Source organism: Oncorhynchus clarkii, chromosome 24, assembly GCF_045791955.1.
Source record: "Oncorhynchus clarkii lewisi isolate Uvic-CL-2024 chromosome 24, UVic_Ocla_1.0, whole genome shotgun sequence".
NCBI lineage: Eukaryota > Metazoa > Chordata > Actinopteri > Salmoniformes > Salmonidae > Oncorhynchus > Oncorhynchus clarkii.
In genome coordinates, this window is record NC_092170.1 from 640,370 (window position 1) to 710,137 (window position 69,768).

At 42.8% G+C, this 69,768-nt stretch overlaps 1 protein-coding gene across 1 annotated transcript; it reads right to left on the reverse strand.

Annotated features, from left to right (window-relative positions):
• Positions 1-29,318: 29,318 nt before the first annotated feature.
• LOC139382799 (somatostatin-2-like) lies at positions 29,319-47,322 on the reverse strand. Its single transcript, XM_071127012.1, has 3 exons — positions 47,170-47,322; positions 40,946-41,332; positions 29,319-29,631 (listed from the first exon to the last, which is right to left on the reverse strand). The coding sequence occupies exons 2-3, from the start codon at positions 41,090-41,092 to the stop codon at positions 29,443-29,445; spliced, it is 336 nt and encodes a 111-aa protein (XP_070983113.1). The 5' UTR covers positions 41,093-41,332; positions 47,170-47,322; the 3' UTR covers positions 29,319-29,442.
• Between the last annotated feature and the right edge of the window lie 22,446 nt (positions 47,323-69,768).

Here is a 69,768-nt window from a genome sequence, read left to right on the forward strand (position 1 = left end):
AATAGCAAAGAAAGTAAAAAACAGAAACCAAAGGGGAAGAAAAGAAAAGTAAATCACCTTAACAGTTGGTCCCTTATGTTGGAGGAAATCCCTGCCCATTTCTGTACTTTAGATGGCCTTGCCCTGGTAACTTTTGTAGGATGAACACCATCCCAACCGTGAAGCACAGGGGGGGCAGCATCATGTTGTGGGGGTGCTTTGCTGCAGGAGCAATGGTGCACTTCACAAAATAGATGGCATCATGAGCTACGAAAATTATGTGGATATTGAAGCAACATCTCAAGACATCAGTCAGGAAGCTTGGTCGCAAATGGGTTTTCCAAATGGACAATGACCCCAAGCATACTTCCAAAGTTGTGACAAAATGGCTTAAGGACAACAAAGTCAAGGTATTGGAGTGGCCATCACAAAGACCTGACCTCAATCCTATAGAAGATTTGTGGGCAGAACTGAAAAATTGTGCACGAGCAAGGAGGCCTACAAACCTGACTCAGTTATACCAGCTCTGTCAGGAGGAATGGGCCAAAATTGACCCAACTTATTGTGGGAATCTTGTCGAAGGCTACCCGAAACATTTGACCCAAGTTAAACAATTTAAAGGCAATGCTATCAAATACTAATTGAGTGTATGTAAACTTTTGACCCACTGGGAATGTGATGAAAGAAATAAAAGCTTAAATAAATGATCCTCTGCTATTATTCTGACATTTCACATTCTTAAATAAAGTGGTGATCCTAACTGATCTAAGACAGGGAATTTTTAATAGGATTAAATGTCAGGAATTGTGAAAAACTAAGTTTAAATATGCTTGGCTAAGGTGTATGTAAAGTTCCGACTTCAACTGTATATAAATTGTGTGTCATAAAATGTAGCCTCTCTAGCTCTATCCGTCTCTGAGTAATTAGGAAAAAAAAAGAAGTGTTACTTTCGCCCCGGTTCTCCCCTACGTTCTCCGTGTGATTGACAGACAGCGTGAGTAATTACCCTCCCCCTCTGACATAGTGTTCCCTGTTGGGGCCGTTCATAGGCGGGCAGCACAACACGACAGCTCACACACTCTGCTGTGTGATGCCATGCAGCAGCTCCTAACACACCAATAAAAGCATCTGCTTAATGAATAAAATAATGTAAAATGAGAACTATTGAGGTCTGAACTGCCTCTTTTTACATGATAACAATATTTAATTTAACTTAAACACTAACATATTCCACTGCAAGTCAGAAGCTAAGCATATAGATCATTGGAAATGCTGGGTTTTGAGACCTCATTGCAGAGCTTGAATTCAAAAGTAATTTACATTTAATTGGGAGAGATGCAATATTGAAGTAAAGATTGAATGTTTGAATGGGGAACAATTAAAGCTCACCAATCCCAAATTATTTTCGGTTCATAACTTGTTTGTTCATTAGCAACGAGTTCATTTACATGATTTCTAACATCATTCAGACCCATGATGAAAAATGTTTACTGCATCTTTGCATTTTCACAAAGATGCAATATAGCATGATTGAAAATCTGTAGTTTTGATTATAAGACAATTTATCTAAGTTTCTTTAGTTGTGCTTTAAGTTGTTGAATAAATCATTCATTTAAAGCTTGGATGCCAAAGTCCTTGATGCCATCTCTGGCCATTGGGCAAGGTGCATTCGGAAAGTATTCAGACATATTACATATTATTCAGACCCTTTGCTATGAGACTCGAAATTGAGCTCAGGTGCTTCCTGTTTCCAATGATCATCCTTGAGATGTTTCTCCAACTTGATTGGAGTCCATTTGTGGTAAATTCAATTGATTGGACATGATTTGGAAAGGCATACACCTGTCTTTATAAGGTCACTCAGTTGACAGTGCATTTCAGAGCAAAAACCAAGCCATGATGTCAAAGGAATTGTTCGTAGAGATTTGAGACAGGATTGTAGAAGAAGGAAGAAGTTTGGAACCATCAAGACTCTTCCTAGAGCTGGCCACCCAGCCAAACTGAGCAATTAGGGGAGAAGGGCCTTGGTCAGGGAAGAATGGGAGAAACTCCCCAAATATAGGTGTGCCAAGCTTGTAGCGTCATACCCAAGAAGACTGAGGCTGTAATCACTGACAAAGGTGCTTCAACAAAGTACTGTATTAAAGGTCTGAATACTTAAAAAACATTTGATATTTACGTTTTTTATCATTAAAGGGTATTGTGTGTAGATTGATGAGGGAAAAAGCAATTTAATACATTTTAGAATAAGTCTGTAACATAACAAAATGTGAAAAAAGTGAAGGGGTCTGAATACTTTACAAATGCACTGTACTACCCCTTAACTGCATCAGGGGTAATTGGCCCCGCTGCAATCTGCCCTACGGATCACTTTGCAACAGGCGTCCATCAGGGGATGGCTTTGGATCCCCCTGGTCTTCATCTGGTCCTGTGCACAGGGGGAGCCTGGGGCAGCAGAGCCATCCTCAATAGCAGAGATAGAGAGAGAGAGAGAGAGAGAAGCCACTTCATGCACCATTAGCACAGCTGACATGTAATTACTCTTCTCTCACGCACACACACACTGCTGGTTGTTTGTGTTTAATTTACTGGTATGTCTTCTCTTCCGCATGGATCGCCAGACTTCCTTCTGTGCCTTCCTAACTTGACAGCCGTTATTCATGAGCAGCACAGGAGAGCGGTTTTATAATCACATCGATTTGAATCATATGGCTTTAACGTCAGCTATCACATTCCATACGTTTGTCTGTGTGTGCAGGTTTTGCTGTGGGTGCATACCGTTTGTGTATACACACACACAGCATCTCCATATGTGTGTCTCTATGGCCATGCATGTTTATGTACCTATCATATTCCCAGGTTAGCCTTTGTTTTGGATTTATTCATATTTTTTAACTCTAATCTGACGTATTTCTTATTTCTTTCTCTCCAGGCATTTAAAATGTGAAGTTTGGAGAATCGTGTCAAAATGATTGAATCATTGACAGGCATTCTAAATATTATCCATCATGTTCAGGTGTTATTGTCACACGTAGAGGACAAAGATGTTACTAACATGTTCAATGGTATCAATTGGCATTAGCCGTATGCAATTTTTGGAACAAGGTACATGGAGGAATTTTGGGGAGGGTCATGCTTTAAAAGATTCAGTCTGGGTATTTTTTGGTATTTTTTTATTCAGTCCAGGGGAGGTTCATGTAATTTGTAATCAATTCCATTTCTATATTTCTCAGTGCTTTAACAGTAGTTGCTTATTATATCTAGATGTGTCCCTGATGCTCAGCAGCAGCAAATTATTCTCCACTGAGCCTGCAAGATCAAATGCTCCTATTATTTAGTGTGGTCTCAATACAAATTATCAAAAGCCTTAGGCTATACAAAGTGCATGCTCAGAGGGGGAAAAAATGTGTTACTAAGAAAATCTACAATTACTTTGGGTAGAGGGAGGGTCAATTGTTTTTTTTAGGCATTCTGGGACGGTCGTGTGAAATATATTTACCTTAATTAATGAATCTATGTCTGCGCCTCTGCATAGTAAAAAAAATCCCCAGCAAAATCTGTTTGTTTAAGCTAGAGATAACTTTTTATCTTGGGCTAGAAACTCATTGCATGTTCTGAAAATCACGTTGTTTTTTATGTGATGTCACAGAGAATATATTTTTTTGTGCCTTTCTTCTGATCTTTTTAACTACAGATCACAGAAACACACTGTTTTCACATACGCACACACTGGTTTGGTGATGGAGATTACGAATATGTGGTTGAAAAGTAGCAGAATTACATTTTCATTTCAGAGAGGTGAGACCTTCTCTGTGTACACCTTAATATAACAAATGTACAGTCCCTTATCCATGCTTATTCTCTTGCCTCTCATTTATTATCACATGATCCACCCATGTGTGTGTGTGTGTGTGTGTGTGTGTGTGTGTGCTTTGCCGGCAATGTCCTGGCCAAGGCGGTGCTACACAGGCTGGTGAACAATATCAGAGGAACTGCTGCCAGAATGTGGCTTCAGAAAGAACAGGAGGGTGGTCGACATGATATTCATGGCAGGACAACTCCAGGAGAAGTGCCGTGAACAACATCAGGACCTTTTCATGACCTTTGTCGACCTCTCCAAGGCCTTTGACACTGTGATCAGGGTACTACTATGGGGCATTCTACTCACATTTAGCTGTCCAGACAAATTTTTCAACTTCCTTTGCCAGTTCCATGATGGGATGATGGCTCGGGTGGCCATAGGAAGGCAGGTGTCAGTGCCATTTGGCGTAAGCATCAATGTGAGGCAGGGGTGTGTGCTGGCACCGGTATTCTTTAACATCTTCCTCCTATGTGTCACCCAGCTTCTCCACAAGGAGCTTGTGTTGCGGTGGACTTCAGGCTGGATGGAAACCTATTGAACATCAGGAGTTTCCAAGCAACCACCAAAGTTTTGACAGAGCGGGTTCTTGAGCTGCAGTATGCTGATGACTGTGCTCTTGTGGCCCACACTCCGGAAGACCTTCAGTCCATCCTTGTGCGGCTGTGAGGGTCAATAGCAGGATGGGACTGCCTATTAACACCACCACGACAGAGGTGGTCTGCCAATGGAGATCCAGCCCTCCTCCCAACATGCCTGTCTTCAACATTGAACACAAATCACTGGCAATAGTTCCGTCCTTCAAGTACATGGGCAGCATCCTCTCAGAGGACTGCAGCATCGACCTCGAAATTCAAAATAAGATTAAGCAAGCATCAGCTGTGTCACGCCCTGACCTTAGTTATCATTGTTTTATTTATTATTTTGGTTAGATCAGGGTGTGACGAGGGTGGTTTGTTTAGTTTTTGTATTGTCTAGGGGTTTTTGTATGTTTATGGTTGCCTAGATTGGTTCTCATTGTCGTCTGATTGGGGACCATATTTAGGTAGCCATATTCCTTGGGTATTTTGTGGGTTCTATTCTACGATTAGTTGCCTGGTCTGCACTACGCATATTAGCTTCATGGTTCGTTTTGTTGTTTTGATAGTTTGTTCAGTGTTCTTTCTTTAATTAAAGAGAATGTACGCATACCACGCCGTACCTTGATCTCCTCCATATGATGACCGTGACAGAAGAACCCACCATAAAAGGACCAAGCAGCGTGAAAAGGAGGAGCAGCGTTTGATGGAGCAGACAGCATGGACATGGGACAAAATACTGGATGGTAAAGGATTCTGGACATGGGAGGAGATATTGGCAGGATAGGATCGCCTACCATGGAGGCAGGTGGAGACAGCACGGGATGAACGGCGACGATATGAGGGTACAGGGCTAGCACGGAAGCCCGAGAGGCAGCCCCAAGAAATGTTTTGAGGGGGCCACATGAGGAGATTGCATAAGTCAGGACAGAGACCTGAGCCAACTCATCGTGCTTACTGTGGGGAGCGTGTTACTGGTCAGGCACCGTGTTATGTGGTGGAGCGCACAGTGTCTCCAGTGTGCTATTCTAGAATGGGCATCCAGCCAGGAAGAAGGGTGCCGGCTCAGCTCTCCTGGTCTCCAGTTTACCTCCTTGGACCAGGATATCCTGCATCGGCTCTGCGTACTGTGTCTCTATGGAGTCTGCACAGCCCAGTGCGACCTGTGCCAGCGCCCTGCATTTCCAGGGCGAGAATAAACATCCAGCCAGGACGGGTTGTGTCAGCTCTACACTCCAGACCTCCAGTGCTTCTCCACAGTCCAGTACGTCCTGTGCCTGCTCCCCGCATTCGCCCTGAGGTGTGTGTAACCAGACCAGTACCACCAGTGCCGGCACCACGCACCAGGCCTTCAGTGCACCTCCAGAGTCCAGTTCGTCCTGTTCCTCCTCCCCGCACTTGCCCTGAGGTGCGTGTCACCAGCCCGGTACCACCAGTGCAGGCACCACTCACCAGGCCTCCATTATGCCTCCAGGGTCCAGTACGCCCTGTTCCTGCTCCTCGCACTCGCCCTGAGGTGCATGTCCCCAGCCCGGTACCACCAGTGCCGGCACCACGCACCAGGCTACAGTGCACCTCAGTAGTCCAGAGCGTCCGGCGACAGTACCCAGTCCAGAGCGTCCGGCGACAGTACCCAGTCCAGAGCATCCGGCGACAGTACCCAGTCCAGAGCGTCCCGTGACAGTACCCAGTCCAGAGTGTCCGGCGACAGTACCCAGTCCAGAGCATCCGGCGACAGTTCACAGACTGGAACCTCCAACGACGGGCCACAGTCCGGAACCTCCAACGACGGGCCACAGTCCTGGGCCTCCAGCAACAATCCCCAGTCCGGGGCCTCCAGCGATGATCCCCAGCCCGGGGCCTCCAGCGACGGTCCCCAGCCCGGGGCCTCCAGTGACGATCCCCAGCCCGGGGCCTCCAGCGACGGTCCCCAGCCCGGGGCCTCCAGCGACGGTCCCCAGCCCGGGGCCTCCAGCGACGGTCCCCAGCCCGGGGCCTCCAGCGACGGTCCCCAGCCCGGGGTCTCCAGCGACGGTCCCCAGCCCAGGGTCTCCAGCAACGGTCTCCAGTGACGGTTCCCAGTCCAGGACCTCCGCCGATGATCCACGCAGCAAGGGTTCCCTGCCCAGGGCCTACGGCGAGGATCCGCAGTCCAGAGCCTCCAGCGATGATCCACGGGTCAGTGCTACAAGGGCAGAGGGCTCAGTGTAAAGAAGGGGGGCGGCATCCAGAACCAGAGCCGCCACCGAAGTTAGATGCCCACCCAGACCCTCCCATATAGGTTAGGTTTGCGGCCGGGAGTCTGTACCTTTGGGGTGGGGGGTACTGTCCCTGACCTTAGTTATCTTTGTTTTCTTTATTATTTTGGTTAGGTCAGGGTATGACGAAGGTGGTTTGTTTAGTTTTTGTATTGTCTAGGGGTTTTTGTATTTCTAAGGGGGTTTTGTAAGTCTAGGTTGTTTATGTGTCTATGGTTGCCTAGATTGATTCTCAATCAGAGGCAGCTGTTTATCATTGTCTCTGATTGGGGAACATATTTAGGTAGCCATATTCCTTGGGTATCTTGTGGGTTCTGTTCTATGTTTAGTTGTCTGTTCTGCACTATCCATATTGCTTCACGGTTCGTTTAGTTGTTTTGTTAGTTTTGTTCAGTGTTCGTTCTTCTATTAAATAAGTATGTTCGCTTACCACGCTGCGCCTTGGTCTCCTCAATACGACGAACGTGACAAGCTGCTTTCGGGAAACTCAGACGCAGGGTCATCCAAAACAGAGATTGCCACCTCCACACCAAAGTCGCCGTCTGCATGACCACACTTCTTTACAGCTGTGAATGTTGGGTCACTTACAGTCGCCACAACAAGCAGCATGAGCGATTCCACATAATATGCCTGCAGCGCATCCTGGGAATCACCTGGTGCAACCATGTGGCGCATACAAAAAGACTTGCTAAGACCAACTGTAAGATTATGGAGGCCATGGTCACCCAACACCAACTGTGCTGGCTTAGGCATGTCATTAGAATGTCACAAGAGCACTTGAGGTGGAATACACTGTATGGTAAGATACATCTTGGCCGACAGTCTGTAGGGGGGGCAGATGAAGCGCTACAAGGACCAGCTAAAAACTTTGCTGAAGAAGTGCAACACAAAACCACAGACCTAGAGGATGCTGCTGCCAACCATTCCACCTGGCGGCAGCTCTGCCAGAGCGGTGTACGGAGGTGGGAGGAGGAGAGTTGTACAAAGAGACAGCAAAAACAGCTCAGGAGACATACAGCCATGCCTACCCCCGGCAACACAGACTGCATATGCCACACCTCCAATAAAGTTTGTGGATCTCGGATTGGACTGTATAGTCACAAAATAATTAATTGTTAACTCAGAAGTGGAAGTCATCATCGAAAACAATGGACTACCATAAGCAAGCGCTTGTTCATGTTTCAACTCATGTGTGTGTGTTCGCGTGTGCAGATACGTGTTTGTGTATTGTACTGTACATCCACCACAGCAGGCTGGTTGCACCTTAATTGGGGAGAATGGGCTTGTGGTAATGACTGGAGTGGAATAGGTGGAATGGTATCAAATACATCAAACACATGTTTTCATGGTGTTTAAAGCCGTTCTATTTGCTCCATTCCGTTCATTATTATGAGCCGATTAGGGGCCTCTTCTGTCTTGGCTACAATTACTTGCTTACTTAGGCCCATCTCCCTAGGATGAGCATAGGCCGTCAACAACACCTCAACAGCGAACCGAACAGGCTGCAATAGGGAATTCCTATTGTCATTAACAGCCACTCTGTGAGGAAATGATATACTGTAAATTCCTCTCAAACCTCTCTTTAACTATCGATCTTGTCCTCCTGTGCCCTTGGTGTGCCATTGTGGGATGTAAGGGTGAAGGGATCGGAGATGTCTATGGGGAAGGTGGTCATATAACCTGAGACACATCAGTATGCTACAGTCTAACAAAATGGTTGAAGTGGGCAGTTCAAAAACACACAGCCTCATGGCACCTCTCTATTTATATAATCTCATATTAAAGCCAGTCTGCAATATATACCAAACCGGGTCAGGCAAATGGCAGAGTCTGGCTGGTTTGAATGGTAGATTTTGGCATTAAAGCTCACAGAGCTCCTTGTAAATGCAGATTAGACAATGGAGTGTAAGAAGCCATATCTGATATTACTGGCTGCAATCTCTCAGCTGCTGAGGGTACTCATAAAAAAAGGCAGACTAATTGTGAATGAAATGACAGCATTAAAATGAAAATGAATCTCTGAGGGTATGCTTACACTCTGACATTTTTCTCAAACAGAAATCAATCTGCGGTCTTTGAATTATGTTAAAGGTTATGGCTTTTCATTGGCCAGCAGGGATGTTCTTGTCCCACCGTGCATTAGAGAGTCCTGTGGCACAAAGTCGCACACGTTTTTTCGGAGAATCACAATACAGACACGGTGCAGCACGCCTGGTGCTGTATCATATCCTGAGATCATATCCTGAGATTATATTATGCAGTGTTTACTGAGTGTGTGTGTGTGTGTATGTGTGTGTTTCTGTCTTTGTGTTATATTTGCGTGTATGTATGTGTGCGCATCTGTGCATGGCTTTGTGTTTTGTGCGCACGTATGTGTGTGTGTCCTTTAGATGTGGGCCATGTCTTATCTTGTGCAGGACAAGTAAAGAGACAAGCCACATCTTCCCTGATATGTTTGTCTGTCAAGTGGCAACGTCATCAAAGCCATTCAATCTATGCCTTGTGAAAGCGATCAGAAGACTCCAAAAGAGCACCTGCTCTCAGAATCACTCTATTGACGTTTAAATACTACCTCTAAGGCATTCAATTTTTCCATTCGCATATCGCTAATGATCTATTCACTTCATCTAGAAATGGGATGACGTGGAATGGTTTTCGTATGTGCGCATGTGTGTGTGTGTCACGGTCGTCCTCCTCTTCATCCGAAGAGGAGAGACGAGATGGATCTGAGGACCAATACGCGGCGTGGTAAGTGTCCATGGCAAATCTTTAATCAAGAAAAACTGAACACTATACAAACGAGTAACAAAAACAATAAACCAAATACGACCGTGAAGCTACAAAATGAGACCTGTGCTGAAACAAGCCATCAACATAGACAATCACCCACAAACAAACAGTGCAACCCAGGCTACCTAAGTATGATTCTCAATCAGAGACAACTAATGACACCTGCCTCTGATTGAGAACCATACTAGGCCGAAAACATAGAACTGCCCCAAAACATAGAAAAACAAACATAGACTGCCCACCCAACTCACGCCCTGACCATACTAAATAAATACAAAACAACAGAAATAAAGGTCAGAACGTGACAGTACCCCCCCCCAAAGGTGCGGACTCCGGCCGCAAAACCTTGACCTATAGGGGAGGGTCTGGGTGGGCGTCTGTCCGCGGTGGCGGCTCTGGCGCAGGACGCGGACCCCACCTCATCATTGTCTTAGTCCGCCTTATTGTCCGCCTCCGTGGCTTTCTCAGCATGACCACCCCTCTCAATGACCCCACTGGACAGAGGGGCAGCTCGGGACAGAGGGACAGCTGCTCGGGACAGAGAGACAGCTGCTCGGGACAGAGAGACAGCTGCTCGGGACAGAGAGACAGCTGCTCGGGACAGAGAGACAGCTGCTCGGGACAGAGAGGCAGCTGCTCGGGACAGAGGGGCTCCGGCAGCAGCTCTGGGCAGAGGGGCTCCGGCAGAGGCGCCGGACAGGCGGGAGGCTCCGGCAGAGGCGCCGGACAGGCGGGAGGCTCCGGCAGAGGCGCCGGACAGGCGGGAGACTCCGGCAGAGGCACCGGACAGGCGGGAGACTCCGGCAGAGGCGCCGGACAGGCGGGAGGCTCCGGCAGAGGCGCCGGACAGGCGGGAGGCTCCGGCAGAGGCGCCGGACAGGCGGGAGGCTCCGGCAGAGGCGCCGGACAGGCGGGAGGCTCCGGCAGCGGCGCCGGACAGGCGGGAGGCTCCGGCAGAGGCGCCGGACAGGCGGGAGGCTCCGGCAGAGGCGCCGGACAGGCGGGAGACTCCGGCAGCGGCGCCGGACAGACAGGAGACTCCGGCAGAGGCGCCGGACAGGCGGGAGACTCCGGCAGAGGCGCCGGACAGGCGGGAGGCTCCGGCAGAGGCGCCGGACAGGCGGGAGGCTCCGGCAGAGGCGCCGGACAGGCGGGAGGCTCCGGCAGAGGCGCCGGACAGGCGGGAGGCTCCGGCAGAGGCGCCGGACAGGCGGGAGGCTCCGGCAGAGGCGCCGGACAGGCGGGAGGCTCCGGCAGAGGCGCCGGACAGGCGGGAGGCTCCGGCAGAGGCGCCGGACAGGCGGGAGGCTCCGGCGGCGGCGCCGGACAGGCGGGAGGCTCCGGCAGAGGCGCCGGACAGGCGGGAGGCTCCGGCAGAGGCGCCGGACAGGCGGGAGACTCCGGCAGCGGCGCCGGACAGACAGGACCACCTGCAGGGAGGAGACAGAGAGACAGCCTGGTGCGTGGGGCTGCCACAGGTACCACCAGGCTGGGGAGCCCTTCAGGAGGCTTGGGGTTAGGAGGAGGCACCTGAAGGACCGGGCTGTGGGGGAGCACTGGAGCTCTGGTGCGCAACCTTGGCACCACCTCCCCAGGCTGGATAACCACTCTAGCCCGGACCGTCCAGAGTGCAGGCACAGGTTGAACCGGGCTGTGGGTAAGCACGGGAGATCTAGTGCTTACTACACGCACCTCTCCCTTCGGCTCCATTCCCACATTCGCCCGGCACGAGCGGAGCGCGGGCAGAGGACGCACTGCACCCTCCCAGCGCCCCGGAGACACAGCACGCAGAGCCGGCGCAGGATACCCTGGGCCAAAACTGCGTACCGGCGACCAGACCCGCTGAGCAGGCACCATACGCCCTGGCTCGATGCCCGCACTCGCATGACACTCTCGGGGGGCTGTCCCATAGCGCACCGGGCTATGGGCACGTACTGGCGACACCGTGCGCTTAACCGCATAACACGGTGCCTGCCCAGTATCTCGCTGCTTATAATAAGCACGAGGAGTGAGCGCAGGTCTGCTACCTGGCTTAGCTCCACCCCTCGTGTGCCCCCCCCCAAAAAAAATTTGGGGCTGTCTCTCGTACCTGTCGCACTGCCGTGCTGCCTCCTCATATCGCCGCCGCTCAGCTTTCGCTGCCTCCAGCTCTGCTTTGGGGCGGCGATATTCCCCAGCCTGTGCCCAGGGTCCCTCTCCGTTCAGTATCTCCTCCCATGTCCAGGAGTCCTGTGATACCGGCCGCTGTTGTTGTTGCTGCTGCTGCTGCTGTCGTCGCTGTTTTCTACCACGCCGCTTGGTCCTTTGTTGGTGGGTGATTCTGTCACGGTCGTCCTCCTCTTCATCCGAAGAGGAGAGACGAGATGGATCTGAGGACCAATACGCGGCGTGGTAAGTGTCCATGGCAAATCTTTAATCAAGAAAAACTGAACACTATACAAACGAGTAACAAAAACAATAAACCAAATACGACCGTGAAGCTACAAAATGAGACCTGTGCTGAAACAAGCCATCAACATAGACAATCACCCACAAACAAACAGTGCAACCCAGGCTACCTAAGTATGATTCTCAATCAGAGACAACTAATGACACCTGCCTCTGATTGAGAACCATACTAGGCCGAAAACATAGAACTGCCCCAAAACATAGAAAAACAAACATAGACTGCCCACCCAACTCACGCCCTGACCATACTAAATAAATACAAAACAACAGAAATAAAGGTCAGAACGTGACAGTGTGTCTTTGAAGGGAGTTTTCCCTAATGTTAGGGGGAAGAGGCAGTCTTGATTGATGGCTGTAATGCAGCAGTCTAATCTCACGCTCCATGCCCTGGTCACTGGCTGTCAGCTGGTCAGATGGACCAGTGTTTTTTTTTACAGTGGTCACAACACACAGCAGTTTGCCTTATCTTAGCCAAGACACTCAGACTGCCCACGTCACTGGGTTATTGTGCATGACTCTGTGTAGGTGTATATACGTGAATGTATTTTTAATGGTTTTTTTAATATATTTTTTTGTACCGTGAATATGAGTGTGTTTATCTGAAATGTAGTGTGTGTTCATTTGGTTTCGTGCGTGTGTGTGTGTGCGTGTGCATGTGTGAGCCACTGGTAACTCACCGACTTTGTATGGCTAATAGTTCTGTTACTCACAGCTGGGTGTTTTCTCCTGTAACTCCTCATACATGCCTCAGCAGAAGACATAAAAGGTTAAGCCTACACTTTCCTTCCTTTTTTCCTCCCTTCCGCCTGTCTTTAGAACGCTGCTCTGACTCTTGGGGGAGATAGTAGGCAAATGATTGGTGAAGCTATCCAAACATTATATCCCAACTCTTTACCCTGATATAATTTCCCGATTATGGCATCTATTGTGTAATATATACACCGTCATTGTGGATTCAATTCCCGTAAGGATCACGCACACATACTGTATGAAAATGTATGCACTCCCTGCACTGTAAGTCACTTTGGATATATTACATAGTACCAGTCAAATGTTTTGACACATCTACTCATTCCAGGGTTTTTCTTTATCTTATATGATCTATATCTATATTTTATCTATATTTTCTACATTGTAGAATAATAGTGAAGACATCAAAACTATGAATGAACACATATGGAATCATGTAGTAACCAAAAAAGGGTTAAGCAAATCAAAATATATTTTATATTTGAGAATCTTCAAAGTAGCCACCCTTTGCCTTGATGACAGCTTTGCACACTCTTGGCATTCTCTCAACCAGCTTCATGGTGTAGTCACCTGGAATGCATTTCAATTAACAGGTGTGCCTTCTTAAAAGTGAATTTGTGGAATTTCATTCCTTCTTAATGCATTTGAGCCAATCAGTTGTGTTGTGACAAGGTAGGGTTGGTATACAGAAGAGAGCCATATTTTGTAAAATACCATATTATGGCAACAACAGCTCAAATAAGCAAAGAGAAACGACAGTCCGTCAAAGCAGAGAAGGTGAGCGGATGATCTCCGCATGTGTGGTTCCCACCGTGAAGCATGGAGGAGAGGTGTGATGGTGTGGGGGTGCTTTGCTGGTGACACAAGCCAGTGATTTATTCAGATTTCAAGGCACACTTAACCAGCATGGCTACCACAGCATTCTGCAGCGATACGCCATCCAATCTGGTTTGCACTTAGTGGGACTATAATATGTTTTTCAACAGGACAATGACTCAAAACACATGTCTGTCCAGTCTGTGTAAGGGGTATTTGACCAAGAAGGAGAGTGATGGAGTGCTGCATCAGATGACCTGGCCTCCACAATTACCCAATCTCAACCCAATTGAGATGGTTTGGGATGAGTCAGACCGCAGAGTGATGGAAAAGCAGCCAACATTTTCTCAGCATATGTGGGAACTCATTCAAGACTGTTGGAAAAACATTCCAGGCGTAGCTGGTTGAGAAAATGCCAAGAGTATGCAAAGCTGTCATCAAGGCAAAGGGTGGCTTCCTTGAAGAATAAAATAAAATAAAATATATTATATTTGTTTAACACTTTTTTGGTGATACATGATTCCATATGTGTTATTTCATAGTTTTGATGTCTTCACTATTATTCTACAATGTAGAAAATAGGAACAAATAAGGAAAAACCTTTGAATGAGTAGGTGTGTCCAAACTTTTGACTGGTACTCTATATGCATTTCTAAAAACAATCCAAAAAATAATTTGATACATTTTGAATTCGGGCTTTAACACTGTGCCTTCAGAAATTATTCATACCGTTTGACTTATTCCACATTTTGTTGTGTTGCAGCCTGAATAGGACGCCAACAAGCCTCACAAGACAAGTCTGAAGGTAGCCGGGTACCAGTGAATTTTTTTTATAGAAGTATATATGCCCAAATAATAATGTACAGCACCAGACACACACACACACACACACACACACACATTGTATTTATTTTATTTAACTTTAATTCATCCAGGAAGTCCCATTGGGATTAGAATACTTATTTTGCAAGGGACACCTAGCCAAGAGGACAGCTCTGTCACGTCTACTCCCGCTTGCGCTCGTTGTCACCAGTTTTCTCATTATTACTCGCACCTGTCACCATCGTTACACGCACCTGCAATTCATAGACTCCATCATAGACTCCAAGACTCCATCACCTTTCTGATTACCTCCCATATATATGTCACTGCCTTTGGTTCTTTCCTCGGGCGTTAGTAATTCTGTTTCTATGTTTCATGGCTATAATCTACTCGTGTTTCTTGGTTTGTTCCAAACATGCCCACATCCTCTTGCCTTCCCAAGCGAGGGAGCATCAGAAAGGGACCTTGGCTGGGAGGTATTCTGAAGAAGGGGCGGGGGATGGGATATATAACTCATCATCATCTCGGTGCATGCATGGGTGTGTGTTTCGCTGACTCACACCGAGACATGTTATGTCCACCTAGAGCCTTGATCACATGCATTCATTCAAGTGAAGTGTACAGGCTTGTCCTCCTTGATCTCTGTGTAAAAGTCCTGCTTTTCATCTCATTTTATTAAATTAGCAGCGATGCAGTTGGAGAGGGAGGGGTGCCCAGTGCCCCCCATGTGAGGCATGGTGGGGTTTGTGCATTGATGTGAATTTGTGTTGTAGTCTTGAATGTCCTCTGATGCTGTTGAAAGCCAGACACAAGGATACTGAGCGTCAAAACACACAAACACTCTAACATACATGTAACACATCCTGACTCTCTGAGGTCCCTTATTAAGGGTGTTAACCTGGTGTCCTAGCCATATTCCCAACCTGGCCCCATTTCCATCACGGCCACCAAATCATCGCCCTCACGCCTCACCTCTCCACCATGATAGCTGATGAGTGGTGAGTGTTCTAGCACAAAATGGTTTTGCAGTGCATCACCCTAGGGTGCTACACATTGGTGATGGATGAGGTGAGTTTCCCCTTCACTATGTAAAGTGTAAGGCACTATATTAATACAAGTATTAAGGAGTGGCCACCCTCAGTCAGCTTTCCTTTCCATAAATCAGCACTAATATCTAACGGATATGATTACTAAGCTGTGTTAGCTAGTTGCTGTGTGGTACAATTAATCGAGGAACAGGAGTGATAGAATAACACACTGACTCCCTGGCTAAATAAAGGTTAAATTGATTGTTACATTTTTTTCACTGTATGGGTGACAAAGAAAAATAGAGATAACGGCAAGACATTTAAGAAAACCCAGTACAGAATACACTGGAAGTATTTTTTTGTTTTAAGGAGAATACTTATACATATTTAAGACAGTAGTAGGTTGCAAAGGGAGGCTTTCAGACCTCAGGACCCAGATGCAGACAGGGGGCAGGCAAATGACAGGTCAATGGCAGGCAGAGGTCAGTAATCCAGAGCAGAGTCTAAAAGGTACAGAACACCAGGCAGAGGTCAGTAATCTAGGGCAGTGTCACAAGGTACAGAATGGCAGGCAGGCTCAGGGTCAGGGCAGGAAGAATGGTCAAACCGAAAAAACTAGAAAACAGGGACGAGAGAGAAAAACAGGTGTACGGGAAAATAGGCGAACTGGCAACGAACTGGCAAAATTCAAACAGAAAACACAGGTACATTAAATAATGGGGAAACGGTTGACACCTGGAGGGGAGTGGAAACAAGCACAAGACAGGTGAAACAGATCAGGGTGTGACAGAGGCTAGATTGCAGGTACATTTCTACATTTACCACTAAACTACCAGAATTTTGGTAGCTTTCAATGTTTTTTATTTTATTTTATCACATGGCATCTAGTGGCCTTTTGGGGTACTTCAGATTATCACAGGTGTCTGTAACTTTCTCTGGCTCCCTGTGGCCTTATCACAAAATATATAAAATAATCAAATAAGATTAAAAAAATTTAAAAAATAATTGACTGACTGACAAAGCTGTAAAACATTATCCTAAATACAAACCAACTTAGTGAATACCATTGGTGTTAAATATTTTAGTATGAAATATTTTGTTTATAATTTATACATTTTTATGCACTTTTATACATTTTACTATGTCAATATGTCTTTGATATTTAATGTTTTGGAGCAAACTGGTTGCAGTTGTAAAACAAGTCAATAATTATAAGTGTTGCAGAGTTAATATTAAATAATGCCATTATTGATAAGTTGCGTTTTACATTAATTAGACTATTTTTTCTTGAACCAAATGGTTCTAGAAGCCAATTCCACTTGAAACTCATGGACAATATGGACAGAGATATATATAAAAAAAGGAATACTATATATGAATCCATTTTTAAAAAGTTATTCAAGTATAAATGACAAAAGTTTGCCATAGATTACCTGTTAATTACCTAAATTACTGAATGTTCTGGTAACTTTGGTAAATTGCAGGTAACTTTGCAACCCTACACGGCAGGATATGCAGGGAAGACAGAGTAGGGAGGAGATACAGCATAGAAACGAGAGACCAGACTAGGATGTGGACCCTGGTCTCTCAGTGTGGGAACAACAGGGACTGTGAAGAGGCACACACAGGCACAGACAGCACTCTCAGCACTCTCAGCACTCTCAACACACATGCACATGTATGTTGTATTGTAAATATGTGGTGGTGGAGTGGTGGCCTGAGGAAACACAGGAATGTGTTGGGTAAGGTGTTATGAAATGTAATGTCATGTAGTATTTTAAACAGTATGTAACTGTCTTATTTTGCTGGACCCCAGGAAAAGTAGCTGCCGCCTTGGCTAATGGGGATCCATAATGAATACAAATGTGACCTAGAGTTGTGGTGGTGTTACCGACTCATGCACACACTGGAAGTCATACTGTAAAACTGTCTATGTGTCACGCCCTGACCTTAGAGAGCCTTTTTAATTCTCTATTTGGTTAGGTCAGGGTGTGACTTGGGTGGGCAAATCTATGTTTCTATTTCTTTGTTGGCCTAGTATGGTTCCCAATCAGAGGCAGCTGTTTATCGTTGTCTCTGATTGGGGATCATACTTAGGCAGCCCTTTTTCCCACCTTAGATTGTGGGATCTTGTTTTTGTGTAGTTGCTTTCTGCACTGCATGTACAGTGGGGCAAAAAAAGTATTAGGTCAGCCACCAATTGTGCAAGTTCTCCTACTTAAAAAGATGAGAGAGGCCTGTAATTTTCATCATAGGTACACTTCAACTATGACAGACAAAATTAATTGAGATAAACTTTTGTTATTGACCAAATACTTATTTTCCACCATAATTTGCAAATAAATTCATTAAAAATCCTACAATGTGATTTTCTGGATTTTTTTTTTCTAATTTTGTCTGTCATAGTTGAAGTGTACCTATGATGAAAATTACAGGCCTCTCTCATCTTTTAAAGTGGGAGAACTTGCACAATTGGTGGCTGACTAAATACTTTTTTGCCCCACTGTAGCTTCACGTTCGTTTTTGTATTTTGTTGTTTTTCGGTGTCATTTAAATAAAAGGTCAAATGTACGCCTACCACGCTGCACCTTGGTCCAATCCATCTTTCAATGGACGTGACACTATGGAGCTCACATGCACACCTTTTATGTTCTCCTTCCTCCAAACTTGTTCTTATACTTATTGCAGCTACAGTCAACATTGTGTGGGTTACCTCTGTACTTCTTACCCTGAAAATCACGAATTCACTCTATAAAATATCCACATACTGTAGCTCTCTCAAATATTACCTGCTCTATTGACCAAAGGCCAGGTTGAATTGGAATCCCATGGTGGGGAATGGCTATTATGAAGTGTCAATCATATTAATCTGTTGATATGCAGTGAAACCATCTGTCATTCACTTACATAAGTGAATTATCTTAGCCATCCTGGACAAAAGCCTTTCTTCACCTCATCACCAACATTTACTAACACCAAAACTCTGAACTGCAGTCAATGGACACCCTGCACCCTACTATACTAACTCCTTTAGACAGGTAGAGCCCAGGGCTAACCAATTGATCCAGAGAGACACCCATCCTAATCATTCCCATCAGGGACGCCTGGGCTATGATAACCAGACCTGGATTCAAAAGGAATTTAGTTTTTTGTCAATTGCTTTGATCGTTTGATTGAGCCGGTATGATGCCTGTGCCATATAGGCAGGGTTTGCACATTTGGGACTATTCCATTGGTTTCATTGGGCCAAGCTAGATCAATCACGTGGTGTTAAGGTATATGGGGGAAATAACAATACTATTTGAACCCAGGTCTGATGCTAACCCACTGTGACAAGAAGGAAATCTCTGTAATGGTGGCCTTTCCAGAGGCTTGGTCACAGCACACCCATCAGACAGCAGTAGATTAGATTCATAACAACCATTTCACCACAACACAGTGAGCATTCACTGCATGGATTTTCTTGCCTTACTGACCACACACACACTCACGCACATAAAAAGAGAGGAAGTGAAAGGGGAACGAGAGAGAAAACAGATAAATCTGCCTTCTCTGTAAACACCACAGCGGTAAGATGTTTTAATGCCTGACATACAGTAGTCGCTTCTCAAGCTCGATAATCAAACACCCCAGATGTGTCTAAATATTTGCTTTGTTTCAGAAGCATAATTAAATAACAATTACTGCTGGCTAAATGTCTTTTCCACATTGTCTGTCGTCAAGAGTCGCAGGGGAGAAAACACGGTAGAGGTGTTCCTGTTTTCACAGCCAATAAGGCTGTAATGAAAAATGCATCAAACGGCCCATTAGTCCTCGCCTGGAACCTCTTAATCAGCCCCAGTGCGTGGGTGGAAGTTTGCAGCTTAATGCTTTGCGCTCGTGCGCGAGAGCCCCATCTCCAAACACTCGGCGACTGGATGCCATCTCTTAATGCTGTACGCCGCAGTGGCTTTTCTCCATTAGGATGGAAATCTGATTGTTTTTCGCTCTCCTCAGTGTCACTCTATTAAACAGGACGGAAGTATCCCTCATGGCCGCTAATTAGCTGTAATCATGGTAATGTGGCCGGCCTAACCAGAGCCTTTAAAACACACAGTGTCAACAAGAGTACTGTGTGTGTGCGTGTGTGTGCGCACTTGTAGATGTGGGTTGCTCTACCAGCTGTCACAGTCTCACATCAGAATTAGACATTCATTCATTTCTCAAATGTAACATTTTGAAGTTGTTTCAAATTTCAGTGTTTAAGGTTAAGGTTAGGCATTAACACCAAATGGTTAAGGTAAGGGTTAAGATCTGGGATAGGCTTAAAACAAAAATATCAAAAACTACTTTCTATTGCTGGATTTAAACTGGCAACCTTTGGAATCAGAGGCAGATGCTCAAGGTTAGGGTTAAGTTCAGGCATTAACTCCAAATGGTTGAGGTAAGGGTTACGTTTTGGGATTTGCTTAAAACAAAAATATAAAGAACAGCTTTCTATTGTCGGATTCAAACTTGGAACCTTTGGAATCAGAGACAGATGCTTACACCGATCTGCCATTCCCATCCACAACACCCTAGCAAAACCTAAACCTACCTCAAGGTAACAGCGCTCACTGTTGCCCCTCAGACATGGATGAAAGTAAAATACTGACTTGTATCATGGGTGGACCTGGCTACCCAGACTCCTTGATCCAGCCAAACGCTACACCACCACCCATTAGTTTCTTCTCCGCAATGACTCTGGATCTGAATGCCTAACCAACGCTTCCAGACCCCCAGTGTCCGGTCTGGAGAGTGATAATGGGAAATGGGAAAGGGGGATACCTAGTCAGTTGTACAACTGAACACATTCCCCTGAATATGTCTTCTGCATTTAACCCAACCCCTCTGAATCAGAGAGGTGCAGAGGGTTTCTTTAATCAACATCTTCAGCACCTGGTGATGCCTTGCTCAGGAGCAGAAGACAGATTTTTACCTTGTCAGCTCGGGGATTCGCTCCAGCAACCTTTTGGTTCCTGGTCCAATGCTCCTACCCACCAGGCTACCTGAAGTCACAAGTTCTGCTGGTCAGCTACTGCGTAGTAACCTAGCGGTGCCAAAAGCCCTGGTCTGCCCTATAAAGCCTATGTAAATTACAATCGCCAGAACTGCCAAATATTTTTAGACAGACGGTTTGGGCTCTAAAATTTGTTAATTATGATCAAGTTCGATCCCCACTGTGAATTATTTCCAAATTTGCTTCAAATCAAGATATTTGGTTAAATATTGATATATTCTGACTACCACATTTGTCGTCACACAGGACCACGTGCTGACACAGACCAATCACGGTCCAGCAGGCTACGAGGAGGCTCGCGCCCTCATGCACACTCTTCGCACGTGCACCTAAGAGGGTGTGGTGTGCTATCTAGATGAGAGCGCGGAGTCAACGAGCCTATCAAGTGGAGATAGAGGGGTTGAACAATGTCTATGGGGCTGACAGAGGATGACATGGAGATGGAGGATTGCGGCCACACTATGTTTGAGATATCAATTTAGTATAAAATTATAATTAAATACATGTTTTATTCCAAACTACATTGTATATCTGAGGTTATTTTTTATGATGACAAAATGATGCAGTTGCACAAATGATAGAGATAGTCTACAGAATCAAGATAAAATATTCTCATTGGGTTATCCAATCTAGCCTAACCGAGTTTTGATCAGTTGTTGTGATGGTAACCCATTAACTTTTTATTTTCAGGTGGAAGGATCCTGATCATATGACAGCTAGACTAGATAGGGTACTCGTGCCCACTTAACTTTGAGACAATTTTTGTTAGATTTTACAAAGAGTCACCATGCCGGCATGTTCTGTATTTAACTGTACTAATCATCACCCGAAGGAGTTTAATCTTAATTTTTTCTAATAAATAAGTCGTAATTCTGAATATCGGAAGAATTTAGTGTGAGTCGTCAGGCAAGGGGTGGACTGCTACACAACAGTGTCAGTGTGTGAGTGCATGGCTACTGTTTGATAATAAGGCCACATGTGAATATGCTAGTCTCACTGTGTCATCTGTTTAGACATTATTTGAAATAAGGATTTTCTATGTCCATTAGTATCACTCCCTGCTGGGCACACACTGGTTGAATCAATGTTGGTTTCATTATGTTAAGCCAAAGTGGAATAGACATTAAACTGACGTCTGTGCCCAGTGGGTCAGAGTCATTGCCTTTGTAGGCTAGTGGCAAGGCCTCCACATTTTTGAGATATCACTACCCGTGGTAGAACTAAACAAAACCATGTTTTTCACATCTCTAATGACTCATTATGAGATACTAATGCATCTTGGAAATATAGACCTGTAAACACAGAGATACAATAGGTGAAAAAATAAAAACTTTGAATATTTATTATATCAAATCAAATCAAATCAAATCAAATCAAATTTTATTTGTCACACATACACATGGTTAGCAGATGTTAATGCGAGTGTAGCGAAATGCTTGTGCTTCTAGTTCCGACAATGCAGTAATAACAAGTAATCTAACTAACAATTCCAAAACTACTGTCTTGTACACAGTGTAAGGGGATAAAGAATATGTACATAAGGATATATGAATGAGTGATGGTACAGAGCAGCATAGGCAAGATACAGTAGATGGTATCGGGTACAGTATGTACAAATGAGATGAGTATGTAAACAAAGTGGCATAGTATAGTATAAAGTGGCTAGTGATACATGTATTACATAAGGATACCGTCGATGATATAGAGTACAGTATATACGTATGCGTATGAGATGAATAATGTAGGGTAAGTAACATTTATATAAGGTAGCATTGTTTAAAGTGGCTAGTGATATATTTACATCATTTATATTTATTGGTAGCTGATTACTAGACAACTCTCCAAGTCAAATGTGTTCTCATTCAGTGCTGTTTGGTCCTGCCTGACAAAAATACATGCAGTTACATGTCTTTTGATGTTGTGGCTGTTGTAATCGACTCTAAGGAAAACAAGTGGCTCAGACATTAGAAATACATGTTTGGGGGGGTCCAAGGTTCCTTGAAGGATTTTGTATCTTTAGCCCCTACTCTTGCAATTCAGTCAAGAGGCCACCACAGATTATCTTTGGAGCCACCCTGGATATAGCACAAATCCAATTTGGCTGTTATAATACCGTTTGAGGGATGTTAAATCAAATGTAAATATGAAAGATAAATATGAAGAATTGTGCACAACACTCATGCCAATAAAGAGTGTTTTGGTAGTGTTTTGGTATTCAGAGTCCAATATACCCAACAAACACCTTCACCTGTGTGCACACTGAGTGTACAAAACATTAAGAACACCTTCCCAATATTGTGTTTCACCCCCGTTTTGCACTCAGAATAGCCTCCATTTGTCGGGGCATGGACTCTACAAGGTGTCGAAAGTGTTCCACAGTTATGCTGGCCATTGTTGACTCCAATGCTTCCCACAGTTGTGTCAAGTTGGCTAGATGACCTTTGGGTGGTAGGCCATTATTGATACACATGGGAAACTGTTGAGCATGAAAAACCCTGCAGAGTCGCAGTTCTTGACACAAACCGGTGCGCCTGGCACCTACTACCATACCCGTTCAAAAGCACTTAAATCATTTGAATGGCACACATACACAATCCATCTCTCAATGGTCTCAAGGCTTAATCCTTCTTTAATCTGTCTCCTCCCCTTCATCTACACTGATCGAAGTGAATTTAACCAGGGACATCAATAAGGGATCATAGCTATCACTTGGATTCACCTGGTCAGTCTATGTCTTGGAAAGAGCATGTTCTTCTTACCCTCCATGTAAATTGTCGTTGTTTATTTTGTGTTGTGTTATTCTGTTTCTAAAAGGGTTTCATATGGCTCTTGGTATAACTAGGGCTATGAGTGGCACTGCCATGCCTCTGTTGTGTATGAATTGCTGAAGCCAACTAGCTTTTCAATGTAATTTCATGTTTTTCACGACAGAAGCACATAGTAGCGTAACCAAGTTGCAGGAAAACAACCTGTAATACAACAGTAAGCCACTCGAGCAGCTCTAACATTTCACATTTTTTTCGTAGCTAAAAGTAAGTGTGCCGGGTTGATTCAACGTCTTTGGAGTGACCAGGACACGGTGAGGAGGCAAAGTATCCAATAGTGGTTGTAGTTCTGGGGCCTGACCAGGTTATACAGCTACCTGGTCATTCTGGCCAAGCTGTATCCTTCCTTTATGACTGACATGGTATTCAGGGCTGTGAGGTGATCAGTTTCCATTTCTACAACAGTTAGGTGCAGGCACTCAACAGATTCAGCTTGCCTGCCAACGAGACCCATTGACTAATTGGTATGTTATCTCATCCTGACTGATGTTGGGGAGGAGACCTGCCCATAGATCTTTCCAACACTTAATTGACTTGCTGTTTGGAGTTTTTTATGTTGAATGTGGCAAAAGACCTGCAGGTCACATCCAACATACTATATATTCCTTTATATAGGTCATTTGATTATTTGGCTGATACTTACTGTGGGTAGTTGGTGATTACAATCTGGGGCAGGCCCAGAAGGAGATGAGGAGAGTGACAGGTTACCTAGAGGTTACTTAGAGTGTAGGTCATAGACTATCAATATGAAACATGGGTTATAAACTTTGTTTTGATTTGATTTTGTTTTGATTTTTATGAGGGACGTAGCACAAATCCACAAACATATACAGCTAACTGCCAAAATAAAGGGACATACATTGTCTTAATAGGATGCTACACCATTCTTCCACAATAAATTCCTTCTGTTGATGGCGGTGAAAAAAGCTGTCTCAGGCGCCTCAACAGAATCTCCCATAAGTTTTCAATTGGGTTGAGATCCGGTGACTATGACACACACACACACACACACACACACAAACACACACACACACACACACACACACACACACACACACACACACACACACACACACACACACACACACACACACACACACACACACACACACACACGCACACACACACACGCACACACACACACACACACCCTATGCTCCTTTGAGACCCCTCTTTCAAAGTCACTGAGATCTCTTCTTCTAGCCTTGATAGTCAAAATAATGGGGTTATGTATCATTTCTATACATGACCCTAAGCATGATGGACTGTTATTGCTTAATTAACTCAGGAACCTGCTTTCAATAAAAAATGTATCCCTGATTTATTCATGTTTTTCCTTTATTTTGGCAGTTACCTGAACATTTGAAGATTATGCCTGAGCTTTTATGGAAAGTGAAGGGTTTGCAGAAGTAGTGAAACGGATCAAGCATGGCACACAAAGACCACTATCTCACAGTCAATCCCCATCCAACATACACGATCACATACAGCATCTTTGCTTAATTTTGACCATCCTAAGGGGTCTCTTGATTGCCATAGATGCCATTGTGTCCTCATAGGGATGTTGGGATTACTGAACAGTTTCCCAGACCCATGCATGAGTCACGGCAGAACGAGAGCTGATTCTTCACATTCCAGTCCAGTTCAAGTGTATTTCAATTTATTAGGGATCACTTTAGGGATCAATTTATTAGGGTTCCTGCCAAGGCAGCAGCTACTCTTTCTTGGGTCCAGCAAAATTAAGGCATTACAATTGTGATTTCAAAACACACGGTGCGCCCTCAGGCCCCTACTCCACCACTACCAGTACAAAACCCATGTGTACGTGTGTGTATAGTGCATATGTTATCGTGTGTGTGTGTGTATGCATGTGTCTGTGCCTATGTTTGTGTTGCTTCACAGTCCCTGCTGTTCCATAAGGTGTATTCTATCTTTTTTTTAAATCAAATTTGCATTAGTTACTTAATGTGTAATAGAATTCCATGTAGTCATGGCTCTATGTAGTACTGTGAGACTCCCATAGTGTGTTCTGGACTTGGGGACTGTGAAAAGGCCTCTTTTGGCATGTCTTGTGGGGTATGCATGAGTGTCCAAGCTTTGTGCCAGTAGTTCAAACAGACAGCTTGGTGCATTCAACATTCCTCTCATAATTACAAGAAGTCAATCTCTCATCCACTTTGAACCAGGAGGAGTAGGAAAGATCGGACCAATGCGGAGCGTGGTAAGTGTCTATATTTTAATGAAATGACCGAACACAAAAGAACGAGAAATAAAAGAAAACCAAAACAGTTCTGTATGGTAAAACACAGACACAGAAAACAACTACCCACAACCCATAGTGGGAAAACAGGCTGCCTAAGTATGGTTCTCAATCAGAGACAACGATCGACAGCTGCCTCTGATTGGGAACCATACCAGGCCAAACACAGAAATACATAACCTAGAATACACAACATAGAATGCCCACCCCAACTCACGCCCTGACCAAACTAAAACAGAGACATAAAATAGGAACTAAAGTCAGGACGTGACACAATGCTGCAGAAATTAGCTTGAAAGCAGTATCCGGATCAATCGGATGTATTGATCACAATATAGTAGTCATATCTAGGAAAACCAAAGTTCCAAAGGCTGGGCCTAAGATACTGTATATGAAGTCATACAATAAATGTTGTAGTTATTCCTATGTTGTTGATGTAAAGAATGTTTGTTGGTCTGTGGTGTGTAATGAGGAGCAACCAGATGCTGCAGTTGACAAATGTATGAAATTGTTTATCACAGTTACTAATAAGCATGCACCCATGAAGAAAATGACTGTGAAAACGGTTAAATCCCTGTGGATTGATGAGGAATTGAAACATTGTATGGTTGAGAGGGATGAGGCAAAAGGAATGGCACATCAGTCTGGCTGCACAACCGATTGACAAACGTACTGCAAATTGAGACAACGTGACTAAACTGAATAAAAAGTAGAATAAACTACAGTTGAAGTCGGAAGTTTACATACTACACCTTAGCCAAAAACATTAAAACTCAGTTTTTCACAATTCCTGACATTTAATACTAGTAAAGATGCCTGTCTTAGGTCAGTTAGGATCACAGCTTTATTTTAAGAATGTGAAATATCAGAATAATAGTAGAGAGAATGATTTGTTTCAGCTTTTATTTCTTTCATCACATTCCCAGAGGGTCAGAAGTTTACATACACTCAAATAGTATTTGGTAGCATTGCCTTTAAATGGTTTAACTTGGGTTAAAAGTTGCAGGTAGCCCTCCACAAGCTTCTCACAATAAGTTGGGTGAATTTTGGCCCATTCCAGAGCTGGTGTAACTAAGTCAGGTTGTAGGCCTCCTTGCTCGTACATGCTTTTTCAGTTCTGCCCAATAATTTTCTATAAGATTGAGGTCAGGGCTTTGTGATGGCCACTCCAATACCTTGACTTTGTGGTCCTCAAGCCATTTTGCCACAACTTTGGAAGTATGCTTGGGATCATTGTCAATTTGGAAGACCGATTTGCGAAAAAGCTTTAATTTCCCGACTGATGTCTTGAGATGTTGCTTCAATATATCCACATAAGAACATTCACAAGCGTCTGAGAGAAATTGAAAAAATAACAAATTTTGTGAGACTTAAGTGAGGCTTTTGACATTATCGATCATAGTCTGCTGCTGGTACAACTTATGTGTTGTGGCTTTACACCCCCTGCTATATTGTGGATAAAGAGTTACCTGGTTAACAGAACACAGAGTTTGTTCTTCAATGGAAGCCTCTCCAACATAATCCAGGTAGGATCAGGAATTTCCCAGGGCAGCTGTCTAGGCCGCTTACTTTTTTCAATCTTTGCTAACGTCATGCCACAGGCTTTGAGTAAAGTGTGTCTATGTATGTGGATAACTTAACACTATATACGTCAGCCACTACAGAAACTGAAATGACTGCAACACTTAACAAAGCGCTGCAGTTTGTTTCAGAATGGATGACAAGGACTACATTAGTCCAAAATATTTCAAAAACTAAATTTGTATTTGGGAAAAATCATTCAGTAAACCCTAAACCTGAAGTAAATCTTTAATCATTCACTAAACCCTAAACCTGATGTTAATGAATATTGTGGAAATTGAGCAAGTTGAGGTCACTAAACTGCTTGGAGTAACTGTGGATGTCATGGACAAAACATGTTGATACAATAATAGCTAAGATGGGGAATAGTCTGTCCATAATAAAGTGCTGCTCTGCCATCCTAACAACACTATCAACAACGTAGGTCATTCAGGCCCTAGTTTACAATTGGCTCAGAACAGGGAAGCACAGCTGGCCCTTAAATGTGCACGGATTGCTAACAATAATGATATGTATGTCAATCTCTCATTGCTCAAAAAGGAGGAAAGATTGATTTCATCACTACTTGTTTGTGTAAGAAGCGTACCGACCTGTCTGTTTAAACTACTAACACACAGCTCAGACACCCATGCATACCCCACAAGACATGCCACCAGAGGTCTCTTCACAATCCCCAAGTCCAGAACAGACTATGGGAGGCGCACAGTACTACATAGAGCCATGACTACATGGAACTCTATTCCACATCGGGTAACTGATGCAAGTAGTAGAATTAGATTTTAAAAAACGATAAAAGTACACCTTATGGAAAAGCGTGGACTGTGAAGTGACAGACACACATACGCACAAGCATTCTAAACACACACATTGTGGTATTGTTGTATGGTGGTATCGTGCATTTTGTGCTGTGGATATGTACTGGTGTAGCTGTGTTATACGATGTACTGTTTTATATTTTGTTTTAAATCCTGGAGGCACAAGTTGTACCACAGTGGGGGCACACTGTACAGCAAAGGCGAGGGTGTCCAGGGTTATCTTTCCTTTCGTTGAAGCCTCTGAGTTTCCTCATTGATCCTCAGAAGCTCATGACTTGGAATACTTCTGCTACCTTTTCTATATCCAGACAATGGTGTTTGAGTGTAATTATACAGGCCTATTGGAATCTCAACATAGTTGAGTTCCACAAAAATAGTTTTGAGTACAAGACATAAGTACAGTACACACATATTAAAGATGTCGTAATAGATTTTGGACGCCATAATGGATTTGGAGTGAAATCTAGGGGGGGCCCTTAACGTAACTGCAAGAGGTGGAACATATAAAATGGCAGTTTCACTGTCTCAAGCCACTTGTTTTCCTTACAGCTGATTAGATTACAATAGCCACAACATTAAAAAATATATAACTTTTAACTGAATGCATTTTTGTCAGGCAGGACCATACAGCACTGAATGAGAGCGAATTTTACTTGGAAAGTGTCTATTAATCAGGTACTAAAAAGTAAAGCTTACATTCATCATAAATATTCATAGTTGATACCTTTTGCGTTTCTGTGTTCCAGGTATATATTTCCAAGATGCATTAAGATATCCTAATGTGTACTTGTACTTGATTGAGGAATTAAGATCACTGATTAGTAATGACCTCCCCTCACCTGGTTGTCTAGTTCTTAACTGAAAAGAGGAACCAATATCCAGCAGACACTAGGCATGGAATTAGTTTAACACCCCTGGTTTAGTGGGTGTTTTCTTTAGAGTCGATTACAACAGCCACAACATCAAAAAACGTGTAACTGTATGTATTTTTGTCAGGCATGACCATACAGCACTGAATGAGAGCACATTTGTAGCCCAACCCCCTTCAGTTAGGCATTATTCTGCATGTTTTGTGTTTACGGGGTGTGACACAATATCTATACATTTTACTACTTTTGCAGTAAAATAGTTTTTCACAACTATGAACATTTCATAAATGGGAGACATTAAAGATGTGAAAAACATGGTTGTGTTTTTTCCTACAGGTAGGGGTATCTCAAAAACTGAAGCCCTTTTTGAGGATTGGCCACTCACTAGCCTAGTGTCAGTGTGAGTGTTTGAGGGTGATTGCATTTGAGTGTTACATCAGCCAGTACAAGATGTAATCTATGCATAAATTAATAAAGGGTAATCTATGCATAAATTAATAAAGGGTATGTCAACCGAGTCTTTGCTTTGGTTATACAAACATTTTTGTATCAAATAATTGACACACTGAAATAAAATTATTCTCTTTATTTCATAAATTAGACAGATACATCATAATCATAATCGTCATCAGGCACAGCTAACTGCTGATTGGCTACATTAGTCAGATGAAGGTTGGCGGTGTGATGTGATTGGCAGCATTGTGTCATAAGGTGGTCAGGCTTCCCTTAGCAAGAAGTGAAGCCCTTCCAGTAGAAGTTCTTGCAGCCAGCTTTGCGCTCGCGGGGGGGAAGGTTGTCCACTGAGCGCTCCAGGTCCTCTTTGGCCTCAGCTGTGGACCCCTCACTTTTCTGGGCCTCCACCTCAGGCAAGGACAGTTCGGATAGAATGTCCTCCATCACTTGCTTACTCCACTCCTACATGCAGGAAAAACACAGACACACATACTTTGGGAGAATACAAACACACACATATACACACCAGCAGAAGCCCATATCAACAAAAGCAAACAGAAACCTACACATGTCATACACTCACACACAAGCGACTGCGTGTGCACGCACATACACACACAGACACACACAAATGTGATCACCACCACATTAAGGCAGTGTTAATTTCCATGTCTCATTATGTTCCCGATTCCAACCTGAGTTAAGCACTTAATTCAAATTTGTATGCACTTTTCTCTCTAGGAGTATTCTGACCTTAAATTTAAGCATGAGAATAGCATGCTAGTCACCTGCTATTAATTCGGAGTGGAGAGCTAAGAAATTAAAGTGTAGCGGAGGTGTGTCTACAGATAAGATAGAGCGAACCTGCCGGCATCTACTTACTTTCCGATAGAAATAACAGCATTCTCCATGCACTATAATTTATAAATAGATAAGAGGTTGATAAGAGCAAGGTAAATTAATAATCCGTCTGGCGAAGGGGATTGTAAATACACATAGCAATTGTTTTAGATGATTGTTCCTTATGATCCCAGGGGACGAATGTGAAACCAGCCATATGGAAGAAAAATGTAAATCATATCAACATGACATGTATTGTGGCCTGTCATGCCAAATAGTGTCCCCCTCCTACGTCACAATGGGATTCGATGAGTTCTAGCTTCTGTTGCTAGGGCTGTTGCTAGAATTTGCAACATTCTGACCGGATCACTTAATGAACCAAAGCATCCGTTGCTATGCTGGTTGTTTGGCTCTATTTTACCTCATAGGAGGCTGCAGGCAGTTCTAGTTCTATTTCACCACATAAACGCTCTCTCAGTCCGCGCAAAATTATTACCTCAGAATTGCTCTCCAAGGACGTTTTTTTTTGATGGTGACAACCTGCTGCCTACCTGAGAACCCTTTCTTTACCATTAATTTGTATTAAGTACATATTGTTAAATAGGAATAAATGATATAAGCTGTTTTTATAGATTGTCATAGCTAGCTAACTTACTGTACTTATACACCCCAGCCTGCCTAGTCAGCTAGCCAGACAGTTTTATTTAGCTAACGTTAGCTAGCTACTGTAACTGTTATAGCAGCTTTCTGTTTGTATGTAGCTTGCACTTCAATGGCATCCCTCGAGGACATTTTATTTTATCTTTCCAACCATGTGAAGTACTATGAAGACACCACTGATCTCGACAAGAGGCGCAACATTCAGAGAAATTCACAATTCAGGTTAACGTTAAGCAGTTAACTTCAATTAGATAACTGGACAAATTTAGCTATGTACAACCATTTTCCATCTAACGTTAGCTAGTTGCTAGCTATACATTTAGGTCAGTGGAGGCTGCTTTTATTTTTTTATTTTTTTATTTCACCTTTATTTAACCAGGTAGCCTAGTTGAGAACAAGTTCTCATTTGCAACTGCGACCTGGCCAAGATAAAGCATAGCAGTGTGAACAGACAACACAGAGTTACACATGGAGTAAACAATTAACAAGTCAATAATACAGTAGAAAAAAGGAGAGTCTATATACATTGTGTGCAAAAGGCATGAGGAGGTAGGCGAATAATTACAATTTTGCAGATTAACACTGGAGTGATAATTTATCAGATGGTCATGTACAGAGAGATATTGGTGTGCAAAAGAGCAGAAAATAAAATAAATAAAAACAGTATGGGGATGAGGTAGGTAAAAATGGGTGGGCTATGTACCGATAGACTATGTACAGCTGCAGCGATCGGTTAGCTGCTCAGATAGCAGATGTTTGAAGTTGGTGAGGGAGATAAAAGTCTCCAACTTCAGCGATTTTTGCAATTCGTTCCAGTCACGCAGAGAACTGGAACGAAAGGCGGCCAAATGAGGTGTTGGCTTTAGGGATGATCAGTGAGATACACCTGCTGGAGCGCGTGTTACGGGTGGGTGTTGCCATCGTGACCAGTGAACTGAGATAAGGCGGAGCTTTACCTAGCATGGACTTGTAGATGACCTGGAGCCAGTGGGTCTGGCGACGAATATGTAGCGAGGGCCAGCCGACTAGAGCATACAGGTCGCAGTGGTGGGTGGTTTAAGGTGCTTTAGTGACAAAACGGATGGCACTGTGATAAACTGCATCCAGTTTGCTGAGTAGAGTGTTGGAAGCAATTTTGTAGATGACATCGCCGAAGTCGAGGATCGGTAGAATAGTCAGTTTTACTAGTTTGGCGGCGTGAGTGAAGGAGGCTTTGTTGCGGAATAGAAAGCCGACTCTAGATTTGATTTTCGATTGGAGATGTTTGATATGAGTCTGGAAGGAGAGTTTACAGTCTAGCCAGACACCTAGGTACTTATAGATGTCCACATATTCAAGGTCGGAACCATCCAGGGTGGTGATGCTAGTCAGGCGTGCGGGTGCAGGCAGCGAACGGTTGAAAAGCATGCATTTTGGTTTTACTAGCGTTTAAGAGCAGTTGGAGCCCTTCATGATGTTGACATGCATGAAACCAAGGCTTTTTCGATCACAGAAGTCAACAAATGAGGGTGCCTGGGGACATGCAGGGCCTGGGTTTACCTCCACATCACCCGCGGAACAGAGGAGGAGTAGTATGAGGGTGCGGCTAAAGGCTATCAAAACTGGTCGCCTAGAGCGTTGGGGACAGAGAGTAAAAGGAGCAGATTTCTGGGCATGGTAGAATATATTCAGGGCATAATGCGCAGACAGGGTTATGGTGGGGTGCGGGTACAGCGGAGGTAAGCCCAGGCACTGGGTGATGATGAGAGAGGTTGTATCTCTGGACATGCTGGTTGTAATGGGTGAGGTCACCGCATGTGTGGGAGGTGGGACAAAGGAGGTATCAGGGGTATGAAGAGTGGAACTAGGGGCTCCATTGTAAACTAAAACAATGATAACTAACCTGAACAACAGTATACAAGGCATATTGACATTTGAGAGAGACATACAGCGAGGCATACAGTAATCACAGGTGTTGAATTGGGAGAGCTAGCTAAACAGTAGGTGAGACAACAACAGCTAATCAGCTAGCACAACAACAGCAGGTAAAATGGCGTTGACTAGGCAGGGAGGGTCGGATTAACTACACACAGAGCCTGAGTGCGGCTGGGGCCGACAGATAAAACATAAACAAGCAGAATGGAGTACCGTGATTAATGGACAGTCCAGCATGCATCAGCTATGTAGCCAAGTGATCAGTGTCCAGGGGGCAGCGGTGGATGGGGCAGGGAAGCTAGACTGGCGAGTATTATCCAGGTAAAAAAAACTGGCTGGCTGTGCAGAAGGTAAAGCCGCTGGCAGTGGCTAACAATGACTAAATAGCTTGTAGCTAGTTAGCTTCTGGAGGTTCTTGAATGTGTTCTAAAAATTAAAAATAATAGCGATTCCGTATCACATTGGGTGAGGCAGGTTACCGGAAGGTATAATCAAATAAAAAATCGAAAAGAGATTGAAAGTAAATATGGGTCCAGTGAGTGGTTGGGCTGGCTTGGGACGCGGCGATTCAGACAGTTAGCAGGCCTGTGCTAACAAGGTAACAGTTAGTAGGCCGGGGCTGAGCAAGGTAGCAGTTAGCGGACCGGGGCTAAACAAGCTAGCAGTTTGCAGGCCGAATTAGCAAGCAAGCAGATAGCAAGGGCTAGAAAGTTAGTCTTTGGGGGACGTCGCGATAGGGTGAGTCTGTTTATGCCTCTTCATGCGGTGACATCGATAGACCGGTCGTGGGTCCGGATATTGTAGCTCAGGAGTATGCTTCGGTGGTAGCACAGGAGCTCTGGCCGGGCTAGCTTCAAGCTAAGTGGATGGAAACGCTAGCCAGGAGTAATCATCCGGGGTTGCGGTTAGCTAGTTAGCTAGTTGTGAAGATCCAGCTGAAAATGTTCCGTTTGATTGATAATAATAGGTCCGTTATGCTCTGGTTAGAGTCGCGTTGTTCGAACTGGCGAGAGCTTTCCGAGCTAAAGGTTAGCTGATGACCAGTTAGCTGATGACCGCTAGCAATGGTTTGCTGGTAGTTAGCTGGCTAGCTTCAGTTGAGGGGTTCCGGATCCGAAGTAAATATAAGTACTTTAGAAAAAAAAGCAGATCCGCGCTACATTGGGTGAGGCGGGTTGCAGGAGAGTATTTCAAAGTTGAGGTTTAGCAAAATGTTTTAAAAGATATGCGAAGAAAAATATGTAAAAAAACGATATATACAACACGTCCGACTGCTACGCCATCTTGGACTGAAAGAGCCATCCGCTGAGGGGAGGATGGCTCATGATAATGTCTGGAATGGATTACATGGAATGTTATCAAACATGTGGTTTCTATGTGGTTGATACCATTCAATTGACTCCATTCCAGCCCATATTATGAGCCGTCCTCCCCTCAGCAGCCTCCACTGATATAGTTATATGTTTGTCATATTGAGGTGTCTAGCTATAAGTTAAACCTGATCAATCAAATGGACAGGTGTAAACTAGGTGTCTTCGATAGACAGACACAGGGGGGTCTGTCTATCGAAGACATTGTATATACAATTATTGCAAATTCTGTATAGTCTTTCACATTTTTGATTGACTTAGTGTTGTTGTTTGTCCATTGCTATTTTTGTATAATGTACTTTCAGATCACTGAAACCCCACCTGATGTGGTGGAAGTTGTCAAACCAGATCAGAACGCCTTCGAGTACTACCTTCAGGCACGGACTGAGAAGGATGTGGAGGTTTTTGACCAGGTAAAAATTATTGCCTGTTGTTCATTTATTTTATAACACTGCGCTAATCCATCAAATTGTCTCACAGTAAAGTGTAACCTGTGTGTTTGCTTCTTTATGTCTCTGTCTCCTATCCTTTTCCGTTAATGTCTGGGTATCTGCCCAACACCCAGATGTGGATCCACCTGATGTCCTCCATTACCAACCAACCACCTTCCAACTTTTCATTACATCATCTACAGCTACTGTTGTCATGTTGCCATTATCTGCTAAATTGTAATTATTTCGCCACTATAGCCTATGTATTGCCTTATCTCCCTAATCTTACTACATTTGCACACACTGTATATAGATTTTTCTATTGTGTTATTGACTGTACGTTTGTTTATCCCATGTGTAACTCTGTGTTGTTTTTTTCAAACTGCTTTGCTTTATCTTGGCCAGGTGGCAGTTGAAAAATGAGAACTTGTTCGCAACTGGCCTACCTCGTTAAATAAAGGTCATTTAAAAAATTAAATCTGCTAAAAAAGGTATCTTGCTCTATCATACTGGATACATAATATGTGAGATACACAGATTAACTAACAACACTAGCACTGCATACACTCGGATAGAATGAGAGCAGCAGAGAGCAGCAGAGAGCAGCAGTGCCTGGACATTTCAAGTCCCCTTCTGAGACTGTCTGCCTGTTGACAGGCAGAATTCCACACACTAGAATTCAGTATTTTAGTCTATGATTGTCATGTGAGTGCACAAAAAAATCTGTGAAAATAAATGAATGACACAACCTTACCAAAAAAGATCAAAGTTTATGTATTAAAATATTGCCAGAATGGTTTTCACGACTGTTTCACAATGTGTTAATTATTGTAAATTGTAAGGTATCCTTTGATGGTATTTATTTGTTCCACATTATTCATTGTTGCATCCTATGACCGACAACAGCTACATATACGAGCTATGCGAGATATATATTTTATAAATCATAATAGAGGACTACTGAAATGATATTATTTCAGTGTAGATAAGGGAAGGGCAGGTTAAAATAAAACATGACAGTCAGACAAGCCAGTTTATGAATCAAACATATTTGCATATGAATGGATATGAAATTAGCTGAATTCCTGATCTGTAAGGTAAGTAAACTTTAATGTGTCAAGTAGATTACACATTTTCTTTGCCATTTCTGAAACGTAGCAATGTTTAAGACATGGACTTCATGTTGTAGTGTTAACAAGGTACCCAAAAGTAGTTAGAATTAATGTTTTCATTTGATTAGCTTAACAACTTGTTTAAACAGCAAAATTGTTGCGGAAATCAGCCTTGTTTGCACAGCAATGATGAAAAGAACGTAATTTAGGCTGTAATGATCTCCAAAATTCTAATCATTAGGTCATCACACCGTTGATATAGCAACGGATGCTAATAGTTGATCGAATCCCATTGTGACGTAGAGTGGGACACTGACTGGGGGACATTATTTGTCATGACAGGCCCCTTTAAAACAGTGAAATAGGCTATAAATAGCTATGCCGTTATTCAGAATTTTAATTGTGTGCCCTCGTAATTTGCATGGATGAAATTAGGACACCAGAGGCTTCTGCAGGGCTGAAACTCCCGAGTTTATGTATGTGCTTCAGAGTGTTTTAATTATAGCCCATGCCCGGGTATTTTTTATTTATTATTTTTTTTACAATTTGTATCATGTAAAATGTTAACCACTATCAGGAGCCACCATCATTTAAGACTGTCACTTTAGTCTAGCATTAGTGGATCATATTAGGCTAACGTTGTTCAACAATTTGGGATGTAGCCTATTTGAACCATTATGGAACTCCGACCACATGTAGCGGGTTAAACCTGGAGCCTGGCACACGTTTCTCGACGACTGGACCGTTGTCATACAGTCCCATGATTAGTGAGAATAAGCTAAGCAGGATTGGTCCTGGTCAGTCCCTGGATGGGAGACCAGATGCTGCTGGAAGTGGTGTTGGAGGGCTAGTAGGAGGCACTCTTTCCTTTGGTCTAAAAAATATCCCAATGCCTCAGGGCAGTGACACTGTGTAGGGTGCCGTTTTTCGGATGGGACGTTAAACGGGTGTCATGACCCTCGGAGGTCATAAATGCTCTCCAAATCAGATAGGAGGATAATATTTGTTTTCTATCAACAGATAATTGAGAGCTGTACAAAAACACACAGCAGCATGCAAATACTTTTTCATGTTTGGTAGAAAACATTTGGTTTGTAAAATGAGAAACTTTACAGATGAGGTGCTGCGATATGCACTGTCAGAGTGAGCTGTGCATGACTAACTAGTGAGTCATTTGTATGAGAAAGTGTCACTCAGACCGACGTGATTGTCGGTCATAGGAGGGAATGATGGAAATCTCCTTCTTGAGAAATATCGGTGTCTATTGGAGTTCACACCCCTATTACATGTAACAACTGAAATTTCACAGTCAGATTCCTCCATGCACATCTGAATCTGTGGCAGAAAGATGTGTATATGACACAGAATGAATTAAGATACACAAACTCCCCACTGGGCAAACCACTTCATTTCAACTTGGATAATTGGGTAATGTTTGGTTGAGACGGGGACCAATGAGATTACAATCAGGGTTGGGTAGGTTACTTTGCCTTGTTTTACCTGAGCATAACCCCAAAACTAAGGATTTATTATTATCCAGTCCTACTCTAGTTTATGATTTTGTTGTCATGGAAGACTGATTGGGCTCATTGGTTTGAGTTGCGCTCATGGAATGGCATGCTTTGAGCACTACTGAAAAGTGCTATTTACATGTGAAAAATGAATGCCATATGTTGCATTTGCTATAGGCCTACTGTTTACCTTTTTGCTGGTGACACTTTATATATTGATAACATGCAGCTGTTTAAAGGGCAAATCCACAGATGTAACAATAGAAAAATGGTCAACACGTCTGTTTTGGTAAAAAGCTAAGGGATGGGCCTGTTGAAATGTAACCACTTTCAGATTAAAAGACAGAGCTATGGATGCAAGGACCGACCATCCATGATATCAAAATGATTGTTTTAACCAAGGTATGTGGCTATACAGTGTTTGTTTACATTTACAATGTTTAAAAACATTGGAGAAAAACAAGCTTATATTTTGGGTTGAATTAAGCTCATGAGGCATTTATAAGTTATATTCTTCAAGAATCAATGTATATATATATATATATAACAAGCATTTATTCAAGTTGGATAATCTTTGGCTGAAGACAGCAGTTGCACCATTGGAAGACTTAGCTTGGACTATAGCCTACAAAAGCCTATGCCTGCTCTTTTCCTGCGATCCATCAAACGCATTTGGTGTGTCATCATAATGGTCTCTGACTTGTGGAACAAACTTAAACTTGCACCTTTTTTCAATGCTGATTTAAAGGTCATTAAGAAAACAGAGAAGTGTCCCAATTTTTTTTACCGAACATCCTTTCTGAATTTAAAAGTAATCCTCGAAGTAATCATCTAGTTTTTCAAAAGTATCTGTAATCTGATTACAATATTTCTGCTGGTAATGTAACGGATTACAGTTACCGCTATTTTTGTTACCGTTTTTTTAGTAATCCCTTAAATGTAACGGATTACATTAAAAGCTATAATCACCCACTCAAAAATAATAAACCTTTGTTGAATTTACAATTTTCAACCATCTAAAAGCACAACCAAATTCCAATGGAAAAACAATGTCTGGTTTTTGGTTTAGTTGTCACCTAAATCCCTGTGTTTTCAACCATTTAAAAGCACAGCATAGTTAAAATGGTAATAGAATGTCAGAAATGTTGTTCATTTATATATCAGATTAATGTGTTATCACTGCTTCATCTAATAGCAGAACCAAATTTCCTGGATTGCAGTTGAGATTACATTAAAATGACATGGTGCAAGTAAGCGATAAATGCCGTTTGAGATTCTGCGCAGATTATTAAAGCACTTCTTACAGCCAAATCTCCACAGAACTGCGAAGACATATGCATGCTATCTTGAACATGCATGCTTTATATGATTACATAGACATTTATAGCTACAGTAACCTCCAAATGTGGCCATGGATGTGTTGCTCATTTTAAGGTTAAATGTCACATTAGTTTGTAAAATAACCTTAACTTTAGGCCACTCACTGCATTACAAAAGTAATACTGAATTGTGTTCTGTTGACAATGCAACAAAATACAATTTAAAGGAGATCTGGGCCACTGGCTTAATCACATTCTTTAAATTGGAGACGTGAATCCAACATATCATTTGTTAAATTGTCAACAAGTTAAGAGGGTATTTACTGTATTCCCAAAGTGATATTGAGTTATGTTATGGGGCAGCAGGTAGCCTAGTGGTTAGAGTGTGGGCCAGTAACCGAAAGTTTGCTGGATCGAAACCCTGAGCTGACAAGGAATAAATCTGTCGTTCTGCCCCTGAACAAGGCAGTTAACCCACTGTTCCCTGGTAGGCCATCATTGTAAATTGGGAAATTTGTTCTTAAACCAACTTGCCTAGTTAAATATATATATATATTTTTTCAAATGTTTGGTTGTCAACCCAACCAAATATCAACATTTGAAGGAGTTTATATTCTGCTTTGATAGTTCCATCTATGCCACTGCTTTCTTTCCAGCTTTCTACAAATTCATAATTGGTACGTTAGATTCACGTCTCCATCTCGACCAAAAAGTTAAAGAATATGACTAAATCAAATCAAACTTTAATTCACTTTAAATCAAGTTTGATTTGATTTACTCCTATTCTTTAATGTTGATATGCATGGCACATATTGAACTATCCAAGCAGAAGATTCATCTCCTTCTGATGTTGATATTTGGTTGCACTGACAACAAAAACCAATTCATTATCACTAAATATTATTACATTTGAAATCAACCAGAGCTTAAAACCATAGGCCCATATATAGTCTATATTAAGTTAAGTTGAATTCTAGGTTGAATTTAACAATAGCTGTTGATGACTTTGCAAATACAGGCCTAAATAGCGTCCTTGATGATATATGAGTGATAAAGTACGGTCACATTTCATTTGCTCTGTTAAAACTATCTTTGGGATGACTTTGGTAGCAACAGTGAATCTATTTCGTTTTTCTTTGGAGATCTCTCAAGAATCCCTCTCATGATAGCATATTGGTAATAATGTGACAAATATCATAGCTATGCAGGACTGGGCTTGGTTAAAACCCTTGAATGGGAGACCAAAATGTAGCTGTAGATAAATCAATTCTCCAGTAGGATGTGTTGCCCAGCCTATTGTTTTTTTCCCTTCTGATAGTGGATATAACATTGAAGATATGACATTGTTTTAAAGGTACAAATTCAACATATTTTATACAAGGATTGTCTATGTTGAAATTTGGTTACCATGATGACATAATCCTGTGGTTGAAATGTCACCCTCAAAACAACAGTTTATGTTGACTTTTCTCCAATCCAATGTATTTTCCATATAGAGTCCACATCACAAGACGTTGACAAATTACGTTGAAACAACATTGATTCAACCAGTTTATGCAAAGTGGGTCCTTACTCGAGAGTGACTGTCTGTGTTGACTATGTCCACCAACAATGACCGTAACCAAAATTTTCCAAATCATATATTCAACTAAAAAAATAGAGAAAACACTTATGGGATGGGAATACTGTATACAATAACAGTATATGACTAAAACAGCTCTGATACTGTATACAACTATCAGGCCCAGTTCATACTTGCATGTTTTGGCTTGACAACTGAAAATATTCATTTTAGTCCAGGAGTAATCAAATCTGAGTTTGGAGGTCCGGAATACTGCTGGTCTTCAACCTGATAGTTAATTGCATCCACCTGGTGTCCCAGGTCTAAATCACGCTTTGATTAGAGGGGAATAATGAAAATCAACAGTGGAACTGGCTTCGAAGTCCAGATTAGAATTTACCTGCAGTAGTCACTGCTGTTACTAATGTTGCCTAATTAAAGAGGTACACGAGACCTGTCAGCTGTAGTGAGTCTATGCCCTAGTATGTGTATAGTATGTGTGTGAGTATGTGATAACCTGACCACAGACTGTTTAACTGAATTCCATTGTGTTTTGGTGTGTAAGTCTGTTTCACTGTGAAGCGAAGGGCACTGTACTGTATGTGAGTCACAGTGTGGACTATGCTGTACCTGTTTTACTAACGACACATTATGTTCTCATAGTGTCAATAGTGGTGTTCCGGAATCGTTGTGAGAGATGTACTCTACTGTATTCATGTTCTCGTGTCATGACACGAACAGTGCATGCTATCTGTGTGACCATGTCATTGGCTTCTCACCTGTGTGCAGCATAGAGGTACTCGTAGAATTGTAATTAGTGTAATCCTATGAGAGCAATAATTTAACTGCCCTATACTTTCCTATATGGACCTCTTCCTTCTTCTGAACCACCCTTTCATTTGGTATGTGTATGCCATAGGAGGCAGCTGAGGGGAGGACAGCTCATAATAATGGCTGGAATGGAGTAATGCCATTGCAGACATTGCTATGAGCCTGTTCTACCCAATTAAGGTGTCACCAGCCGTCTGGGGTGTGTGCCAGTGTCAAAGGCTGCTTACCTGTGTGGCAATGCTAGCGGCACGGGCCCTCTGAAGGAGTCGGCGGCTGCGGAGGTCCAGGTCTGGCTGCGAGGCGGCTCCTTGGCTGCAAATGGCCAGGGCCAGACCCAGCAGGGCCAGTGCACAGTGGATTTGGGAGAACTTCATGTCCAACAGAGCTGAGTTGGGTTTGCAGGGACGAGACACGGTGAGCTAAGCTGGACCGGGGTGTGCTGGATCTAGATCAGTTGATATGGAGCAGGCCTGGTTCTGTTGATGAGGGTTCTGTGGGGCTCTTATAAAGAGCTCGCCCTCTCAGCTCGTCACTCTGCTTCCTGGGTTGAGTGACAGGTGGCCTGTCAGGGATGTGGGGGGTGTGGACCACCAACCTCTTTCCCCACCGGCTGCCTGGCGATGATGGAATACAGTGTCATAAACCACTTAGAAACACTGTACGCTTTTTCTTAATCTCTTTGTTCAGCCATTTAGTCACAATGCAGCTCCTCTGAGACTTATTGATTTTAGATGGAGGCACGACAATAAAACAATTAGCCAATATGGATTTAGCAGACAGCGCTAATCTAAATACAAATAGAAAATGTCTGCTTCATAAAAGCCTTTAAAAACAGGAAGCAAGAGTCATCGCTTAAATGTAAAATATTAAACTTAAGTGATGACATCACGGAATACTGCCGAACAAAAGATTCCTTGCCATTGATTGCTACAGTGGGATCAACATGTTAGCCTTTGTTTATATAAAATATGAAAAATATAATTTTGTTTGCCATGTTTAACACAGTTTCCATGAATTACAAGGTTAAAATTGTATACTGTCTGCTATTTACTGTTGCACTTGCATACTGTATTGTGGATATGTATTTGTTGAAGTGTGATTTGAAAAGGCCTATTCTGAAAGGAATAATAGACTGAGTGCTATCTGTCTGATATCCCTCAGACAGCATTACATGGAATGCCTTGGAATAAAATCAAATTATAGATTTCACACAATCTAATTAGTAGGTTATTTCTGTTTATGCTGAAATGTCTTCATTTTACTGTAGCTCTTCACTGCTCCCCTGTGGCCATGGATTGCAGACATAAACTACAATAAGCTTTGCCAGACGTTGTCAATGCAAGTTTAACCTTCATCCCCAGGCCCAATGGCTGGTGGACGACATGAAAGCAATTTTGATCAGGATAAAAACACAATAGGACACGTCTTCATTAAAAATGTTTGGAAGTCTACAATTTAAAATAGCAACAAAAAATATTGTCACGCCTACCTACATGTCTCTAACTGTGTTACAACACTATTGAGCTTGGAAATGACAGGTGACCTGTACAACTGTATGATTAATGGTATAGCAGAGCTTTAGGGTTGTTAAAAGGACATGTAAATTACATTTAGTGGTTGCAGCATTTCAATGGCACAGAAAATGTGCATCGGACGCACATGCACGCACACGCACGCAAGCACCCCCATACACACGCACGCACACACACACACACACACACACACACACACACGGAACCACCCCCATACGCACACACACACACACGCACGCAAGCACCCCCATACACACACACACACACGGAAGCACCCCCATACGCACACAAACAAGTGTGACAAACACAGACAGATTCCATTCTGAACTGTTTCAGTTCATTACAACTATGGAGGGGAAATGTTGGGCATACAATGCTTCAGACCCTTATTTATTAAATACATGTGGCTGCTGCTTGCAATACAAAATAACAAGAGCGGCCTTTGAGTTAATTTCTATGGGCAGTTATACAAGGCAGTTTAATTTACCAAACCCCTACGCTTGTGGCTGAGAAATTAAGATGATACAGTAGATGATATACACAGTACTATGGCAGAAAGTTAAGTAATTGCTTTACCTTTAAGTTAATTTAGCACTTCCTGGAACAGAAAATTATTCAACTCAAGGCTGACAACAGTCTCTTTTTTTAAATACATCTCTAAACGAACTCAAGCTATAGAATACAATTTGCACATGAATGACATTACCATTAGGGAGTGAAGGAATTCACACAGAAATGAGCATCGAAACACAATGTTAATGAAGTGCATCGGTTATACAAGAGTTAAGTGCAACAGTGTCCATACGGACAACACTTTTCTGGCTCAGAAGTATAGTACAATATTTTGTTTGAAAAGCAAGGAGGTCAGTTAAAAAGGGTGCAGGCAAGGCACAACATTGGAAAGCAATATGGAAATCAAGGTGATATTATTGTACAGATAAGTGGGAAATGCATAGCCTACTCACTTTTGTATTAAATGTGATTAACACAGTGGGTATGGTTCCATTGGAAAGAATACATAGAAAGGGTCCAAATTGAAGTTTTATGCAACACGCCAATGGATAGTGAAATTATGATAACTATATCTCTCCATATAAATACTACACTAAAGCTCAATCTATTTAAAGGGCCAAGTTGAGAGCATGTTAACAAATTCTTAATCATATTATTCAATATCTCCCTGATAAGGTGATTATTACAACATAATTGATTTATGTCCATTGTGGGTATACAGCAGTATTCAAACAACTACAGTGTTTACACATCTAAGATAAAGTTACTAAGACATTCTAATGAAAATACATTTAGTGATATGTTAAATAATTTGTTAAATGTTATATGTTATATATGTTAAATAATTTTTTGCTAAATAATTTTTTGGTAACACTTTACTTATGTCGGTATAATGCATTATGACTTGTTATAAGCATGTATTGTCTCTCAATCTTTTATACACATACATCTGTTAAAACTCAGGAGCACTCTGAGATGCTACAAAGATATTGTAAAGGCAGTGCATTATTTATTTATTTTTTATTTATTTTTTCACCTTTGTTTAACCAGGTAGGCTAGTTGAGAACAAGTTCTCATTTACAACTGCGACCTGGCCAAGATAAAGCATAGCAGTGTGAACAGACAACAACAGAGTTATACATGGAGTAAACAATAATCAAGTCAAGTCAATAACACAAAAAGAGTCTATATACATTGTGTGCAAAAGGCATGAGGAGGTAGGCGATTAATTACAATTTAGCAGATTAACACTGGAGTGATAAATGATCAGATGATCATGTGCAAGTAGAGATACTGGTGTGCAAAAGAGCAGAAAAGTAAATCAATAAAACAGTATGGGGATGAGGTAGGTAAATTGGGTGGGCTATTTACAGATGGACTATGTACAGCTGCAGCGATCGGTTAGCTGCTCAGATAGCAGATGTTTAAAGTTGGAGAGGGAAATAAAAGTCTCCAACTTCAGCAATTTTTGCAATTCGTTCCAGTCACAGGCAGCAGAGAACTGGAAGGAAAGGCGGCCAAATTAGGTGTTGGCTTCAGGGATGATCAGTGAGATACACCTTCTAGAGCGCGTGCTACGGGTGGGTGTTGCCATCGTGACCAGTGAACTGAGATAAGGCGACGCTTTACCTAGCATGGACTTGTAGATAACATGGAGCCAGTGGGTCTGGCGACGAATATGTAGCGAGGGCCAGCCGACTAGAGCATACAGGTCGCATTGGTGGGTGGTATAAGGTGCTTTAGTAACAAAACGGATGGCACTGTGATAAACTGCATCTAGTTTGTTGAGTAGAGTATTGGAAGCTATTTTGTAGATGACATCGCCAAAGTCGAGGATCGGTAGGATAGTCAGTTTTACTAGAGTAAGTTTGGCGGCATGAGTGAAGGAGGCTTTGTTGCGAAATAGAAAGCCGACTCTAGATTTGATTTTGGATTGGAATGCATCATAATGCATTACACTCGCTGGCTTTAAGTGAAATGTTCACGCTTTTCCCTCCAAACTCAATTGCTGATAACAAAACTGATCCTAGTTCAGCTGTCTGGCGTTAACAGCTGATCTGTAACTGATGTACTCCCAATAAGGTACCAATCTTCTACCAGATTGCTATCATACTCTTAGCACACAATAGACAACATAACATTCAACAAACAGACAGGCCATCAGGTAACTAGACAGGCAGTTAAAGTGGAATTCCACCACTTTTTAAACTTGAATTCTTCATCTCCAGCACCATTTTCAGTTTTAATGTTGATGACATCATGTGTTTCTTCTTATCTTTTTAACTACAGACCATTTGCACATACAGTATGTAGACTAGTATGGTGCTGGAGATAATGAATATGAGGTTTAAAAGTGGTGGAATTCAATCTGAACTTTTCATTCAAATGTGCATCCAGTAATGAGAAAAATGTGTTTCTGCCCAGGCTAAATGAGTTCATTCAGCATGCTGTAGGTAATAGAGCAGCAGTAGCAGTAAGGAGAAGGAGAGGCCATGCAGACTGCAAAACATCTCTGGATTCAGTGGGAAATTCTTATTGTTATTTGACAAAATGTGAGAGTGAAAGGTGCAAAACATGATTTTTGCACCATGGATTTTGCATTATTTTAGATCACCAGTTTTGTTGTGTGTGCATTTTTTACAACTTTTGCACAAAACATTTTGTATTATTTAAGACTTTTGAGTCTGACAGTTTTTTTTTCAGTGTGAAGAGCATTCCTCCCTCTCCTTATTACATAGCATCCAACAAGAGTCCTCAGGCAGTCAGGCACTTTGTCAGGCAGTTAACTTTCCATTCAAATGTATCAAAAAGACTGAGTCCTAGATTCAATCAGTTCAGCGTTAACCCGCGATAACCAACAACTGCATAGCATATAATTTATTTTGTTTAGGGCGGTGTCGGAGGTGTAACTGCATTGGAGATGTAAAATCCACAAGCTGCTCCTGGCTATATACACCAAGTCACATTAGTAGAAATCCCATGCAGTGATACAAGTTCAAACACGGGAATGTGAGAATCTACACCTCGTTTAGGCTGATATAAATCCTTATTATTTTATTTTGTGATTTTTGAGTGTCATTATTTATATATAGCCTATGTTACCGAGGTCAGCCTGCCTGCTAGCGAGAACCCCTTCCTCCTGATTCGGGCTCACACTGATGCTCGAACCTAGGACCTCTGCCTTGCTAACACACGTGACCGCCTTCCTTGACATACCAACCATTTTTTTTTTGAGCTACTGGAAAAATATCGAATTAAATTGCTCCTTCGGATACATTTCACGCTAGCTGTGGAGTGAGCTTATGGTATGTTGTTAACTCTGTTACACTCACCCCTTCTCAACTTGCTTCAAAGCAAGTGATTCCGGATGATGACCTGAGCCCAACTGCTCATCAGGGTCACGGCACCACTGTTATGGACGTCACAACACTTACTTAGCGAGAACCCCTTCCTCCTGATTCGTCCCAAACCAAGGCTCAAACCTAAGACCTCTGATTTTCTAGCAAATGTGTCAACATATTAACTGTTTGACATATATTGAAAAATATATTTATTCGATAGCGCCATCAGCTCCAACGCATGATTATGCTCTGCACCTGTCGGTTATCACGGCTTAATGCTGAACTGATTGAATCTAGTCCTGGATCACACTGACCATCTGCCATAAAACAGTCAGTCATAAAACAGTCATTTAGTAATAAAAACAAAATACAAACAAACAATAAAACTGTAAAACTGAGAACAAAACGTCAGATTGAGCAGATGCCACTAACAGGTTGCGTCTCAATAGTCTTTCCTTGTTTCCTTGTGCACTCTCCTTCTGTCTATCCCTTGCTGAAAACATCAGCGTGAGCCGAGGAGAGGACTGGAGGGGATGAAACATAGAAAACAGGATCAGCGCATGTAAGAATTGAGACATCCTTTGGTATCCCAGGAAGCACAATGATTGAAACACTGTCTTTATTGAATTCATCAGTCTCTCTGTTGCCCTACAGTGGCTGATAATGGGAGGTGCATCTCCAGTTTATTCCCTATCAGTTCTAGCTCTTAGGGTCACTGCCACTGCTTCATACAGACCTGACAGTGACTGACTATACTCCCCTGCTAGTCTCCTTTCACTGTCTGAGGCCTGGGTTTACTGCGTTAGCAGAAGAAGAAGTGTGAGCATACGTCAGACCACATTACAGAAATGCATTGATGAATACTCTACTGCGATGTTGCAGCTGTAGGCACAAAGTTCCTTTATATAATTATGGAACTAACTGAGACATGGTTTTCAAATGAATATTACAGCACTCACTAGTTCATCAATAGAGTGCCGGATAATGTGAAAACACCGGGTAAATGTGTACTGTATAATGAATTACTATATGAAGAAGACAATATTCACGATATGCTGGTTTTACCTGAACATGTTGTTGGGGTCCAACAAGGCCAGCCAGTAGCTGTAGGAGTCAGTGTAGTAGTTGCAAGTCCCTCGCCTATGGCACTCAATGAAGGGAATCTTCCGGAACTCTTCTAGGCAGGACCACGAAGAGGCCAGCAGCTGACCAGAGCCAGCCCCTGTTTGCTGTGAACACACTTTACATATATAACATGATATCATATGATATAGCACAGAATGTCATCTTTAGCACTACCAGAGTTCTATTACCAGCAAACCAAGACTCTGAAAATCATTGTGGACACATGGTGCATTCAGAAAGTATTCAGACCCTTTTTACACATTCTGTTACGTTCACAGCCTTATTCTAAAATTGATTTAAATTGTGGGGTTTTTTCATCCTCAATCTACACACAATACCCCATAATGGCAAAGCACTGTTTTACAGGAAACTAATTGACAACATACTTTCAGCAATCTTATAGGAAAGGACATTCAACAAGCATAGCAGTTACACAAATGACTGATGATCAGCTGAGAGAAATTGATGATCAAAAATATTGTGGGGGCTGTTTTGTTAGACTTCAATGCAGCTTTTCACATTATCGATCATAGTCTGCTGCTGGAAAAACAAATGTGTTAGGACTTTACAACCCCTGCTAATATTTTTTGATAAGAGTTATGTCTAACAGAACACGTGTTCTTTAATAGCAATCTCTCCAATATAATCCAGGTAGAATCAGGAATTCTCCAGGGCAGGTGTCTAGGCGCCTTACTTTTTTCAATCTTCACTAACGACATACCACTGGCTTGAGTAAAGCGAGTGTGTCTATGTATGCGGATGACTCAACACTATACACGTCAGCTACTACAGAGAGTGAAATGACTGCAACACTTAACAAAGAGCTGCAGTTTGTTTCAGAATGGATGGCAAGGAATAAGTTAGTCCTAAATATTTCAAAAACTAAAAGCATTGTATTTGGGACAAATCATTCACTAAACCATAAACCTCAAACAAATATTGTAAGGAATAACATGGAAATGTAGCAAGTTGAGGTGACTGAACTGCTTGGAATAACCCTGGATTATAGACTGTCATGCATACACACATGGGAGCTAGCACATGCACTTAACACACATGTACATTGTAATATTGTTGTATGGTGGTGTCATACATTTTGTGTTGTGGATATGTGGTTGTGTGACAGTGTTATATAATGTACTGTTTTATGTTTAATGTAAGTGTCTTAATGTGTTTGGAACTCAGAGTAGCTGGTGCCTTGGCAGAAGCTAATGGTGATCTCTAATAAAATACCAATGCAAAATAGCAAAGGGTCTGAATACTTGTGTAAATAAGGTTTTTCTGTTTTTGACATTTTATAAATTAGCAAAAAATCAAAACCCTGATTTTGCGTTGTCATTATGGGGTATTGTGTGTAGATTGATAAGGAAAAAAATAATTTTATCAATTTTAGAATATGGTTGTAACGTAACAAAATATGAAAAAAGGGAAGGTGTCAAAATAATTGTTGTCTTCTTGTCCTTTATGCTGTTGTCTGTGCCCAATAATGTTTGTATCATGTTTTGTGCTGCTACCATGTTGTGCTGCTACCATGTTGTGTTTCAACTGTGTTGTTGCATGTGTTGCTACCATGATGTGTTGTTGTCTTCAGTCTCAATGTAATGTTGTGGTGTCTCTCTTTTTGTGATATGTGTTTTGTCCTATATATATATATTTATATATTTTTTATCCCAGCCCCCTGCAGGAGGCCTTACAGATTGATTGCACAAAATGGAAATTGGTCTTCTGCTGTGCCCAACCCCTCTGATATACACACACACATGTATCTCTGAAGCGTTACAAATTGATTGGGCAATCAACATTTAAATGTAATTTCCAATTGAGCCCGACATATGCAGCATTTACTGTGAATACAGACTCCACTAGAGCGGAGACATTGCCTCTAAATTTGAATCATGCTGTAACGTCAAACTTCAGGACAACGGATTGAATCCGGATTGAATCAAGGCAGCTACTAGTGCAGTGCCCATTGGGCAGTTTAGGGGTTAAGTGTCTTGCTCACAGGTACAACCGCAGGTGATGGCATCTAGGACACTGATGGCAACAACCCTCAGGCCCACTATTGAACAGATTTTCCCCTATCACACATGGGATTCAAACCGGCAACCTACCAGTTGCTGGCCCACTCCTCGAACCTCTCTATTGGTATGGCATCGTCATAAGCAAGTAAGCATAGTTTTCAGTTACTAATGAACCACCATTATACTATGGCGCAGAGGTCTTCCTGGCCTTGAGGTTTTCCTGATCAGGTAAAAAATGTGTTCAGGTAAAAATGTACTTGCATTCCATTCAGCTACTGAATTAACCCATCCATACAGGAGTTCCTGCCACGCCCTGACCTTAGAGAGACATTGTATTTCTCTATTTGGTTAGGTCAGGGTGTGATGTGGGGTGGGCATTCTATTTTTTGTTTTTGAGGTTTCTTTATTTCTATGTTTTGGCCAGGTATGGTTCTCAATCAGGGACAGCTGTCTATCGTTGTCTCTGATTGGCAATCATACTTAGGTAGCCCTTTTTCCCTCCTTTCAGTGTGGGTAGTTAATATTGTTTGTGGCACTTAGCCCTGTAAGTTTCACGGTTGTTGGCGACATTTCAAAAATAAAGAAAATGTACGCTCACCATGCTGCACTTTGGTCTACTTCCGTGACAGAACTACCCACCACCAAAGGACCATGCAGCGTGGTCAGGAGGAGAGGACACGACGGAAACCTGAGAGGCAGCCCCAAAATATATTTTCTGGGGGGGGGGGCAGATGACGTGGGCGTCGGTGCTGAGGGGTGAGTCCGAGACAGAGGAGGAATTCTTGGACCGTTTGCGCGAGAAGTGGTTGGCAGTGGAGAGGGACGAAAGAGTTTGGAGGGGTTGGAGTCTGGAGCAAGACAGTCGCGTTGAGGAGCATGTGACTGGTCAGGCACCGTGTTATGGGGTGATGCACACGGTGTCTCGAGTGAGCATTCACAGTCCGGTGTGCTCTGTGCCAGGGTCCCGCATTTGCCGGGTGGAAGTGGGCATCCAGCCAGAACGGGTTGTTCCAGCTCTGTGCTCGAGACCCCAGGGCACCTTCACGGCCCAGTGCATCCGATGCCGCCCCATGCACCAGGCCTCCCGTGTGTTTCTCCAGCCCGGTGAGTCCTGTGCATGCTTCAAGGACCAGGCCTCCTGTGTGTTTCCCCAGCCTGGTGAGTCCTGTGCATGCGCCCAGAACAAAGCCTCCAGTGATGTTCCATGGCAAGAAGCCTCCAGTGATGATCCATGGCACGAAGCTTCCAGTGATGATCCATGGAACGAAGCCTCCAGTGATGATTCATGGCACGAAGCCTCCAGTGATGATCCATGGCACAAAGCCTCCAGTGATGATCCATGGCAAAGAAGCCTCCAGTGATGATCCATGGCAAAGAAGCCTCCAGTGATGATCCATGGCAAGAAGCCTCCAGTGATGATCCATGGCACGAAGCCTCCAGTGAGGAGTTATGGCATGAAGCCTCCAACGACGGCCTCCAGTCCGGAGCCTCCAGCGACGTCCTTCAGTCCGGAGCCTCCAGCGACGTCCTTCAGTCCGGGGCCCGCAACGAGGGTGCCAAGTCTGGGGCCGGCAACGAGGGTGCCCAGTCCAGGGCACGCAACGAGGGTGCCCAGTCCGGGGCCTGCAACGAGGGTCCCAAGTCCAGGGTCGGCGGCGAGGGTTCCCAGTCCGGGGTCGGCGGCGAGGGTCCCCACACCAGAGGCACCACCAAAGCGTTTTGGCCAGAGGTGGAGCGGGGTCTACGTCCCGCACCAGAGGCCCTGTAAGCTTAGCCCTGTAAGCTTCACGGTTGTTTCTTTCGTTTGTTGTTTTGTTGGCAACATTTTAAAAATAAAGAAAATGTACGCACCACGCTGCACTTTGGTCTACTTCCAACAACACCCGTGACAGTTCCTCTTTCTCAGACTGTAGTTCCTACCATGACAAATAGTAGCCAGCACAAAGACAAAGCCAGCCCATATAGCGCAAATGCAGTATGATTGATTGATATAATTTGGCAGTTAAAAAAAAAAACTGTCACGGCTTCTGCCGAAGTTGGTGCCTCTCCTTGTTCGGGCGATGTTCGGCGCTCGTCGTCACCGGCTTTCTAGCTGCCACCAATCCATGTTTCTGTTCATTTGTTATGTCTTGAGTGTACACACCTGGTTCCCATTTAGTTATTATTATTATTTCCTTATTTAACCCTCTGGTTCCCATTATGTGTTGTGCGTGATTGTTCCTGTTATGTGTTAGTCTTGTGTGTTAAGGTTTGTATTTCCCTATGTGGATATTTTGTACTGTTTATTTTTTTCCACAGTAAAGTACATTATTTTTACTCAGTTCTGTTTCCTGCGCTTGACTCTGTCCTCACCTATACACCACTGACGCTGACATAAACATACATCACATTGACTCTGAAGAGCATGCTTGGGCAGACAAGGAAACTTGTCATGCCAGCATAATTTTCCATTAATTCAATTCAATTTAGGGTTGCAAAATTCAAGCTAGCTTTGGAGTGAGTAACTTTCTCAAAATTCCCAGGTTTTCCAAAAATCTTGGTTGGAGGATTCCAGATGTCCTGCTAATTCCTTTCTGATTACAGGAATATTTCAAACGGGATTTCTGGATTTTGGCAAAGTTACTGGAATTTTGCAACTGTAATTCAATTCACAATTCAAGTCAATTCAATTAAATTCAATACATCCCGGCTATCAGGGCAGACCCATATTTACTTATGGAGTGATATTGGAGTTCCTTCCTGTGTTATGTCTAGGACAATCTGTTCAAACCAGTGTATACTAGAGCAGAACCTGCTGACATATCTCTCCAGTGAGTCACCAGAGATGAGGGCCATACCAAGCGATGCATGGCCTCATCCGTGGACAGCCGGTAGGAGTAGTCTTTGCGGGAGGCTTAGCGGCTCGTGCTGCCTGTGTTGCAGAATAAGAAGGGCATGGTAGAGAAAGGCTGACAGAAACGAGGCTGACAGTTCCCCAGTGTACCTGGACAGCGGGCAAACCAGAGAAATATAATTAATGTATCTCTATTGGGCAGAAAGCAGTGTATCCAGGAGCTGGAACCGTTGTTATGTTATCGAATAGAATAGCAGGGATTGGGTTCATCTTCGGAGACTGTGTGTGCATGTCTTTGGGTTATATACGGTATATGCATGAATATCTGTGTGTGTGCGTGTGTGTGTGGTTGTGTGTGTATAAATGTATGCATGCCTATGTATATGTATTTATATGTGCATCCATGGATGGATGCGCATGCACATGTGTGTGTATCCTCATACCCAGATTCTGGCCATGGCCTCTGTTGTTGCCATTGATGAACAGGAGGGAGTATCCGGAGTAGATGAGGTTGCTGCCCCCTGGGCACTATGGCATGTTCTGCTTCTGGCTGTGACGGGTGAATCGGAAGCCGTCCTGTACTGGCCCGGCAAATTAGGGACCTGGAGGGCCTTGGGATCCTTTGGATCCCGGAGTCCCCTGCTCACCTTGGATACCTGAAGAAATAACCCCATAGTCTCTTTTCACAGACACTCTTTTCACAGACCCTCTGCCACAGTGTCTGTTTAACACTTTCGGGCACTCTGCAATTGATACTTATAAGTCAGGGTTAATAAGTAAGATTCCATGTATGGATGAGAAACAAGTAGCATAATAAAGATAGGGAGGAGGATGCATGGTGTGTGTGTGTGTCTGTGGAGGTTCTTCAGAGGAGGAAGGGGAGGACCATCCAACTCAGTGAATTTCCTAAAAATAAAAATAGTGAAACATTTGAAAAGTTATCCTTCTAGATAAAATTATAAAAAATATATTAATGTCACCAAATAAATGATTAAAGCACACTGTTTTGTAATGAAGATCTACAGTAGCCTCAACAGCACCCTCTAGGGTAGCACCATGGTCTAGCCAGAAGACAGCTATTTTCCATCCTCCTCTGGGTACATTGACTTCACAATACAAAACCTAGGAGGCTCATGGTTCTCACCTCCTTCCATATACGTACACAGTCATTTTGACAAGTTCTGTAGGACGTCCTCCAACATATCAGAGCTCTTGCAGCATGAACAGGCATGTTGTCCATCCAATCAAGGGATCATAGAAGGAATATAGTGCTGAAATAATTATCTACAGCTAGTTAGCACTGCAGTGAATATGTCTCAAACAGAGAGAAAGACAATAGCTGAACAGTTTTGAACAAATTAGTTCTTTAAAAAATGACCCTGCCCTGAAACTTAGTCACTGTTAATAGCCGGCTACCACCCGGTACGCTACCCTGTACCTTAGAGACTGCTGCCCTACGTATATAGTCATTGCACACTGGTCAATTTAATTAGATTTACATACTGTTTTACCCACTGTAGATTATAGGAATATATTATATACTGTATTATAGTCCAGGCTCATCCTATATAATTACTGCTTGTCACGCCTTTGCTATTCTTACACTGTCCATATTATCTATACGCACCACCGTTCAAAAGTTTGGGGTCCATTAGAATTTTTTGGTGCATTAAAATAACATCAAATTGATCAGAAATAGAGTGTAGACATTGTTAATGTTGCAAATGACTATTGTAGCTGGAACCGGCTGATTTTTAATGGAATATCTACATAGGCGTACAGAGGCCCATTATCAGCAACCATCACTCCTGTGTTCCAATGGCACATTGTGTTAGCTTGTACAAGTTTATCATTTGAAAATGCTAATTGATCATTAGAAAACACTTTTGCAATTATGTTTGCACAGCTGAAAACTGTTGTCTGATTAAAGAAGCAATAAAACTGGCCTTCTTTAGACTAGTTGAACATCTGGAGCATCAGCATTTGTGGGTTCGATTACAGGCTCAAATGGCTAAAAACAAATAACTTTCTTCTGAAACTCGTCAAGTTTATTCTTGTTCTAAGAAATGAAGGCTATTCCATACGTGAAATTGCCAAGAAACTGAAGATCTCATACAACGCTGTGTACTACTCCCTTTACAGAAAAGCTCAAACTGGCTCTAACCAGAATAGAAAGAGGAGTTGGAGGCCCCGGTGCACAACTGAGACAGAGGACAAGTATATTAGAGTGTCTAGTTTGAGAAACAGACTCCTCACAAGTCCTCAACTGACAGCTTCATTAAATAGTACCCGCAAAACACCAGTCTTAACGTTAACAGTGAAGAGGCGACTCCGGGATGCTGGCCTTCTAGGCAGAGTTGCAAAGAAAAAGCCATATCTCAGACTGGTCAATAAAAAGAAAAGATTAAGAACACAAAATAACACAGACACTGGACAGAGGAACTGTTAGAGCTCCTCTGTCCACATATTTTGCACATGTGATAACACCTGCAAAATATGTGTATGTGTTAATTTTTTTTATTTGATTCTTCTTAGTTTACCTTTTACTTACTTAGCTAGCTGATGCAGCTAATTTAGCCTACCCACAACTTGACTCAAACAGAGAGGAATGTTATTTATGTTAGCTAACTGGCTAATGCTATCCAACACTGCAACTCTTCCAAGTAAAGCTAAGCTTTAATTTATTGCCACGGTGCCTGCCGGTGTAACTGCTAAACTGCTTGCTGTACACTGTACTGTGTAACAGTATAACTGTAGACGGTCCCCTCGCCCATACCTGGGCGCGAACCAGGGACCCTCTGCACACATCAACAACAGTCACCCACGAAGCTTCGTTACCCATCACTCCACAAAAGCCGCGGCCCTTGCAGAGCAAGGGGAACCACTACTTCAAGGTCTCAGAGCAAGTGACGTCGCCGATTGAAACACTATTTAGCGCGCACCACCGCTAACTAAGTTAGCGTTTCACATACGTTACACTCGCCCCCCTTTTGACGACCTCCTTTTTCCGCAGCAACCAGTGATCCGGGTCAACAGCATCAATGTAACAGTATAACTTTAGACCGTCCCCTCGCCCATTACCGGGCGCGAACCAGGGACCCTCTGCACACATCAACAACAGTCACCCACGAAGCATCGTTACCCATAGCTCCACAAAATCCACAACCCTTGCAGAGCAAGGGGAACCACTACTTCAAGGTCTCAGAGCAAGTGACGTCACCGATTGAAACACTATTTAGCGCACACCACCGCTAACTAAGCTAGCGTTTCACATCCGTTACAACTGCATAATTATACACATGGATTGGATTGTTGGTTTACTAACGCGTTAGTTCTAGTAGCTATGTTGACTATGATGTTAGCTAATATGGTGTCAGCGAAAGGCTGTGTAGCGGTTAGCATTTTGGTCAAAACAAATCAAGCTTTATTTGCACAGCACATTTCAAACATGGAATGCAACATTGCTTCACGGGGAAAAGAACTAATACAAAACAATGCAAAGAAAAACTGGAAATATTTACCACAACAAACAAAAGTGCACAAAAAAATAAAACAATAACAATAAAAACTGAAACACTATAAAAAAACGAAGGAAAAGCAAAGCTAAAAAGGTGTTTTAAGATCTGTCCAAAGTTTTGGCCCTGCTTATATTCTCTGGCAGGATATTCCAGAGGCTGGAGGCATAATTACTAAAGGCTGGCTCTCCATTCATCTTGGTCCTATTCTTTGGAATAGTTAAACGGCCAGTGCCAGTAGACCTGAGGGACTACTGGGACCTACCAATAGAATAACCTTAAAATGAATTCTAACTCACAGGCAGCCAGTGCAGAAAACTTAAAACCGGTGTAGTGTGTGCTCTCCGTCTGGTCTTGGTATGAAGGTTTCGCTTGGAGAGGTTTTTTCGCCAGGTAACAGACAGCTGTTGTGCTGTGCACTGAAGTCAACAAGCGAATGGAAAAGTTGAGAATGAGAGTGCGTAGATGCGAGAAGGAATTATACAACAAGAAAAGTGATGATGCCGTTTGTGACTGCTATGAAAGTGAACTGAGTGTGCCGGTGATCAGGGGATGTATTCATTCCCCTGATTTTGTTACAAAAGTTTCCTTAAGTGGAAGCAAAAGAAACGGGATGGACCGCCCTGAATTTGTCCAATAGAAACTCTTGTTTTAGTGGACTAATGGAATAATGGTTACACGCCAGATCAGCCAGATGCATGCAAGTGTGCCAGGTGATCTTGGGTCAGTTTCTAATTTCCCGAACCAATGGTTAGGGTTAGGATTTAGGGAGAGGAAGCTGATCCTAAATCTGTATCAAGAGGAACTTCACTTGGGAGCGAATACAAACCTGGGAGTGTGCTTCTGTATCTCAAGGCTCTAAATAACTATTTTTGACACCAAATAATACATAATTCAATATGGGCGTTAATTAATTAACTGCTTGTTTTAAGGTGGAGTTACGGTTATTCTCTTGCAGTCATACGCAGTGTTCTTGGTTGGTCATCAATCGACAAGGTAATTGAAAAAAACATGCTTATTTTATTTTATAATATACATAATTTAAAACGGCCAAGTTCTATTCACAACAGGTTTCAGTTGGTAAGAGACAGACATTCCGTAAATACTAGGAATAGATTGTCCACCATCTATGCATTATCCAGACAGAAAAGAGAAATAGACAAAATAACATTTAGATTTAGAGCAATACAGAAATGGGATAAATTAACTGAGCAAACTAGAAACCTTATAAATATTATTTTAAAACAATTTAAATATAGTATATAGAAATGTTGTGGGACTATAGTAGATGAAGAATCAATATTTTTTAGATTGAGTATTTATTTGGTCATTGTGCTAGTATTATGTATGTTTGTAATAGTGTTATGTGTGAAAGTGTGTTTGTATTATAAATTGTATTTTAGTGTTTAAGGACTCTTGGAAGTTTAGTCCAAATGGGGACTAAAAGAGATCCAAATCAAATCAAAATCAAATCAACTGCTCATTTGATGATGTTTGTTTTCAGCACAGACATTCATCAATTAGAGATATGAATTAATGTGGTCATGTCTGAATATCCAAATTTGCGTTCTAATTAGTAGGTTGATAATGTATGTGGAAATATAACAGTATGTATGCTTTAAATGCCAGGATGTCATATTCAATTCGGCTTTTCATCTACATGTAGTAGGAATACGTTGTATGCTATTGAGGAAGATAATCTTATTTTCAGACCCAAGAGTTTTTGACAACAGCTGATAATTCTATAAGGGGGACAGGCTATAAAAAAATAACAAATGTTGGGAAACAGCGCAATTGTGCATTAGATGGTACATTCTCAATATGGGTATGTATGCTTTAAATGTTTTTTTTTTCTTTTCTTTTTTCACCTTTATTTAACCAGGTAGGCTAGTTGAGAACAAGTTCTCATTTGCAACTGCGACCTGGCCAAGATAAATCGTAGCAATTTGACACATACAACAACACAGAATTACACATGGAATAAACAAAACATACATTCAATAATACAGTAGAACAAAAGTCTATATACAGTGAGTGCAAATGAGGTAAGTTAAGGAAATATATAGGCCATGGTGGCGAAGTAATTACAATAGAGCAATTAAACACTGGAATGGTAGATCGGCAGAAGATGAATGTGCATGTAGAGATACTGGGGTGCAAAGGAGCTAAATAAATAAATAAATACCAGTATGGGGATGAGGTAGGTAGATAGGGCTGGGCTGTTTACAGATAGGCTAAGTACAGGTGCAGTGATCTGTAAAATGCTCTGACAGCTGGTGCTTAAAGCTAGTGAGGGAGATGTGAGTCTCCAGCTTCAGAGATGTTTGCAATTCGTTCCAGTCATGGGCAGCAGAGAACTGGAAGGAAAGATGACCAAAGGAGGAATTGGCTTTGGGGGTGAACAGTGAGATATACCTGCTGGAGAGCATGCTACGAGTGGGTGCTGCAATGGTGACCAGTGAGCTGAGATAAGGCAGGGCTTTACCTAGCAGAGATTTGTAGATAACCTGTAGCCAGTGGGTTTGGCAATCATTTGAGAAACCAAGGCTGTCGAGTCTACCAATAAGAATGTTGTGATTGACAGAGTCGAAAGCCTTGGCCAGGTCGATGAATATGGCTGCACAGTAATGTCTCTTATCAATGGCGGTTATGATGTCGTTTATAACCTTGAGCGTGGCTGAGGTGCACCCATGACCAGCTCTGAAACCAGCTTGCATAGCGGAGAAGGTATGGTGGGATTCGAAAGGGTCAGTAATCTGTTTGTTAACTTGGCTTTCGAAGACCTCAGAAAGACAGGGTAGGATAGATATACAATGCCTTGCGAAAGTATTCGGCCCCCTTGAACTTTGCGACCTTTTGCCACATTTCAGGCTTCAAACATAAAGATATAAAACTGTATTTTTTTGTGAAGAATCAACAACAAGTGGGACACAATCATGAAGTGGAACGACATTTATTGGATATTTCAAACTTTTTTAACAAATCAAAAACTGAAAAATTGGGCGTGCAAAATTATTCAGCCACCTTAAGTTAATACTTTGTAGCGCCACCTTTTGCTGCGATTACAGCTATAAGTCGCTTGGGGTATGTCTCTATCAGTTTTGCACATCGAGAGACTGACATTTTTTCCCATTCCTCCGTGCAAAACAGCTCGAGCTCAGTGAGGTTGGATGGAGAGCATTTGTGAACAGCAGTTTTCAGTTCTTTCCACAGATTCTCGATTGGATTCAGGTCTGGACTTTGACTTGGCCATTCTAACACCTGGATATGTTTATTTTTGAACCATTCCATTGTAGATTTTGCTTTATGTTTTGGATCATTGTCTTGTTGGAAGACAAATCTCCGTCCCAGTCTCAAAAAGTTCAATTTTGGTTTCATCTGACCAGAGCACCTTCTTCCACATGTTTGGTGTGTCTCCCAGGTGGCTTGTGGCAAACTTTAAACAACACTTTTTATGGATATCTTTAAGAAATGGCTTTCTTCTTGCCACTCTTCCATAAAGGCCAGATTTGTGCAATATACGACTGATTGTTGTCCTATGGACAGAGTCTCCCACCTCAGCTGTAGATCTCTGCAGTTCATCCAGAGTGATCATGGGCCTCTTGGCTGCATCTCTGATCAGTCTTCTCCTTGTATGAGCTGAAAGTTTAGAGGGATGGCCAGGTCTTGGTAGATTTGCAGTGGTCTGATACTCCTTCCATTTCAATATTATCGCTTGCACAGTGCTCCTTGGGATGTTTAAAGCTTGGGAAATCTTTTTGTATCCAAATCCGGCTTTAAACTTCTTCACAACAGTATCTCGGACCTGCCTGGTGTGTTCCTTGTTCTTCATGATGCTCTCTGCGCTTTTGACGGACCTCTGAGACTATCACAGTGCAGGTGCATTTATACGGAGACTTGATTACACACAGGTGGATTGTATTTATCATCATTAGTCATTTAGGTCAACATTGGATCATTCAGAGATCCTCACTAAACTTCTGGAGAGAGTTTGCTGCACTGAAAGTAAAGGGGCTGAATAATTTTGCACGCCCAATTTTTCAGTTTTTGATTTGTTAAAAAAGTTTGAAATATCCAATAAATGTCGTTCCACTTCATGATTGTGTCCCACTTGTTGTTGATTCTTCACAAAAAAATACAGTTTTATATCTTTATGTTTGAAGCCTGAAATATGGCAAAAGGTCGCAAAGTTCAAGGGGGCCGAATACTTTCGCAAGGCACTCTAGGTCTGTAGAAGTTTGGGTCTAGAGTGTCACCCCCTTTGAAGAGGGGGATGACCGCGGCAGCTTTCCAATCTTTGGGAATCTCAGACGATACGAAAGAGAGGTTGAACAGGCTAGTAATAAGGGTTGCAACAATTTTGGCAGATCATTTTAGAAAGAGAGGGTCCAGATTGTCTAGCCCGGCTGATTTGTAGGGGTCCAGATTTTGCAGCTCTTACAGAACATCGGCTATCTGGATTTGGGTAAAGGAGAAATGGTGGGGGCTTTGGCGGGTTGCTGTGGAGAGTGCCGGGCAGTTGACCGGGGTAGGGGGAGCGATGTGGAAAGCATGGCCAGCCGTAGAGAAATGCTTATTGAAATTCTCAATTATAGCGGATTTATCGGTGGTGACAATGTTTTCTAGCCTCAGGGCAGCTGGGAGGAGGTGCTCTTATTCTCCATGGACTTTACAGTGTCCCAGAAGTTTTTTGAGTTAGTACTACAGGATGCAAATTTCTGTTTGAAAATGCTTGCCTTAGCTTTTCTAACTGCCTGTGTATATTTGTTCCTAACTTCCCTGAAAAGTTGCATATCACGGGGGCTATTCGATGCTAATGCAGAACGCCACAGGATGTTTTGGTGCTGGTCAAGGGCAGACAGGTCTGGCGTGAACCAAGGACTATATCTATTCCGAGTTCTACATTTTTTGAGAGGGGCATGCTTATTTAAGATGGTGAGGAAGGCACTTTTAAAGAATAGCCAGGCATCATCTACTGACGGGATGAGGTCAATGTCATTCCAGGATACCCCGGTCAGGTCGATTAGAAAGGCCTGCTCGCAGAAGTGTTTCAGGGAGCGTTTGACAGTGATGAGGGGTGGTCGTTTGGTCGCAGACCCATTACGGATGCAGGCAATGAGGCAGTGATCGCTGAGATCTTGATTGAAAACAGCAGAGGTGTATTTGGAGGGCGAATTAGTTAGGATGACATCTATGAGGGTGCCCGTGTTTACTGATTTGCGGTTGTACCTGGTAGGTTCATTGATAATTTGTGTGAGATTGAGGGCATCAAGCTTAGTTTGTAGGATGGCCGGGGTGTTAAGCATGTCCCAGTTTAGGTCACCTAGTAGCACGAGCTCAGAAGATAGATGGGGGGCAATCAGTTCACATATAGTATCGAGGGCACAGCTGGGGGCAGAGGGAGGTCTATAGCAAGCGGCAACAGTGAGAGACTTGTTCCTGGAAAGGTGAATTTTTAGAAGTAGAAGCTCAAATTGTTACAGACTTAGAAAGTAATACAGAACTCTGCAGGCTATCTTTGCAGAAAATTGCAACACAGCCCCCTTTGGCAGTTCTATCTTGGCGGAAAACGTTATAGTTAGCAATGGAGATTTCAGGGTTTTTGATGGTTTTCCTAAGCCAGGATTCAGACACGGCTAAGACATCTGGGTTGGCAGAGTGTGCTAAAGCAGTGAGTAAAACAAACTTGGGGAGTTGGCTTCTAATGTTAACATGCATGAAACCAAGGCTTTTACGTTTACAGAAGTCAACAAATGAGAGCACCTGGGGGGTGGGAGTGGAGCCAGGCACTGCAGGACCTGGATTAACTTCCACATCACCAGAGGAACAGAGGAGAAGTAGGATAAGGGTACGGCTAAAGACTATACGAACTGGCCGTCTAGCACGTTCAGAACAGAGAGTAAAAGGAGCAGGTTTCTGGGCACGATAGCATAGATTCAAGGCATAGTGTACAGACAAAGGTAAGGTAGGATGTGAGTACATTGGAGGTAAACCTAGGCATTGAGTAATGAAGAGAGAGATATAGTCTCTAGAGATGTTTAAACCAGGTGATGTCATCGCATATGTCGGAGGTGGAACAACATGGTTGGTTAAGGTATATTGAGCAGGGCTAGAGGCTCTACAGTGAAATAAGACAGTAATCACTAACCAGGACAGTAATGGACAAGGCCAGGACAGTAATGGATGTTAGAGAGAGGCATGCGTAGCCAAGTGAACATATGGGTCCAGTGAGTGGTTGGGCTGGCTGGGGACACGGCGATTCAGACAGTTAACAGGCTAACAAGCTAACAGTTAGTAGGCCGGAGCTAAACAAGCTAGCAGCTAGTAGACCAGGGCAAGCTAGCAGTTAGCAGGCCGGGTTAGCAGCAAGCAGTTAGCAAGAGCTAGCAGTTAGCAGACCGGGCAGGCAAGGTAGCAGTTAGCAGACCAGGTTAGCAAGCAAGCAGTTAGCAAGCAAGGAGTTAGCAAGGGCTAGCAGTTAGCAGACCGGGCAGGCAAGCTAGCAGTTAGCAGACCAGGGCCCGGCAGTTTAGCAGTTAGCAGACCGGGTTAGCAAGCAAGCAGATAGCAGGGGCTAGAAAGTTAGCCTTTGGGGGGGGGGCGTCGCGATGGTGGTAAGTCTGTTTTTGCCTCTTCGTGCGGTGACGTCGATAGACCAGTCGTGGAATTAGTAGGGTTCCAAGTAGCTCTAGGTAGCTAGCAGGCCGATATTGTAGCCCAGGAGCATACTTCGGTGGTAGCATAGGAGCCCTGTCCGGGCTAGCTTCAAGCTAAATTGGTGCTTGCTCTGGGATGGAAACGCTAGCCAGGAGTAGTCCTCCGGGATTGCGGTTAGCTAGTTGTGAAGATCCAGATGAAAATGTTCAGTTTCAGCAGTAGGAATCCGGGGATAAAAATAACAGGTCCGTTATAGTCTGGTTAGAGTCACGTAGAGTCACGAGCTGAAGGTTAGCTGATGACCGCTGGCAATGGTTTGCTGACTAATATCTGGTAGTTAGCTGGCTAGCTTCAGTTGAGGGATTCCAGATCCGAAGTAAATATAAATACTTTAGGAAAAAAAAGCAGATCCACGCCACATTGGGTGAGGCAGGTTGCAGGAGAGTATTTAGATGATGAGGTTTAGCTAAATATTTTAAAGGATATGCAACGAAAAATATGTAAAACGATATATACAAGGGACACGACAGGACAAAGACATCTTGACTGCTACGCCATCTTGGAATTACAAATGCCAGGATGTCATATTCAATTCGGCTTTTCATCTACATGTAGTAGGAATACGTTGTATGCTATTGAGGAAGAGAATCTTATTTTCAGACCCAAGTGTTTTTGACAACAGCTGATAATTCTATAAGGGGGACAGGCTATACCAAAATTAACAAATTTCGGGAAACAGCGCAATTGTGCATTAGATTATACATTCTGTACTAGGGTGAGCCTAGTACAGTATGTTGATATTTGTTGCTTACTGAATATATTTAGTCATGACTGTCCTGTGAGGATCAGAATGGGTCATATCAGACTGGAGGAGGATGGCAGTAACGAGGCCTCTCTCGCCCACAGAGGGGGGGGAGGGAGTTACTGGATGGTCGACAGTTCACACCCTGTTGTAAAATTACAGCAGGGGCCTTTTTCTCTCCTCCAGTATGAACAAAAGGAATGCCTTTGTTAACAGGCTTTTCCCGCCGAAACTCTAACACGGTCAAAAGTGAATACTGGAACAATAATTATATCATAAGAATGTGGGGAATGGTCAGTGGGGAGCTATAGAAAACTAATGTCATATTGGTTTTTATTTTGTGATGTCATTACAAATTGTGATTTTAGGAGGTGTAAGAGAATCTATCTCCTATAAACTGTTCATATTAAGTAGCCACTCCCCGAGTGAGGTCAGAGAGCGTGTCAGACTGACAGAACTGTCCCTTTTGTCCAGAGTGCATAAAAGGATTGCCAACAAAGATTAACATTAGACCAGGAAAGGCCTGGTTTGGACAGAGATAAACGGCGAACAAAGGCACTCACACGAAAATACATCAATGATTTCTTATTGAAAACGGGTGGCGGTTCATGTGAAAAGTATATGATTAACATGAGAATAGTTCTGAAATGTGTAAATGATAAGTGTCCCTCTCTATCTCTCTGTCACCCCCCCCCCCCCCCCCTCGCCGTTGTAACAAGCCATCATATTGTGTCAGTCCACTAGGGACTGTTGTCTCATGTAAAGGGTGTATGTTACTTCTGTGTTATTATTTAGTTAGCTAGTAAATAAATAATTAAACCAATTTGTGTAGTACTGAATCATGAGTAAGGCTGGGGCTTTTACAGATGCATGAGGTTACGACTGTTCAGAATGAAGATATGATAAGAGGTAATGTTTAATACGTTGACTGTTTCTTGGATGTGATAGGTAAAGACCTTTAGAGTTTAATTCAGGAGATGGTAACTCTTTAAACAACCTCTTCCGTGGTGCCCCAAATCCTAATGAGTTAATTGTTACATTATTAATTTAATCAGGTAACAATTAAACATAGTTCGTTGATTAAATAAATAACAGTCATCAGATTAACGAAAGGTTGGCCTCTCAGTCCTGGCTATCCAGGGACCCTTTCAGTCCCATCGCTCACAGGAACTCCTGGATCCCCGGGTGAGCCCACAGGCCCCCTGTTTCCTGGGGACATGGGACCTTTCTCCCCCTTGGGCTATGTAGAGCCTGGTATACCATAGGGACCCTACAGATCCAAAGACATAAAAGGACGTGACCCCCCAAAAAATCATTAGAATAAAATCTCCCCATACAATGTAAAACCACCTTGACAAAAAGTACTGTAATGTAATGTAAATTGTAATGATGGACGTTGCCATTTTCCAAGTATGTACAGTATATTTAAGAATACATCTGGATGTTAGTCATATGGATGTGAATATGGACAAAATCTATCATTACCCCAACAATGTCCACTTTGACCGCATTATTTCCAATATCTCACGGCAATATCTCTGCCTTAGGATCCTCACAAAGTAAAGTGCTTATTGTTCAGAAGTGTCTTTCTGAGTAGTTTGAGAGGTTTACACTGTCTGAGAAAATTATGCACATGCTTTTACTGTGTATATGCATTGTTAAAGCCTAAAAGCATAATTATTATGCCAAAAGTACCTATAATCCAAAGTCTAAGTATGTATAAATGATTAAATAGTCAGTTTGTATTGATATACTAAGTAAATTTGGCGAGAATCTATGGCCACACATTTTACCCCTTATAAATGGCATTACAGTTTCAATATCTCTGGCCCATAAAGTCAGATTCTTAGAGGGTAAAGTTATTTTGGTTCAGTAGGGTCTCCCACAGTTTTCTGATAGGGTCTATCATCTAAGAATGATCCTTAGTGGGCTAAGGATCACAACTGTAGCTGAACACATTTGAATTTTCCTATTTTCTGTATATTTGAATGTCTTAAAGCATAATAACTGTATGAAAAGTAACTATTAATGCATCCATTCCATAGTCTGTTTATGTTTGATAATTTTTGTTCAGAATTAAAGGTATTTTACCTAAACCTATTACTATTTCCATTATATAAATTTTCATCAGATTTGACCTTTTACACCTTGAAAATTGCCTTAAAAGTCTAAATTAAACTTTGTATAACACCCCAACATTGTTTGATTTAGCATTGATGAAAGCCTTTAACAAGGAAATAGATTTTTCAAGCATTCAATCCAGATTGACTGATCTACTAAAAAGGATAATAGGTCGATAGCTAGGAATAATGCCTTTTTCCTGACCATGTGACCTAACATGGAAAAACTCAGGGCCATAGTAATATACCTTTGGTCACCCGGTCAGACAAAATTAATGGGCTTAGTCATTGTATGACATGACATGGCATAAAAGAGCTGTTGTTATGTCCATGTATTGGTGTTACCAATACATTGTGACGCTGAATGCGGTGCAAGTCCTGCCTCTCCCATCTCCTCATTGGTTTATAGAAGCAGATACCCAAAGAAAGATGAACCGAGTTCGGTCGATCATCATGGTAACTATGAAAGTTAGATGCCAATCGCCATATAAAGTCCAAAGAAGAAAAAGCCTGGAAGGAGGAGAGATGACTTAAAAACGATTAGGTTGACCGTTTTGTGTGTGAATTAATTGTCGGAGTAGAGGACCTTGTGCATTTCAGGTAAAATTATGACAGAGATGAGAACGGTATTTGAATCTCCGGTATCTGGGAGAAAGGCGTCCAGAAAACTGCTTGATTTAAGTCAAAACTCCCGTACTGTGGTAGGTTACGCTGTTGATTTTCGCACATTGGCCGCCGAGAGTGCCTGGAATCCGGAGCCTCTTTCGATACTTTCCTGCACAGATTATCTGAGGATGTAAAGGATGAGCTAGCTCTCGGGAATTACCGGTGGACCTCGACTCCCTTATCGCCTTAACCATCAAAATCAATGGACGACTAAGGGAACATAGGAGTGAGAGGAGGTCTGGTCTCGGGCACACTCGTGCACCCGCTATGGCTCGTTCACCTTTGAGGGAATCCGGAAGTTTCCAAAGGCAGCTTTTCTGAGAGGATTCGAAGCCACCCGAGCCGTCTCGTGAATCTATGATAGGTGAGTTGGATACTCCTGGGCCAATGCAGTTGGGAAAAGCTAGGTTGTCCTCACGGAGGATGAACGGTAACTGTTGTCAGTACTGTGGAAAGGCAGGACATTTTATTTTCACCTGTCCTATTAGGAAACCCTTGTCTCTAGTGGGTACCAGTACTATGGTGAATCAGACTGGGAGATACCTAATTCCCATCACCCGCACACCCTTTTTTGTGCTAGTGCTGCTGTGGGAAGACCAATCCAAGTCTCTCCGAGTGCTCATTGACTCTGGGGCTGATGAATGTCTTATGGATGCCACGATAGCTTTGTAGCTTGGTATTCCCACTCAGCCTCTCTCTGTGCCCATGGGCTACTCTATAGGGGAAGTAACCCATAGTACTGTGCCCATTCAATTACGGGTTTCTGGTAACCACAGTGAGACCATACAGTTCCTCCTCATTGCATCTCCCCATGTTCCAGTCGTTTTGGAATTTTCCTGGCTACAAAAACACAATCCTGTGATTGACTGGACCACAAGCTCCATCCTGGGTTGGAGTCCTTTTTGTCATTCCCACTGCCTTCAAGCAGCATAGCCATTCCCATGTTGTCTTCCTCAGGACGTTAGCAAGACTGTGGATGTCTCTGCCATTCCCACTGAGTACCATGACCTCCTGGAGGTCTACAGTAAGGCACGTGCTATTTCCCTCCCCCCATACTGTCCTTATGACTGTGCCATTGATCTTCTCCCAGGCACTACACCACCTCGGAGTCAGTTGTATTCTCTGTCCAGACCAGAGACCAAATCTATGGAGGAGTACAGAGGAGTCTCTGGCCACTGGGGCCGTCCGTCCGTCTGCGAGCCAACCAAGACCTGGAAACCACCCTGAGATGCCTGGTCTCAACCAATCCCACAACCTGGAGACGACAACTGGTTTGGGTGGAGTATGCCCGGAACACCCTTCCCAGAACAAGAACAGAAGGTCAGCGTATCCTGTAGACATACCTGTAGAAGAGCCAGGGGGGCTATTCTCATGACCAACTCCAGGTATCGTCGACAAGTGGACCGTCGCCGGACCTCAGCTCCCTGCTACCGCATTGGGCAGAGGGTATGGCTGTCCACGCGGGACCTGCCCCTTCGGGTAGAGTCCCGCAAACTGTCCCCTCGTTTCATTGGTCCTTTTCTCATCTCCAGAGTCTTGTGTTACCCCGTACCCTCCGTATTTACCCTACCTTCCATTTGTCTAAGATTAAGCCTGTGTCTAACTGGTATTTGTCTTCTGCCTACCCCTCCCTGTGTCATTGATGGTCATCCGGCCTACACAGTAAAAAATCTCCTGGGTGTTTGACCACAGGGCAGGGGTTTCCAGTACCTGGTTGACTGGGAGGGTTACGGCCCGGAGGAGCGGTGCTGGGTTCCTACTAGAGACATCCTGGACCCAGCCCTCATCACTGACATCCACCGCCGACACCCCGGTCAACCTGCATTTGGGTCTCGCCTTGTGTCATGATACAAATAGCTCAATGTTTATATCCCAGGACAAATTCGCCAGGAACAGCAAATTACCGAAATAAGACAAATTAGCTAGCAACTGCAAGCTAGTTAGCTAAATTTCCATAAATGCTTTTCGACCTGTCCCCAAATTAATTTAATTGGTTCAGAGTTTGTTTTGATATTTTAACCTGAGTGTTGTGATCGCGTTTGGTGTGGGGGGACGGTTCTAAGAGAGACATAACGACAGGCAAGAAGTGGTTGGGGTTGTTCAGTGGTTCTTGCCTGTGAAGCATCAAAGTAACTTGAGCTCTCATTGCCCCAGCGACAACTCAATGTACTCAAATCAAGTCAAAATGACATTTTATTCATAAAGCCCTAAACAGTGAAATGTAAAAACAAACAATGATATGTGCTTTAACAGTAACCCAGCCTATAAAACATACACTCCATGAAACAAAGCAAAAAACAAACTGTTACATTTGTCAAAAAGACCGAACCCCTAACTTTTACCTCACATGACAGTTGCAAACTGCACCTTCAATTCCATATCCTTATTCCTGTACTGCTCTTTTAAAGAAGAACTTATTTGTAACTGAATATACATGTTTCTCCGAACCAGTCTCTATCTCCTGGTTGTCCTGGGATGCCTTTGATGCCTTTAGGACCAGGTGGTCCAGGGTTGCCTCTCAACAGATCAGTGCAGAGACCTCACCGGGCAAAAACACCTTCAATGACAATTGTAACAACATCATATTGCAATGAACTTAAGAACACATTCTTATTTTCAATGACGGCCTAGAAACGGTGGGTTAACTCTCTCGTCCAGGGGCGGAACGACAGATTTTCACCTTGTCAGCTCGGGGGATCCAATCTTACATCCTTACAGTTAACTAGTCCAACGCAATAACGACCTGCCTCTCTCTCATTGCACTCCACAAGGAGACTGCATGTTACGCAAATGCAGTAAGCCAAGGTAAGTTGCTAGCTAGCATTAAACTTATCTTATAAACCACAATCAATCATAATCACTAGTTAACTACACATGGTTGATGATATTACTAGATATTATCTAGCGTGTCCTGCGTTGCATAATATCTGACTCAGCATACAATTATCTAAGTATCTGACTGAGCGGTGGTAGGCAGAAGCAGGCGCATAAACATTCATTCAAACAGCACTCTCAAGCGTTTTTCCAGCAGCTCTTCGTTGTGCGTCAAGCATTGCGCTGTTTATGACTTCAAGCCTATCAACTCCCGAGATGAGGCTGGTGTAACCGAAGTGAAATGGCTGGCTAGTTAGCGCGCGCTAATAGCGTTTCAAACTTCACTCGCTCTGAGCCTTGGGGTGGTTGTTTCCCTTGCTCTGCATGGGTAACGCTGCTTTGATGTGGTGGCTGTTGTCGTTGTGTTGCTGGTTCGAACCCAGGGAGGAGCGAGGAGAGGGACGGAAGCTATACTGTTACACTGGCAATACTAAAGTTACTATAAGAATATCCAATAGTCAACGGTTAATTAAATACAAATGGTATAGAGGGAAATAGTCCTATAATTCCTATAATAACTGCAACCTAAAACTTCTTACCTTAGAAATATTGAAGACTCATGTTAAAAAGAACCACCAGCTTTCATATGTTCTCATGTTCTGAGCAAGGAACTGAAACGTTAGCTTTCTTACATAGCACATATTGCATTTTTACTTTCTTCTCCAACACTTTGTTTTTGCATTATTTAAACCAAATTGAACATGTTTAATTTTTTACTTGAGGCTAAATTGATTTTATTGATGTATTATATTAAGTTAAAATAAGTGTTCATTCAGTATTGTTGTAATTGTCATTATTACAAATACATTTAAAAAAATAATAAAACGGCCGATTAATCGGTATCGGCTTTTTTTGGTCCTCCAATAATCGGCATCGGCATCGGTATCGGCGTTGAAAAATCATAATCGGGCGACCTCTACTTGCAAGCACAATCTCGCAACTCTAAGAGCCCTGACCACTCGGTTTTGAAGTTTGACCAGGAGCACTCACTCCAGTTAGAGGGTGCATTATCAGGTATTGGAGCATTGAGAAATGACGCACAACAACAGTT

Excerpts from the sequence above, each read along its gene's own strand:
- LOC139382799 (XM_071127012.1), bottom strand. The coding sequence starts at position 41,092 with ATGAAGTTCTCCCAAATCCACTGTGCACTGGCCCTGCTGGGTCTGGCC. Across the intron at positions 29,632-40,945 it reads CCGCTAGCATTGCCACACAG|GAGTGGAGTAAGCAAGTGAT; the intron begins GTAAGCAGCCTT and ends TCCTGCATGTAG.